Consider the following 72,089-nt stretch of genomic DNA (forward strand, 5'->3'; position numbering starts at 1 on the left):
TCTCTCTTTTTTTTTATCTTAGTTCCAAATCTGAAAGCAAACAAGAGACCAAAACGCGTAAAAAAGAACAAAAATAAAACCTAAAAACAAATCTATACACAAGTCCCCGGCAACGACGCCAAAAATTGATGTATTGTAGAAATGGTAAGAAGGTTGTCGTTCACTCAGACTTGTTGAGAATTTGTTTTAAGACTTAAAAAAATAAAATAAGGAAAATATATACAAAAATGGTGACAAAATGAAGAGGTGAACGGGACTCGGGATTCCACTGCTTTTCATGTTCATGGGGTTCATAAATTAATCCTAGATATTTATAACTCAAAACAAAAGAAACAATAACTCTATTCTTTGCCAAAGTAGATTTCATAAAACATTAGTTGTAAGTTGTGAGCATGACACATTGATAGACACATTTTTGTTTCAGATTTGTCTCGATTCTATATATTGTTAGGGCACATTTTTGTACTTATTATGGTGTTTTATTTATTTGTAGGTATTTTTGTCCAATAAACATTTTTGAAAAAAATTGGCTCGAAAAGTTGTCGGAAAGCACCCAGAGGACATTTGCTATTCAGACTCTCACTTTGGATAAGGGGTAACCTAATTACTAAGGGGAATCCCATTTCCAGGCAGTTGCTAATCGCACCCCTACCCTGGATAAGGGGAAACCATCTTCAACATTTCAAAAACCAGGTTTTGGCGGGAAAATAGGTGCAATGAAGAACAGATTTTGACAATCGTGATTTGGAGGAGTTTGAGGTCGATTAAACCTCTGATTTTCATAGGATAGACTCCTTATGGGTCTAGGAATATGATATGGGTGTTTAAATCGATTAGACTGGGCTCAATTGACTGATTTTTATCACAACAGAAAATATGGAAAGTCACGTGTGTGACCTGTTTTAGGGAATTTTAGAGAGATTAAAGTGTTGTAAACTTTCCCAAAGATTTGTATCTATCTAAGGAAGAGTTTAGAATAAAAAGGAAAGCTCAGAAACGCGTAGAAATTCTAAAACAAGAAATTGCCGCAAATTGGCCGTGAAGAGAAGGAAAGAGATTTTGGAAGATTTGGGAGAGATTTAATCGGTATTTTTGATATAAATAGATGTCTTGGGTCATGTAGAAGAGGTGTCGAGAGTTTAGGGACCTAAGGAGAGCAAGAGAAGAAGAAATCATAGCTTTACCAAACTCTGTTTATGCTTCTGCTGCTGCTGCTGAAGAGGAAGAACGCGAAGAACATTATCGCACGGGAAACAGCCGCAGAACAGTATCGTTGTTTAACAGCTGAAGAACATTAAGCTGTGCAGGACAGTCGTATTCTAGGGTCTTAAAATCAGCGACAAAGCAACAGTATTTACAACAGTTTTCTGTAACAGTTCCATTGTAACAGCTGTTTTCCAACACCAATACACTGTTGCAAACAGTCTGTGTTATTACTTTTCACTCTTTTAATCATCTTTTGAGCAACAAACACATATTTTGAGATCATGATTAATATGAGGAGCTAAACCCCATTGCTGAGGCGATAGAGGAAGCTTTTTTTCCAACAAAAAGTGGTATATTCTATTTTATCTTTTTATTTGCAATAATTATATGATTATTTTCCTTGAACTATTATTGAATATGATTTATATTTGAGCGATTGTGATCTATTTTTATGGAGTATGCTTAGTTTTAAGACTTTTGATGCTTCATACTTGGTATTTACAATTACTACTTTTGAAAATCTACTTGTTGCAATATTTTAGAATCAAATTAAACGAGAAAATTGCATAAATATAAGTATTGGTTTAATCACTTTGAACTTGGAAAATAGTGGAATCTTAGCCTCAGTGTTTCTTTTAGTATTGATATCATCTTTGATTGAGTTTGCTATAATTTTTAGTGAGTTTTCTATTTTAATATTAGAATTTAAGTCTAATTAATATCCTTCACAAGTGTGAAAATCGAACCACTTTTACCACTATCTACAAATCCCATCAATTTTTGGCGCCGCCGACGCGGACTTGTTTTTAGGGTTTTAGATTTATTTTTTATTTTTATTATTTTTGTCCTTTTTTTATGTTTTTGGGTATTTATCTTGTGTCTACAGGTTCTGTATCATAAAGAAAATTGAGCCAAAGAGTTTGGTGATTTCATAAAGACTTGGAGCTAAATATTAAAGCAAAAAGAACATAAAAGAAGACAATTTTAGTTTAGGGTTTGTTTATTTTCTTTTTTAAAAAAAAAACTGTATTAGGGTTTATTATTTTTGTAATTTTTCTTTATTTTTATTTTTTTTGGACTTTTGGACTTTGGGACATTATTTTTTTATTATTACCCCACGGAAGTGTACTTTAAATACGAACTGTTTACAGAGAAGGAGGACAATTACGATATTGTCTCTGCACCTTGGGTTCGTACACTAGACATCGGAGTCAGTGGCCCGAGTCGACTACAACCGATTCATCCCCCGTCTGGAACGGGAGATAAGATTCTAAACACTCGCGAATCCCCTGTCAGCGAGTTACTGGACTCCTTCATATGCATATATGTTGAGGAATGAATACAGACATTTATTTTTCTAGTAAAGGGCAAGGCCTGGCCATACAAGATAAGGGTTCGGATTTCATCACCGTTCTCTTCTTGCCCGCTTTAGGAACAGATAACCTACGCGAACCTAAGCCTAAAATTTTGACTAGAACGAGACCGATAGGGTAACGAGCTTAACAGGAAAGTCATTCGAAAAATATTGGTTACTCTTTTAAGCATACTTCGAAGTTCTTGACGGTTTCTGTAAGTTGAATGCGTGACTGCGCCGCCTTGTAATACCGGTGAGGCCTTGGGTATCAAATATCCACCGAGCTTCCCTCGCCTCTATTCAACTTACGTTAACTCAAATTGATTCCAGCGGGGTTTGCTTAAATTGTAACGAATTCCCGTTCGAAGGATTAGAAGCTGGTCTAGAAACAATGTAAGTGGAGCCATCATGCTTTTTGTTTGCTAGAAATCAATAGGTTTGATTTGGTTGAGTCGGCCTTGATCTGTGTTTGCTTACCCTTCCAATTTAGAAAATTCTATTGTATGCCTAAACGTAAAAGAGACGCACTAGGTAGATTTTTTAAAGAGAAACCTAGTAGTTCGAAGCGTCTCGATTACCTTAATCTAGAAAGTCCGACTTTTGAAGAGTCTGTTTTTGAACGTCCTTTGACTGAGGAGAGAATCCATGTTGCTCCGATAGAGCGAGAAATGGCAACTTTGAAAGCTTTATTGAATCCAACTAGGACTACCCGTCCTTCGTGTATTAAGTTAGCTGAAACAGAGGCACCCTATGAACTGAAACCTGGGACCTTACATATGCTCCCAATCTTTTTAGGGAATGAAAATGAAAACCCTTATTACCATGTTAGGGATTTTGAGGAAATTTGTAGTACTCTAAGAATTAGAGGCTTAGATGATGATGCTTTGAAACTTAGGTTATTCCCATTTTCCCTGAAAGATAAGGCCAAGTCGTGGCTGTATAGTTTGGACTTTGACTCAATTGAGACATATGAACAACTTACATCTGCCTTTTCAATAAGTTCTTCCCTAGGCACAAAACATCGTCTATTAGGACGTAAATATGCACATTTTCACAACAAGAGGGAGAATCTTTATATAGGTATTTGGAAAGGTTCAATGATTTATTATCCCAGTGTCCTCATTATGGTTTAGAAAAGGTTAGGCTAGTTCAGATCCTTTATGAGGGTTTAGATTATTCCACGACGACCATGGTTGAGTCTCTATGCACTGGTGGATTTGAAAACCAAACTGTTGATGCGGCGATGCACGACCATAGTGAACATACTGTAGTTCACCCCTCAGGATCTCACCTCTCAGGACCAGTAGCTGAAGAGACTGATAAAGTTTCTGATGATGTGAATTCGGTTCCTGAAAGGTCTAATTTTAGGCCTAGAGCCCCATTTCCTCAGCTATTAGTACCAACAAAGAAGGAATCGAACTTTAATGATATAATGGAGGTTTTTAAGCAAGTTACCATAAACCTTCCCTTGTTAGATGCAATTAGGCAAATTCCTGCTTATGCCAAGTTCCTTAAGGATATGTGTACGCGAAAGCGAAAACTTAGCGTCCATAAGAAAGCCTTTTTAGATAGTCACGTAAGTTAAATCATTCAGAACACAACAACTCCAAAGTATAAAGACCCAGGTTCTCCTACCATTGATTGCACAATAGGTAACTTCCGGGTAGAAAAAGAATTACTTGACTTAGGAGCCAGTGTGAACTTACTGCCATTCCATGTATACTTACAGCTAGGACTTGGTGAAATGAAACCTACTCAGATGACACTGCAGTTAGCTGATAGGTCTGTTAAAATCCCTCGAGGTGTTATCGAGGATGTTCTTATTGAGGTCGACAAGTTTATTTATCCAGTGGATTTCGTGGTTCTAGATACCCAACCTGTCCCTGACCCAAAGAACCAGATACCTGTGATTTTAGGTCGCCCATTTTTAGCTACGTCTAATGCGATCATTAACTGTCGAAATGGTGTGATGAGTTTATCTTTTGGCAATATGACTATGGAGATGAACATTTTTAATGTCATTAAGCAACCTCATGAGCTAGATGACACATGTGTTGAGGAGGTGAACATGATAGTAGCTTTAGTTCAGGAGTCATTACCAAACAGCTTGTCTGAAGACCCATTAGAAAGTTGTCTATCCCATTTTGGTTTAGATTTTGACGACAACAGCACTATTGAACAGGTGAATGCTATATTAGATTCTACCCCTGTGTTAGACACTGATAGATGGAAATCTAGGTTCAAACCGTTACCAGTTTCTGAGACTACCCTAATTCCTTCTTTAGAAGAGCCCCAAAGTTGGACATTAAACCGCTACCCGATACTCTAAAGTATGTGTTTTTAGGCCCATCTAAGACTTTACCTGTGATTGTAGCTTCCAATTTGGATAGTGATCAGGAAAGTAGGCTAGTAAATGTAATTCAAGACAATAAGGAAGCTTTAGGGTGGACTATAGCAGATATTAAGGGTATAAGTCCTACTGTGTGTATGCATCAGATTCATTTAGAGGAAGACTCCAAACCTTCTAGGGAGATGCAACGTCGACTGAACCCTAACATGAAAGAGGTAGTTCGAAAAGAGGTGCTTAAGTTGTTAGATGCGGGTATTATTTACCCAATTTCAGACAGTAAGTGGGTCAGCCCTGTTCAGGTTGTCCCCAAGAAATCAGGTATCACTGTAGTCCAGAATGATAACAATGAATTAATCCCAACCCGAGTGACCACGGGATGGCGTGTGCGTATTGACTATAGGAAATTGAACAAGGTCACAAGGAAGGATCACTTTCCCCTTCCTTTTATCGACCAAATGCTAGAGCGATTAGCTGAACATAGTCACTATTGCTTCTTAGATGGCTACTTCGGTTATAATCAGATCGTTATTGCCCCAGAAGACCAAGAGAAAACCACTTTTACCTGTCCCTTTGGTACCTTTGAGTATAGACGCATGCCTTTCGGGCTATGTAATGCCCTTGCAACTTTTCAGCGTTGTATGATGAGCATATTTTCTAATATGGTAGAACGGTTCTTAGAGGTCTTTATGAATGATTTTTCAGTGTTTGGTTCATCTTTCGATGAGTGCTTGCATAATTTGACATTAGTGTTGACTAGGTGTAAGGAAAAAAATTTGTGCTTAATTGGGAAAAATGCCATTTCATGGTTAAATCAGGAATTGTATTAGGGCCATCGTCTCTTCAAGGGTATAGAGGTAGACAAAGCCAAAGTTGACCTTATTAAGACTTTACAGGTCCCAAAAAACCGATATTAGGTCATTCCTAGGGCATGCAGGTTTTTACCGTCGATTCATTAAGGATTTTTGCTTGATTTCTAGACCTCTTTGCAATTTGCTTGCAAAGATGTTAAGTTTGTCTTTGATGATGCTTGTTTAGAGGCTTTTGAGAAGCTTAAAACTTTACTCACTACTGCCCCGATAGTCCAGGCACCTAACTGGAACCTACCCTTTGAGATTATGTGTGATTCTTCAGATTATGCTATAGGCGTCGTTTTAGGACAACGAGAAAACAAATTACTTCATGTGATTTATTATGCTAGCAAAACTCTGAATGATGCCCAAATGAACTACACACACTACCGAGAAGGAACTTTTAGCCATCGTGTTTGCCTTGGATAAGTTTAGGTCCTACCTATTAGGTTCTAAGATCATAATCTATACAGATCATGCTGCTTTGAAATACCTTTTATCTAAGAAGGATACCAAACCTAGATTGATTAGATGGATCCTATTGTTACAGGAATTTTCCCCAGACATTAGGGACAAAAAGGGTGCAGAAAATGTAGTAGTAGACCACTTGTCTAGGCTAGTTATTAGTTCCCCTAGTGATTCCCTTCCTATAAGGGATACCTTTTACGATGAACAATTGTTCTCTATTTCCCAATCACCTTGGTATGCAAATATAGTGAATTATCTTGTTACTGGTCGAACCCCTCAACATTGGGGTAAGCAAGATCGTTCTAGGTTTTTAGCCGAGGTTAAGCATTTATTTTGGGACGATCCTTATCTGTTTAAGTATTGTCCGGACCAGATTATTAGGAGATGTGTATCTGAGAGTGACCAGTCTAGTATTATCTCCTTTTGTCATGAACATGCATGTGGGGTAATTTTAGTGCTAAGAAGACTGCTGCTAAGATTTTGCAGTGTGGATTTTACTGGCCTTCGTTGTTTAAAGATTCCCATAGTCATTGTGTTTCTTGTGAGCGTTGCCAGAAGTTAGGAACCAATTCCCGTAGAAATATGATGCCTTTGAACCCTATTTTAGTGATTGAGGTCTTTGATGTGTGGGGCATTGATTTTATGGGTCCATTTCCTATTTCGTTTGGTTATCTTTACATACTTGTCGCTGAAGACTATGTGTCTAAGTGGGTTGAGGCGGTTCCGTGTAAAACGAATGACCACAGGGTCGTAGTCCAGTTTTTGAAAGAGAATGTACTTACACGTTTTGGTACGCCGCGAGCTATAATTAGTGATGCAGGTTCACACTTTTGTAATAGACCATTTGCTCTTTTGATGAAACAATACGGTATTACCCATAAAGTAGCAACCCCATATCACCCTCAGACTAGTGGTCAGGTAGAGGTTTCCAATAGGGAAATTAAACGTATTCTAGAGAAAACAGTTAATCCAAATAGGAAAGACTGGTCGTCGAGGCTTACTGATGCCTTATGGGATTACCGTACTGCGTTTAAGACACCCATTGGAATGTCACCTTATCGTTTAATGTTTGTCAAGGGATGTCACGTGCCTGTTGAGTTAGAGCATCGAGCCTATTGGGCTATTAAGAACTTATACTTTTCACTTGACAAGGCAGGAGCTCAAAGAAAGCTCCAGCTCAATGAGTTGGACGAGATTCGTAGAGATGCATACGATAGTGCTAAGGAGTATAAGAACAAAATGAAACTTGTGCATGATAGGAATATTTTACGAAATTCAGTTTCTCCAGGTCAAAAAGTTCTTCTGTATGACATTCGTTTGCATCTATTCCCCGGGAAGCTGCGCTCTCGGTGGAACGGTCCTTTTGTGGTCCATACTGTTTTTCCTCATGACGTTGTTGAGATTGAGACACCAGATGGTAGTAGTTCTTCGAAGGTTAACGGTCAGCGATTGAAGCCCTTTTTAGAGCCTCTTCCTACAGGTGATGTTGAGGAGGTCCCTCTGGAGGACCCTGTTTACCTTGATTGACCATCGAGGCGCTTTTGTATGTTGTATAATATTTTTGTAGGTTTCTAGTTACACTTCACCCAGGTACAATCTTTCCGACTTCTCTATTTACTATTTCCTCATGTTACTTATATTTTTGGTACCGTTCTTTGATTAGAAACATTGAGGACAATGTTAGATTTAAGTTTGGGGGTGGGGTAGAACTTTTTGTTACCTTTTCGTTGCAATAAATAAACTCCAGAGCCTAGAAATTTATCCCTATTAGGGATGGCACTAACCAATCTAAGTGTATGGAAGCATTTTTGTTGTAGGAGTTGAGGAACCAGTATGACTAGATGGCAACATCTAAAGAGTCTATTCATAAAAGCACAGAGCTCAGGTGCTAGAAATAACATGATAGTTTCATCATATCTCGTTGAATCCTTCTCACTTATGTTTTTATTTTGTTTTGTTTTTAAACTATGGTTCTCTAAGTGATTAGGTGGGGCTCACGATTCAAGTTGTTACCAATGCTAGGGTGAATTAGAGTGATTGAGATACAAAAAAAAAAAAAAAAAGACCAGACCATCAGACCAACTGGAATAAATTCAATAAAGTAGACCACTGGAACCCTTGTATATGCCAGTTGTGTTGACCTAGAGTTAGGATTATCGACCACTGGTACCCTTGTATATGGCAGTGTGTTGATATTAGTCAGACCGGTATCTCAGTCCATTAGGATAGGTTCATCTTGGCGGAGGCCTTCAGACAGATATGAGAAACACCGTTCACCTAGTAAACATCAAAACCATATATGTTTTTCTATATCCATCCTTGATCTATCCATGTGATTAGTTTTGACTCCGGATATTGATGTCCATAGTGCAACTATGTTGAGTAGAGATCTGTCACTTATATATGAATTTTAGTATGCTTGAGTGCAAACTCGTGTACAACAATTGAAATTTCGCATCAGGGTACTTTCTCCTGTAGTCAATAAGTATGCCAACCAAGGAGATTCTTTAGTGCCTTCTAAGGTTCTGTGTAGATAGCTAGGGTCTTGAGTATAAAGGTTTTGTGGGTAAACCTCTGGTAAGACCTCCGGAGACAACGCTCCGCCACTAGGGACACCTAGGGATTTAAAGGCTTATTGCATACGCTAATTGCAATAGACGATGCCTGCGACAGTGAGTTAGGATTTTATTTCTATTTTATTTTTGCTCGAGGACTAGCAAATAATAGGTTTGGGGATATTTGATAGACACATTTTTGTGTCCGATTTGTCTCGATTCTATATATTGTTAGGGCTCATTTTTGTACTTATTATGGTGTTTTATTTATTTGTAGGTATTTTTGGCCAATAAACATTTTTGGAAAAAATTGGCTCGAAAAGTTGTCGGAAAGCACCCGGAGGACATTTGCTATTCGGACTCTCACTTTGGATAAGGGGTAACCTAATTACTAAGGGGCATCCTGATAGACACATTTTTATGTCCGATTTGTCTCGATTCTATATATTGTCAGGGCACATTTTTGTACTTATTATGGTGTTTTATTTATTTATAGGTATTTTTGGCTAATAAACATCTTTGGAAAAAAAATGGCTCGAAAAGTTGTCGGAAAGCACCCGGAGGACATTTGCTATTCGGACTCTCACTTTGGATAAGGGGTAACCTAATTACTAAGCGGCATCCCATTTCCAGGCAGTTGCTAATCACACCCCTACTCTGGATAAGGGGCAACCATCTTCAACATTCAAAAACCAGGATTTTGGCGGGAAAAAAGTGCAGTTAAAGAACAGTTTAGGCAATCGTGATTTGGAGGAGTTTGAGGTCGATTAAACCTCTGATTTTCATAGGATAGACTCCTTATGGGTCTAGGAATCTGATATAGGTGTTTAAATCGATTATACTGGGCTCAATCGACGAATTTTTCTCACAACAGAAAATATGGAAAGTCACGTGTGTGACCTGTTTTAGGGAATTTTAGAGAGATTAAAACGTTGTAAACCTTCCCAAAGATTTGTATCTATCTAAGGAAGAGTTTAGAATAAAAAGGAAAGTTCAGAAACGCGTAGAAATTCTAAAACAAGAAATTTCCGCAACTTGGCCGTGAAGAGAAGGAAAGAGATTTTGGAAGATTTGGGAGAGATTTAATCGGTATTTTGGATATAAATAGATGTCTTGGGTCATATAGAAGAGGTGTCGGGAGTTTGGAACCTAAAGAGAGCCAGAAAAGAAGAAATCAGAGCTTTACCAAACTCTGTTTCTGCTGCTGCTGAAGAAGAAGAACACGAAGAACATTGACGCTCGGTAAACAGTCGCAGAACAGTGTCGTTGTTTAACAGTTGAAGAACATTAAGTTGTTCAGGGCAGTCTTATTTTAGGGTCTTAAAATCAGCGACAAAGCAACAGTTTTTCTGTAACAGTTCCATTGAAACAGCTGTTTTGCAACACCAATACACTGTTGCAAACAGTCCGTGTTATTACTCTTCACTCTTTTAATCATCTTTTGAGCAACAGACACACATTTTGAGATCATGATTAATATGAGGAGCTAAACCCCATTGCTGAGGCGATAGAGGAAGCTATTTTTCCAAAAAAAAGTGGTATATTCTATTTTATCTTTTTATTTGCAATAATTATATGATTATTTGCCTTGAACTATTATTGAATATGATTTTTATTTGAGTGATTGTGATCTATTTTGATGGAGTATGCTTAGTTTTAAGACTTTTGATGCTTCATACTTGGTATTTACAATTATTACTTTTGAAAATCTACTTGTTGCAATATTTTAGAATCAAATTAAACAAGAAAATTGCATAAATATAAGTATTGGTTTAATCACTTTGAACTTGGAAAATAGTGGAATCTTAGCCTCAGTGTTTCTTTTAGTATTGATATCATCTTTGATTGAGTTTGCTATAATTTTTAGTGAGTTTTATTTTAATATTAGAATTTAAGTCTAATTAATATCCTTCACAAGTCTGAGAATCGAACCACTTTTACCACTATCTACAAATCACATCAATTTTTGGCGCCGCCGACGCGGACTTGTTTTTAGGGTTTTAGATTTATTTATTTTTTATTTTTATTATTTTGTCCTTTTTTTTTGTTTTTGGGTATTTATCTTGTGTCTACAGGTTCTGGATCATAAAGAAAATTGAGCCAAGGAGTTTGGTGATTTCATAAAGACTTGGAGCTAAAGATTAAGCAAAAGAACAGAAAAGAAGACAATTTTATTTTAGACAATTTTAGTTTAGGGTTTGTTTATTTTATTTAAAAAAAAAATGTATTAGGGTTTATTATTTTTGTAATTTTTCTTTATTTTTTTGGACTTTTGGACTTTGGGACATTTTTTTTATTACCCTACGGAAGGGTACTTTAAATATAAACTGTTTGCAGAGAAGGAGGACAATTACGATATTGTCTCTGCACCTTGGGTTCGTACACTAGACATCGGAGTCAGTGGCCCGAGTCGACTACAACCGATTCATCCCCCGTCTGGAACGGGAGGTAAGATTCTAAACACTCGCGAATCCCCTGTCAGCGAGTTACTGGACTCCTTCGTATGCATATATGTTGAGGACTGAATACACATTTATTTTTCTAGTAAAGGGCAAGGCCTGGCCATACAAGATAAGGGTTCGGATTTCATCACCGTTCTCTTCTTGCCCGCTTTAGGAACACGTAACCTACGCGAACCTAAGCCTAAAATTTTGACTAGAACGAGACCGATAGGGTAACGAGCTTAACAGGAAAGTCATTCGAAAAATATTGGTTACTCTTTTAAGCATACTTCGAAGTTCTTGACGGTTTCTGTAAGTTGAATGCGTGACTGCGCCGCCTTGTAATACCGGTGAGGCCTTGGGTATCAAAGCTCCACCGAGCTTCCCTCGCCTCTATTCAACTTACGTTAACTCGGATTGATTCCAGAGGGGTTTGCTTAAATTGTAACGAATTCCCGTTCGAAGGATTAGAAGCTGGTCTAGAAACAATCTAAGTGGAGCCATCATGCTTTTTGTTTGCTAGAAATCAATAGGTTTGATTTGGTTGAGTCGGCCTTGATCTGTGTTTGCTTACCCTTCCAATTTAGAAAATTCTATTGTATGCCTGAACGTAAAAGAGACGCACTAGGTAGATTTGTTAAAGAGAAACCTAGTAGTTCGAAGCGTCTCGATTACCTTAATCTAGAAAGTCCGGCTTTTGAAGAGTCTGTTTTTGAACGTTCTTTGACTGAGGAGAGAATCCTGTTGCTCCGATAGCGCCAGAAATGGCAACTTTGAAAGCTTTGTTGAATCCAACTAGTACTTCGTGTATTAAGTTAGCTGAAACGGAGGCACCCTATGAACTGAAACCTGGGACCTTACAGATGCTCCCAATCTTTTTAGGGAAAGAAAATGAAAACCCTTATTACCATGTTAGGGATTTTGAGGAAATTTGTAGTACTCTAAGAATTAGAGGCTTAGATGATGATGCTTTGAAACTTAGGTTATTCCCATTTTCCCTGAAAGATAAGGCCAAGTCGTGGCTGTATAGTTTGGACTCCGAGTCAATTGAGACATATGAACAACTTACATCTGCCTTTTTCAATAAGTTTTCCCTAGGCACAAAACATCGTCTATTAGGACGCAAATATGCACATTTTCACAACAAGAGGGAGAATCTTTATATAGGTATTTGGAAAGGTTCAATGATTTATTATCCCAGTGTCCTCATCATGGTTTAGAAAAGGTTAGGCTAGTTCAGATCCTTTATGAGGGTTTAGATTATTCCACAACGACCATGGTTGAGTCTCTATGCACTGGTGGATTTGAAAACCAAACTGTTGATGCGGCGATGGAATTTTTTAATGAAATCGCCGAAAAAACCCAGCAATGGGAAAATAGTAGGGCACCCCAAAAACAATTCTTTTAAGTAGAGGAAACGTTAATAGGGTAGAAGGAGGCTATGAATCAGATGCCAAAATTGCTGCTATAGCAAAAAGGTTAGAAGCCTTAGAAGTGGGCCAGACTAGTGGTAGAGTGGAGCCTTTTTGGGAAGGCCAGAATATTGAAGAGCAGGCCAATGCTCTTTATAATAACACTAGATTTGATAACCGTCAAAAGATTGACCCATATTCAGAAACCTATAATCCTGGTTGGAGAAACCATCCGAACCTTTCGTGGTCTAAGGGCCAAAGTCAAGGTCAGTTTAGTAATTCTAATGCTCCCCCAGGTTTTGGCTATACTAAGAATCCTTCAGGACTAGCTCAGTTTCAGAATCAGTCAGATAAGAAAATCCTAAGTTTAGAGGAATCTCTCGCCTTGTTAACTCAGCAAACTGCAAAATTCCAGTTATCCGTAGAACAGAGTCTACAAGCTAGTAACAGGATAGGACAAGAAAATAGTCAGGCTATTTCCGAGTTAAAAACCCAGGTTGGTCTGATAAGTGATTCTTTGAGAGAAAAAGGTAAGTTTCCTAGTCAAACACAACCCAACCCTAGAGGAGTTCATGAATTAGGTGCAAAAATCGAATCAATTGAATGTTTAGAACCCTTAGAAGTGGTAGAGTTGTAGACAATAAGGTAACCATGCCCGATAGTGAACATACTGTAGTTCACCCCTCAGGATCTCACCTCTCAGGACCAGTAGCTGAAGAGACTGATAAAGTTTCTGATGATGTGAATTCGGTTCCTGAAAGGTCTGATTTTAGGCCTAGAGCCCCATTTCCTCAGCTATTAGTACCAACAAAGAAGGAATCGAACTTTAATGACATAGTGGAGGTTTTTAAGCAAGTTACCATAAACCTTCCCTTATTAGATGCAATTAGGCAAATTCCTGCTTATGCCAAGTTCCTTAAGGATATGTGTACGCGAAAGCGAAAACTTAGCGTCCATAAGAAAGCCTTTTTAGCTAGTCACGTAAGTTCAATCATTCAGAACACCACAACTCCAAAGTACAAAGACCCAGGTTCTCCTACCATTGCTTGCACAATAGGTAACTTCCGGGTAGAAAAATTTACTTGACTTAGGAGCCAGTGTGAACTTACTGCCATTCCATGTATACTTACAGCTAGGACTTGGTGAAATGAAACCTACTCAGATGACACTGCAGTTAGCTGATAGGTCTGTTAAAATCCCTCGAGGTGTTATCGAGGATGTTCTTATTGAGGTCGACAAGTTTATTTATCCAGTGGATTTCGTGGTCCTAGATACCCAACCTGTCCCTGACCCAGAGAACCAGATACCTGTGATTTTAGGTCGCCCATTTTTAGCTACGTCTAATGCGATCATTAACTGTCGAAATGGTGTGATGAGTTTATCTTTTGGTAATATGACTATGGAGATGAACATTTTTAATGTCAGTAAGCAACCTCATGAGCTAGATGACACATGTGTTGAGGAGGTGAACATGATAGAAGCCTTAGTTCAGGAGTCATTACCAAACATCTTGTCTGAAGACCCATTAGAAAGTTGTCTATCCCATTTTGGTTTAGATTTTGACGACGATAGCATTGAACAGGTGAATGCTCTATTAGATTCTACCCCTGTGTTAGACACTGATAGATGGAAAGCTAGGTTCGAACCGTTACCAGTTTCTGAGACTACCCTAATTCCTTCTTTAGAAGAGCCCCCAAAGTTGGACCTTAAACCACTACCCTACTCTAAAGTATGTGTTTTTAGGCCCATCTGAGACTTTACCTGTGATTGTAGCTTCCAATTTGGATAGTGATCAGGAAAGTAGGCTAGTAAATGTACTTCAAGACAATAAGGAAGCTTTAGGGTGGACTATAGCAGACATTAAGGGTATAAGTCCTACTGTGTGTATGCATCAGATTCATTTAGAGGAAGACTCCAAACCTTCTAGGGAGATGCAACGTCGACTGAACCCTAACATGAAAGAGGTAGTTCGAAAAGAGGTGCTTAAGTTGTTAGATGCGGGTATTATTTACCCAATTTCAGACAGTAAGTGGGTCAGCCCTGTTCAGGTTGTCCCCAAGAAATCAGGTATCACTGTAGTCCAGAATGATAATAATGAATTAATCCCAACCCGAGTGACCACGGGATGGCGTGTGTGTTTGACTATAGGAAATTGAACAAGGTCACAAGGAAGGATCACTTTCCCCTTCCTTTTATCGACCAAATGCTAGAGCGATTAGCTGGACATAGTCACTATTGCTTCTTAGATGGCTACTCCGGTTATAATCAGATCGTTATTGCCCCAGAAGACCAAGAGAAAACCACTTTTACCTGTCCCTTTGGTACCTTTGCGTATAGACGCATGCCTTTCGGGCTATGTAATGCCCCTGCAACTTTTCAGCGTTGTATGATGAGCATATTTTCTGATATGGTAGAACGGTTCTTAGAGGTCTTTATGGATGATTTTTCAGTGTTTGGTTCATCTTTCGATGAGTGCTTGCATCATTTGACATTAGTGTTGACTAGGTGTAAGGAAAAAAATTTAGTGCTTAATTGGGAAAAATGCCATTTCATGGTTAAATCAGGAATTGTATTAGGGCACATCGTCTCTTCAAAGGGTATAGAGGTAGACAAAGCCAAAGTTGACCTTATTAAGACTTTACAGGTCCCAAAAACCGTAAAATATTAGGTCATTCCTAGGGCATGCAGGTTTTTACCGTCGATTCATTAAGGATTTTAGCTTGATTTCTAGACCTCTTTGCAATTTGCTTGCAAAAGATGTTAAGTTTGTCTTTGATGATGCTTGTTTAGAGGCTTTTGAGAAGCTTAAAACTTTACTCACTACTACCCCGATAGTCCAGGCACCTAACTGGAACCTACCCTTTGAGATTATGTGTGATTCTTCAGATTATGCTATAGGCGTCGTTTTAGGACAACGAGAAAACAAATTACTTCATGTGATTTATTATGCTAGCAAAACTCTGAATGATGCCCAAATGAACTACACAACTACCGAGAAGGAACTTTTAGCCATCGTGTTTGCCTTGGATAAGTTTAGGTCCTACCTATTAGGTTCTAAGATCATAATCTATACAGATCATGCTGCTTTGAAATACCTTTTATCTAAGAAGGATACCAAACCTAGATTGATTAGATGGATCCTATTGTTACAGGAATTTTCCCCAGACATTAGAGACAAAAAGGGTGCAGAAAATGTAGTAGCAGACACTTGTCTAGGCTAGTTGTTAGTTCCCCTAGTGATTCCCTTCCTATAAGGGATAGCTTTCCTGATGAACAATTGTTCTCTGTTTCCCAATCACCTTGGTATGCAAATATAGTGAATTATCTTGTTACTGTAGGTCGAACCCCTCAACATTGGGGTAAGCAAGATCGTTCTAGGTTTTTAGCCGAGGTTAAGCATTTCTTTTGGGACGATCCTTATCTGTTTAAGTATTGTCCGGACCAGATTATTAGGAGATGTGTATCTGAGAGTGACCAGTCTAGTATTATCTCCTTTTGTCATGAACATGCATGTGGGGGTCATTTTAGTGCTAAGAAGACTGCTGCTAAGATTTTGCAGTGTGGATTTTACTGGCCTTCGTTGTTTAAAGATTCCCATAGTCATTGTGTTTCTTGTGAGCGTTGCCAGAAGTTAGGAACCATTTCCCGTAGAAATATGATGCCTTTGAACCCTATTTTAGTGATTGAGGTCTTTGATGTGTGGGGCATTGATTTTATGGGTCCATTTCCTATTTCGTTTGGTTATCTTTACATACTTGTCGCTGAAGACTATGTGTCTAAGTGGGTTGAGGCGGTTCCCTGTAAAACGAATGACCACAGGGTCATAGTCCAGTTTTTGAAAGAGAATATACTTACACTTTTTGGTACGCCGCGAGCTATAATTAGTGATGGAGGTTCACACTTTTGTAATAGACCGTTTGCTCTTTTAATGAAACAATACGGTATTACCCATAAAGTAGCAACCCCATATCACCCTCAGACTAGTGGTCAGGTAGAGGTTTCCAATAGGGAAATTAAACGTATTCTAGAGAAAACAGTTAATCCAAATAGGAAAGACTGGTCGTCGAGGCTTATTTATGCCTTATGGGATTACCGTACTGCGTTTAAGACACCGATTGGAATGTCACCTTATCGTTTAGTGTTTGGTAAGGCATGTCACCTGCCTGTTGAGTTAGAGCATCGAGCCTATTGGGCTATTAAGAACTTAAACTTTTCACTTGACAAGGCAGGAGCTCAAAGAAAGCTCCAGCTCAATGAGTTGGACGAGATTCGTAGAGATGCATACGATAGTGCTAAGGAGTATAAGAACAAAATGAAACTTGTGCATGATAGGAATATTTTACGAAAGTCATTTTTTCCAGGTCAAAAAGTTCTTCTGTATGACATTCGTTTGCATCTATTCCCCGGGAAGTTGCGCTCTCGGTGTACCGGTCCTTTTGTGGTCTGTACTGTTTTTCCTCACGGCGCTGTTGAGATTGAGACACCAGATGGTAGTAGTTCTTCGAAGATTAACGGTCAGCGATTGAAGCCCTTTTTAGAGCCTTTTCCTACAGGTTGTGTTGAGGAGGTCCCTCTGGAGGACCCTGTTTACCTTGATTGACCATCGAGGCGATTTTGTATGTTGTATAATATTTTTGTAAGTTTTTGCTTACACTTCACCCAGGTACTATCTTTCCGACTTCTCTATTTACTATTTCCTCATGTTACTTATATTTTTGGTACTGTTCTTTGATTAGAAACATTGAGGACAATGTTAGATTTAAGTTTGGGGGTGGGGTAGAACTTTTTGTTACCTTTTCGTTGCAATAAATAAATTCCAGAGCCTAGAAATTTATCCCTATTAAGGATGGCACTAACCAATCTAAGTGTATGGAAGCATTTTTGTTGTAGGAGTTGAGGAACCAATATGACTAGATGGCAACATCTAAAGAGTCTATTCATAAAAGCACAGAGCTCAGGTGTTAGAAATAACATGATAGTTTCACCATATCTCGTTGAGTCCTTTTCACTTCTGTTTTTATTTTGTTTTGTTTTTAAACTATGTTTCTCTAAGTGATTAGGTGGGGCTCACGATTCAAGTTGTTACCAATGTTAGGGTGAATTAGAGTGATTGAGATACAAAAAAAAAAAAAGACCAGACCATCAGACCAACTGGAATAAATTAAATAAAGTCGACCACTGGAACCCTTGTATATGCCAGTTGTGTTGACCTAGAGTTAGGATTATCGACCACTGGTACCCTTGTATATGGCAGTGTGTTGATATTAGTCAGACCGGTATCTCAGTCCATTAGGATAGGTTCATTTTGGCGGAGTCCTTCAGACAGATATGAGAAACACCGTTCACCTAGTAAACATCAAAACCATCTATGTTTTTCTATATCCATGTGATTAATTTTGTCTCCGGATATTGATGTCCATAGTGAAACTATCTGAGTAGAGCTCTGTCACTTATATATGAATTTTAGTATGCTTGAGAGCAAACTCGTGTACAATAATTAGAATTTCGCATCAGGGTACTTCCTCTTGTAGTCAATAAGTATGCCAACCAAGGAGATTCTTTAGTGCCTTCCAAGGTTTTGTGTAGATAGCTAGGGTCTGGAGTATAAAGATTTTGTGGGTATACCTCTGGTAAGCCCTCCGGAGACAACACTCCGCCACTAGGGACACCTAGGGGTTTAAAGGCTTATTGCATACGCTAAATGCAATAGACGATGCCTGCGACAGTGAGTTAGGATTTTATTTCTATTTTATTTTTGCTCGAGGACTAGCAAATAATAGGTTTGGGGGTATTTGATAGACACATTTTTGTGTCCGATTTGTCTCGATTCTCTATATTGTTAGGGCTCATTTTAGTACTTATTATGGTGTTTTATTTATTTGTAGGTATTTTTGGCCAATAAACATTTTTGGAAAAAATTGGCTCGAAAAGTTGTCGGAAAGCGCCCGGAGGACATTTGCTATTCGGACTCTCACTTTGGATAAGGGGTAACCTAATTACTAAGGGACATCCCATTTCCTGGCAGTTGCTATTCGCACCCCTACCCTGGATAAGGGGAACCATCTTTAACATTTTAGAAACCAGGTTTTGGCGGGAAAATAGGTGCAGTGAAGAACATATTTTGTCAATCGTGATTTGGAGGAGTTTGAGATCGATTAAACCTATGATTTTCATAGGATAGACTCCTTATGGGTCTAGGAATCTGATATGGGTGTTTAAATCGATTAGACTGGGTTCAATTGACGGATTTTTATTACAACAAAAAATATGGAAAGTCACGTGTGTGACCTGTTTTAGGGAATTTTAGAGATCTTAAAGTGCTGTAAACTTTCCCAAAGATTTGTATCTATCTAAGGAAGAGTTTAGAATAAAAAGGAAAGCTCAGAAACGCGTAGAAATCCTAAAACAAGAAATTGCTGCAACTTGGCCGTGAAGAGAAGGAAAGAGATTTTGGAAGATTTAGGAGAGATTTAATCGGTATTTTTGATATAAATAGATGTCTTGGGTCATATAGAAGAGGTGTCGAGAGTTTGGAACCTAAGGAGAGCCAGAGAAGAAGAAATCAGAGCTTCACCAAACTTTGTTTCTGCTGCTGCTGCTGCTGAAGAAGAAGAACGCGAAGAACATTGACGCTCGGTAAACAGTCGCAGAACAGTGTCGTTGTTTAACAGCTGAAGAACATTAAGCTGTTCAGGGCAGTCTTATTTTAGGGTCTTAAAATCAGCGACAAAGCAACAGTTTTTCTGTAACAGTTCCATTGTAACAGCTGTTTTGCAACACCAATACACTGTTGCAAACAGTCTGTGTTATTACTTTTCACTCTTTTAATCATCTTTTGAGCAACAAACACATATTTTGAGATCATGATTAATATGAGGAGCTAAACCTCATTGCTGGGGCGATAGAGGAAGCTATTTTTCCAACAAAAAGTGTTATATTCTATTTTATCTTTTTATTTGCAATAATTATATGATTATTTGCCTTGAACTATTATTGAATATGATTTTTATTTGAGTGATTGTGATCTATTTTGATGGAGTATGCTTAATTTTAAGACCTTTGATGCTTCATACTTGGTATTTACAATTACTACTTTTGAAAATCTACTTGTTGCAATATTTTAGAATCAAATTAAACGAGAAAATTGCATAAATATAAGTATCGACATCAAACAAAATAATAAATAGAAATCATAAAACAATTAAATTCTATGCAAATAGTTATAAAATAATTATTTTAATTACCACATGAATGAAACACAGCCTCCTCCGTCATCCCAGTGATGGGTCTAGCTCCGCATGATGAAAACACACTCAAAGGAATTTTTCATTGATCAAAAAGTGTTTACAAAGGTGAAAAATAGAGAAAATAATGAAAGAACCGAGTTGCAACGGTGCAGGGACGTTACAAACTCGCTGTTACAAAGCAGTGTTAAGAAAACTATAGCTCAAAATTGTTGCAGTACAACAGTTGCAAGTAGTGAGAATATATCACCCTTTATAAACGACAGACTACTAATGTTGTATGTTCTTCTTCTTCACTTCTCTGCTAAAGATGAACGCGTCTGCAACTTCATTTTTTTTCGCTCTCCTCTAACCCCTAACTCTCCATAGTCGGCTTCCAACCCCCATTTTATACTCGACAGGGTTTGAAAAATCACGACAATCAATGTAAATATTTTCTTACTCCCCATGCAGGATACTGGAAGAATTTCATGCTATTAGATTTTCCCGCACCTGTTGTAGCTCTGCACGCATCTAACATCCTCCAAACGCGTGAAATATGAGTCCTGGAGCGAGTCAAATTCTCCAACCACATGAAATCTTTCCAAATATAGCACAGAGAATCCATGAATAATTTTTTTCCCTATATTATCAAAATTACACGGAAGCTTCCTTTTTCTTCTCATCCGGGTCAACTACCATCCATGTTTTGGCTTAACAGGATACTACCAAACCAAATCCACGTGAAAACCCGTTTAAATCTTTCCAAAGTCTCACGGCTTCAACAACAGAAAACCCGAGTTTTATATCCTCCCTTGTTTAGTTTCAACACAACGATTTAGCCAATTCCGGCCCAATTAAACATGCATATCATCTTTGTTTATCCATAACAGGCTTATCCCATTAAATTCAGCGATTGAATCTCTGTAAATCCCATCCAAATCACGAACCCTAATCTGGATTGCTGCTGTCATATTTTCCCGCAAAAATATAATTCAAATGGAGAAGATGACCTCCCCCTATCATGTACATGTGTGTGAATAACAGGTGGATGTCTTGGGGTGCAAATAACAGCTAGTGTGCCCCTTAGTCAGTGGAGTGCCCTATAGTAATAGGTTACCCCATATCCAAAACTGCGAGTCCGAATAACATGTGCCCTATGGGTGCCTTTAGCAACTTTTCGAGCCGAATTTTCCAAAAATGTTTATTGCCAAAAATACCTACAAACATACAAAACACCGTAATAAGTACAAAATCGAGTACCAACAATACAGAAAATTAAGGACAACGTAGACACAAAAATGTGTCTATCACATAATTGTTTGTCGGAGGGCTTAACGCCTTCAGGACGTCGGCGATACTCGTTGTTCCCTGACTATGTAGAGAGACCGTGTATAGATTCAGGCGGCTCTCTGGACATAATTGTTTACTTAACGCCTTCAGGACGTCGGTGATACTCGTTGTTCCCTGACTATGTAGAGAGACCATGTATAGATTCAGGCGGCTCTCTAGACATAATTGTTTACTGAAGGGCTAAACGCCTTCATGACACCAACGCTGCACGTTGTTTCCTTACTATGCACTCTTCAGAACGAGTATGATGCTTCAACTATCTCATATCTCGATTCTAAAATAGATCAATTCTACTATGACATTCACCGACTGAATTCCTAGAAAATAATATATTTTATCTCATTACTCCGTTCCATGGATATCCCCGGCTGATTCCATGGATTAGCAATAGATAACCATTTTATCTCATTACTCTGTTCCCTGAATTCCCCGGATGGATCCATGGATTAGTAATAGATACTCAATTCATTGTTATTACTCCGTTTCATGAATCATTCTCCGTTGAATTTCATGAATTAGTAATAATTACTCAACAATCGGGAATCTGGACTATCACCGAACCGAGTAAGCCCTAAGAAAATGGTGAAAGTGTACTCAACGATGATGCATGAACGAGCATTAAAAAATATGGACAATCGAGGAATCCCACGCAAAATAGGAGAGAGAAAATAGTAATAAAAAACATAAAAGAGGCGCCTAGGGACCGGGCCCACCGGCCGGCCGGTCATGCCGCCGTGGCCGGTCCCCCATGCCTCTTCCTTTATTTTATTTATTTTATTATTTTATTTTCATGATCTCATGAAGACTCCTTCATTCAAGCAACTTTCCTTGTTTGAGCAAAACTCACGGTTTCTCCATATTTTCACAGTTTCATGAAAAATAATAAAATAGGGGAAAGTATCACGGGACCCAGGCTAGCTAGCCGGTCGGTCGTGCCCTAGCCATGGCCGGTCCCACACTTTGCAATCCCTTGTTTTCATAATTATTATTTCAACATCTCATGAAACTCCTCCGTTTGTGCAAAAAACCTGGGTTTTCCATATTTTCTCAAATATTGCTCAAACCATGAAAAAGCCAAAAGTCAAACGGTCACATGACCGACTAGGCTATTCATGAAAATATTAAAATATTATTATTTTAATATTCTCAAAATATTGATCAAACGAGCAAAGTTTTATTTGCTCATTCGAGAAAAATCGAGAATTTCAATCAAAGATCAAACTCTTCTGAAAATCCAAGATATAGCTCAAATGCACACCAGAAAATACCAAAACTCTCAGGACTGAGAAGCAGACATTATGGTGACACGGGCATGCTTCCTTGACCGACCAAGGCGGGCCCTAGGGCTTGCAAGGTGCTGGTCCCACACATCTTTATGATTTTGACCTAATTTGCTCAATTGCTCATATTGGGTCCAAACTCTTTCCAACCGACTTAGAATTTGCTCAAACGACCATTAGATGGTCCCACGACCACCAAGGTCCGGTCTCATGCCCTCTTGGTCGGTCCCTCATATCTCCATAATTAGGTTTTATCACCTAATGCTCAATTGAGCACTAGTTCAATAAATGACTAAACCTGCATTTAATCATCATTCCACCAACCGGTCAGCAAAGGAATCTGGTGCGTGCTCATTCGAGCACTTGGGAACCACATGGTTGTACATCATCCCATGTGGTCGGTCCCTCTTTCACTCAATGACCTATTCTCAGTAATTCATCAATTGACGAACAATTGATCAAAAATTAGGGTTTTGAACAATGCTCTGCAAATCATGAGCAATTTCAAACACTAATAAATTTATGTTGACTCAGCAATCAACATCTGGATTAATTGTATAATATTTGGTAGGCTACCAATATTTTAATTAATATTTTATTGGGTCACGTTACCGATAATTCATCGTATTGAGTAATACTTTCTCAGTTGTTCGAATATTGATCCAACTATCAATATTCAGTAAGTTATCGAATTGTGCAATACTCGTTCATTTGCTCGAATATTTATCTAACTATCAATATTCCGCCGAATATTACTCTGTTGATGGTGGTTTTTGGTTCAGGGCTAAAATTATAAAATCCTGTATTTAATGCGTCGTCATTCTACAAAGAGACTGATCCATTCAAAAATTAATGAGTGTCCAGAGCTCTTTACTTACATATGTATTGATCAATTCAACATATTTATGAAATTTATCCAGAATGGTGTATGAAGCAACAATCCCATATATTCTGTAAAATTTAACCTACTGCATTATTGACTAATGCATGACCTTCCTAGTATTTTCCTATGCTATGTTCCCAGCCGAACTCTCAATATTAGCATGAAATGACGGTTAATGTTCACTCGCAACGGAGTAGCATGAATCTCCCGAAGTGTCAGTATTGAGACCTGCATGAAAACACTCACATAGGCTACATCATTCTCTGTTAAAGAGATTTTCGTGTCAATGCACTTTTTAATTGAAAGTTAGCACAATTGATGTGCTTAAATTCCCCAAAGGAAAACCTAGACTTTCCATGTCAGTCTTTAAGAGCAATCACGGCCACATGATTTAGCCAGACAATTCGACAAGCCTAGCCTACTCCCAGCGAAACTAGGCAATCACCATGATGACCATCGGCGGTCCCACTAGCTTCCCAGACGATCGGATCCCTTCAGTTCTCCCATGACACCCCTGATCGTTAACCAAATCCAGGGTGATCGCGCCGCGAAAAGAAAGCTCAAACAAGCTATACCGACCATAACGGTCTTAAAAACCATCACATCCGGCCAACTTAGCCACCCAAATTGGACGGCTTAGATCGTGTTTTGGACAATCAAGAGGCATCAACGTGATCGCCGGCGACCCAACTCCATCCCTGGTCGATCGACTTGCTCATGGAAAGCCAAAAGCGCATCAATTCGTTTGCCTAAACTAGGGCGAACACACTATTCCTAAGTTGTGCTGCGGCATCGTACTATTGTCGCAAATCGATCACAACCATCCATCTTCGCCAGCCAAATTGAATGGCTTAGATGCAATTACAGGCGTCCCAGAAGACCTTGGCATGCTCACTGGCAGCCTGCCTTTACACCTGACAGATCGTCCTGTCAAACCAATGACCAGTGCCTTGTATCGATCGTCCAAAATAGGGTTAGCCTCGCGGCTTCTAAACCCTAAATTGCATCAACGGCAGTATGCAACTGTCGCAAGTCATCTCATCCATCCAACTTCGCTAGCCTAATCGCGTGGTCTAGATTTATTTTCAGGAGTCCAACGGGTAACGCTGTGATCACTGGCCACTCCTCCTCCACAGGGAGCGATCTACCAAGTGGTAGCTCACCCATAGGATTCTCAAACGATCGCCCAAAGGTGTCCGGCCATGCTACTTTTTAAGACGTTCAAATTCGCGACTAATTTGAACGAGCTCTAAAACAACGATGTTTCCTGCACATCGATTATTTTCAGTTGCTTGTTTAAAAGCGATGCTTTATATACATCGATTATAAACCATGTTTTATAAATATTGATTCCACAAATAATTTTGTTATTTGACCTAAAAACACTATGTGCTTCTTTTAGCGGCGAGTCTCACGACTTGAACCATTTACTCGAGACATCAAACACGTCACAAACTGGGGGATGCTCACTGGGGTATTGGTCTGGCGGTTTACAGCGTGTGGCGTCCAACGCTCTCATTACGAGAAAATGTCAAGAAAGGACGGACAGTTAATAGAGAGAGTAGTGGGTGAAAGGGTGACCAGTCTTCCCTCATACACTACACCAAATTTTGGGATCAGTAACAGAGCTGAGCCGTTACTAAAACGGGTTGTAACGGCTCTTGCCTGTTTCAAAAAGGGGTGTTACATTTTTTTGTAACGGCAATGGGTCTGTTACGAATTTTGGGTTGTAACGACGTTAGTAACAGGCTGGAGCCGTTACTACGTGGCGAGTCGTAACAGGCGAGAGCCGTTACGAAATTTTTGTAACTTTACAGTCGTAACATCTGTAAGCCGTTATGAACTTTTTTGTAACGACAAAAAAATTACTGCTAGTCAACATTGACCTGGTCAAAATCAGTCAATACGACCAATTTTGAACAGGTCAATATTAACCGGCAGTTCATTTTCAGCTGAAATTACGCCGGAATTCCAATAACCAGCCTACCCTTTTCATTCCATCACATTCATTCAATTCATATAACTTTCAATCAAAGAATAACATTCAATTCATACAACTTTCAATCAAAGAAGCTCATTCAATTCATATAACTTTCAATCAAAGAAGAACATAAATTCTTCTAAGTACCAAAATTCTTGTAAGTATCAAATTCTAAGTTAAAAAACTTGTTGAGTTCATAGAAACTTCCTATATTGTAACTTACAATATTGATAAGCAACAATCAGATGCCAATCAGTTCATAGATAGTTCATAAGCCAAGGATATCCCACCAAACCTGCAATCAAGATATGTGAATTAGATGAGGCAAAGCAAAGGCTATCAGTACTTACCAAGAACCACATAACCTCAATGAAAATTAAACATGTTAGTAGTTTCAATCCACGCCCACAAGAGTATATAGTGAAGTATGATGTAATCATAAAGGACTTACGAGCTGATGTTCTCAGTGTCACCATCGATCCCAGCTTTATCCCACACGTCAGATTACTGTTATGCTTCACTCCATTGATGTTGTAATTCCATGACCCACTATCCGGAACCTGAAAATACAAAGCACCAGTTAGCCTCTAGTTCATCATATACAAAAACACCACAAGGAAAATATCTACCATACAAATCAGTTCAAGACACTTTGCAACCCACCTATCATACTAAAAATCCAATCTCAATAACGGGCATCGGAAGTTTTATAAAAATCTAAAGAGCATGTGCAAAAGATTATTACCATGTTATTCCCTTGCCATGCCTAACCCGCTTTCCACAAATCTCAGCGAAAAGGGAGCAAATGAAATACCACTTCCTTACACTTTTGGTGGTTTGAGTATTTTGAGTTGCTACTACTGATGATCATAGTAAGAACTTGTCTCTTTCCCATAAATATTGGAGCCAAATTGCAGTCGACCGTTCTTCTATCTTTTTAATGTGCAAGAGTTGTTAGAGTGGCTTGAGCTCATTTGAGATATTGATCAGTGAGTTAGAATCGAAGGTGTCATTCTGATTAGAACAACATGGATTTTAAAATCTCAAGTTAGTGATACAAGAATAATCAATGGCTTAGAACTCGAAGTTTCAGGGTGGGAATAAGGTTAAAAAGTACAAAACAAATCCAGTAAATGAGTTTCAAATTCTCGGCTATCGCTGGAGTTTAAATACGAAATTCATTGAGTCATTTTAGCAAACAGAAACAGGGAAAATTTAAAAATTCAGTACAAGGCTCGACTTATGGAAAAAAACTAGTACTTGCATGGCTACAAATCGTTTCTTATTTCTCAAAGAAAACGTCATCTAAACCATTCAAACCGTACACAGTTCAGTAAGCAAGGGTTATCATGGAAAAAGGGTGGGATTTAAAAGAAATAAAGTTCAGTCATTTTAAAAGAGCAATGAATTCACAAACTACAAAATTTGTAGCCTGAAATTAAACAAAATTTGTTAGAAAACACCCAATCCTACTCCCTCGGCAGATTACTAAATACCCATTTAGTAAATTTCATAAATCATGCAAAACATGAAATGACGAGGTCAACCAAAATCAGTTTGATTAGTACAATTAAAAAAAGAAATTTAAGGGAAAGAAAAAACCCCTACCTCAACCTTCAATTGCAAAGCAAGAATACCAGTTTGATTAGTTATAATGATGAACACTTACACAGTTCCAACTCTGACAAATTCTTCAAATTTAATTTTGATGAGCAACACAAACCCTAAAATCATAAAACAAACCTAAAATCAGTTCATATTTCCAAACCCCAAAATAAAAATTAACATAAAACCCCAAATCAGTTCATATGTTGAAACTTAAACCTTCTAAGTTAGCAGAAATTCTTCAATGTACTCCAGTTCTTCAAACCCTAACATGAAATCAGAAAAAACAAATTGCATTAGATTTAATTGAAGAAGATGAAACATATTGTATTAGATTCACAGATTCACAAAATTGTATTAGAAACAAATCGAAACCCTAAAAACCAGACGATTGAAAACTTAGAAACCCTAAAAATCGAAAAACTTATTGAAGAGATCGATGAACACCTACACAGATCTATGATTGAAGAGATTTATGTGAAAATTCTGTGAGATTTCTGTGATGATTTCATCGACTCATCTGTTGATAGGAAAAAAGAGAGGCAGGAACAGAAGAGAAAAAAAAGAGAAATGAAAATGAAAAATCGATCTGGGTTCACTAGATGTTAGAGCACTGCTCGGTCAAACTCGCATGCATTGCTATATCAAGCATGTTTGCCAATATTAGTAATCAAAATTATAAGTCTTGATTTCTAGTCTATTATAGCTAAGTCTCGGACTAGGATAGTAAGTGTAGTTGAGATCAAGGACTTCATGTTGATTCATCATACAAGTGGAAGAACTACTTAAGGAACCGGTGGAACTTCTCGAAAAATAGGTATGTGAAGACTTGAACTTATCTGTCACTCAAAAGTCTATCTATTCTATCTCCTACTTCTTGAGACAAAATTCGTATGCTATATATATAGACTTAGATTATACACATTTGGTATTTCGAGCCGAGTATACCTCGCCTATCTATATCTCTAAATATGTGTTGGTAAGCGTTTCGCTTCGACCATGTTTTTCTTTACCTAGTGATGCAAGTCATGAATGTTTCGATCATCTTGAAAATTGCTTTGACGAGAAATAGTGTAACAACTATATAACATCCTCTAAGAATGTTTCAATGATTGGAATGAGAGTTTAGATTACGTAACCATAGTGGACATAAGTATGTTGTGGAAACACATATATGCATAAGTGATGTGATTTGTAGATAGTGGTAAAAAGTGATTCGATTCTCGAACTTGTGAAGGATAACTTTAGACTTAAATTCAAAACTAAATAGAAAACTCACTAATAATTGTAACAAACACTGACAAAGTTGGTATCAATATTAAAAGAACACTGAGGCTAAGATTCCACTATTTTCCAAGTTTAAGGTGATTTAATCCAATCTTTGTATTCATGCAATTTTCTCGTTCAATTTGATTCTTACTATTGCGACAAGAAGATTTTCAAAAGAAATAATTGTAAATACCAAGTATGAAGCATCAAAAGTCTTAAACTAAGCATACTCCATCAAAATAGATCAAAATTACTCAAATAAAAATCATATTCAATATTAGTTCAAGGCAAATAATCATAATAAAATTGCAATAAATAGATAAAAGACAACATACCACTTCTTGTTGGAAAAATAGCTTCCTCTAGTGCCTCAGCAATGGGGTTTAGCTCCTTATATTAACCATGTTCTCAAAATATGTTTTTATAGCTCAAAAGTGTACAAGGAGGTGAAAAAGTGATAACACAGCCGATTCGCAACAGTGTGAAGGTGTTGCAGAATCTCTGTTACAAAGAGGAAACAGTAGCTAAAGACCTAATGCAATTACTGTTGATAAACGATAGATGGGTTCTGTTGTTGAATAGCGATAGTGTTCTGCGACAGATACTTGTGCGTCAATGTTCTTCGTGTTCTTCCTCTTCAGCAGCAGCAGCAGAATAAGGTATTTTCCTGCAACTCGATCTCTAGAGCTCTGTGGTGTTCTAAACTTCTCTGAAAGGCTTCGTCCCCCTTCTATGAGTTATCCCAACTCCTTTTATAGCCCACAGGTCGATTTAATCTCCAAGAAATCTCCTTTTTCTTTTTGCCAAAGTTACGGGTTTTATCTATTCTTTCCATATCATCATACGCGGCTTCAAACACTCCCTGTTTTGCTTCTCACGCGTCTTCCAAGTATAATCCAACGTCCCAGACTCTCTCAACGATAGTCTTAACTTCAACAGAGAATCCTATTTCCTTATCTACCTGATAGTTTCCATATATCAACCAAAATCCCGTGAAAAACTTCACCTCCCTGTTTTGGACAACTCGATGATTTCCTCCTCTATTTTCGAATCTAGAGGGATTACCATCCCTGTTTTGATGAATCTAGTGAATCCCAACAAATATCCACGTCAAACTCCGACTAAATCTGGTCCTAGTCATCAACAGAACTTCGATAAACTTCCACCTCCTCTGTTTCACTCCAACACGGTTGTCCAACCCAAAATACTCGATCCAAACATATACACCAACCCTGTCAGGCTCTAACAGGTCCATTCCAACGAAAATAAGCCATTGAATCTCCATAGAAATCGCTCAAAACTCTCACCCTAAATATGCCTGCGTCTGCACTATTTTCCCCACAATTTGAAATTTGAGTTTGGGAAGAAAGGTGGCCGCCCCTTATCCAGAGTGGGGGTGCGAATAACATCCGCCTTGGGGTGTGTCCTGGGGTGTCCCTTATCCAAACCGGGGGTCCGAATAGCAAGTGTCCTCCGGGTGCTTTCCGACAACTTTTCGAGCCAATTTTTTCCAAAAATGTTTATTGGCCAAAAATTCCTACAAATAAATAAAACACCATAATAATTACAAAAATGAGCCCTAAAAATATATAGAATCGAGACAAATCGGACACAAAAATGTGTCTATCAATAAGTCTCATGCTGGAAATCGGATAATAGCCAAGTCCGCGAACTGCCGAAGTTCTCAAACCCGAGAGTTTCTGCTGAGTTATCAAACTATTCTGCGTGAGCCAAGTCCACGAACCCAGTCCGCGAACCAGCGAAGCTTTCGAACCCGAGAATTTCTGCTGGAGTTTGAAAACTCTTTCCAGTAATTTAAGTCCGCGAACCTAGTCTGCGAACTTGTATAGGTTATATATCTAAAGATGATTTCTGAACTTAACTCATAAAGACTAAGGAATGCTTTTGCAAACTGTGTATATAAAGTTCATGAACCGATTCATGTGAATCAAATCATCTTTGCTTCAATTGTGTCTTGTGTAGTACATGAGATTTCCTTGCAATTGAACATCTCTCTAACTAGTTCATGTGAGTCATTTGAACTAGTTATGGTGAAGAAGAAAGTGGTTGGTATGAAATGCTCAAATGGCTAACCTTTTGGTCGACTATTATTGAACCAACTATGCACACGTTTGGGTATGGTTATCAAACCTAGAAACGTGCATTTCATTTGTGTATAACAAGCTAAGATTTCGATCTAACGGTTGAGATATATTAGCTTGAATCTAAATCAGGTTTTCATCTAACGGTGGATAGCGTTTGCTTTGTGAGCAAGGCAAAACCCTGATTTGAAAAACTATATAAGGGACATCTAGCAACTCTAGAAACTAATCCCCACACGTCCGTGTGATACTAGTTTGGAAGCTATAGGTGATTCTCCTTTCACCTTTGGTTTTCTTCTTCTAAAACCAGGTTAACTACTTAAAGACTTCATTGGGATTGTGAAGCCAAACCGATACTACTTTTATCGTAGTTGTGTGATCTAATCTTGCATCTTCTATCGTACGAGTACAATCATATTGATTTTCTTGAGATCGTGAGAGTTCTCCGATAGGCAAGATATAAAAAGTAATCACAAACATCTTCGTCTCATCGTTTGTGATTCCACAACGTCTTGTTTCGCTACCATACAATTAAGATTGTTGTGAGGTGATTGATTAATCTAGCCTGTTCTTCGGGAATATAAGACCGGATTATCAATCGGTTTCTATTCACCTTGATTTTATATCAAAAGACGAAACAAAAACTTTAGGGTTTTTCTCTGGGAGACAGATTGATCCTTTGATAGACTTGTCTGTGTGAGACAAATTTGTTTATTGTTAAAGCCTTTGATTTTGGGCTGTAGCAACTCTTAGTTGTGGTTGAGATCATCTAAGGGAATCAAGTGCGTAGTATCCTGCTGGGATCAGAGGCGTAGGGGTGCAGCTGTACCTTGGATCAGTGGGAGACTGATTGGGGTTCAACTACAGTCTAGCCCAAAGTTAGATTGGAGTAGGATAGTGTCTGTAGCGGCTTAATACAGTGTGTATTCAATCTGGACTAGGTCCCGGGTTTTTCTGCATTTGCGGTTTCTTCTTTAACAAAATTCTGGTGTTTGTGTTATTTCCTTTCCGCATTATATTTCGTTTAATATAATAGAAATAATACAGGTTGTGCGTTTGATCTAATCAATTGGAAATCCTACCTTTGGTTGTTGATTGATATTGATTGATCCTTGGACATTGGTATTTGGTACCGTCCAAGTTATTCCTTGTATTTGATTAGTACTCACAGTTTCTGTTTGAGGAAATCAAATAAGGATAGAGATATAAACTCGTTGATATACTTTTAATTGATTGAGTCTTGTTGATTATCATAAAAGTGTATTCGAGTTTTTCCATACAGATTGCTAAGCGAAATATTGGGTGGTGTTGTTAGACCCCCGCTTTTTCAATTGGTATCAGAGCAGGCAAACACGTTTAAGACCTCAAAAGTCTGTGTTTGTGGCAATCTGAGTCTGAGGACGAAATCTCTTACGCATACCAAAATTCCTCCTAAAGATGTTAACCTTGTCAAGTGTCTCGGAAATACCTCAAAGGATTATTTCTTAGACGATTCATCCGAATCCCGAGGTAGGAAGACTGTCACATCTTGTGTTGACCACTCTTCCTCCAATGAGACATTGGATATAACGGAAAAAGCTGAAATGGAGCTCACCAGATTGCGAAAAATACCACTGAGTTTATTGATATCCGGTTACATGGTCAGCTCATTAATGAATTTGAAAAGTCTATTGATCGAGAACATGCACTCTATAACATCATAGAGTCATTCTCTAAGGATATTGAGAAACTTCTTCAGGAAAATGATCTACAGCGTGAAAAGATTTGCGATCTTGAAAAGCTGATCAAGGAAGGCTCAAATAGATAAAAATGTTTGATCAAGACACATTCATCTGATCTTGACAGACTTCGTGTTGAGAAAGAGAAGCTAGATGCATCACTTTCACTGGCCCATGAACAGTGTTTGACCTTGGAAAAGGAAAACTCTTTTTTAAAGAAAAATTCTTCCGTACCTCGTAACATACAATATATGAAGAATTCCTCTCCAAAGGAAGATTGTGTCAAAAAGGATTTAAACTTCTTACAATCTTCTCACAAGGCTGTTGAGATGAAACAAATGTCGATTACTGCATCTTCTCCACGGACATGTACCTTCTGTGGGTAAATCACTATGCTATCCGTTGTTTTGCTAGTAAGAAACAAATCTCGAAACTTCGTAATTTGCTTCTCTCCACTGTTAATGGAGTAAACATTCAGCGTATTATCGTGTGCTTTGTAGTGACATAAATCCCTGCGTTGCTAATGAAAGCATCTCCTGTGCTTATAAGAACAACTCTGGTAAATCTAAGTCTAGAGTTTGGAGACCCATTCTGAAAAATCCTCTTGAACCTATTTCTAGAGGACCTAGACTCAGTAATCCGAAAGCTTCTTCACTTGAGCTTTCAGATAGAGCTGTGAGAAATCTTCCTAAAAACAAAATTTATCAGAGGAAGACAAGAAATCCAGAGATCATATGTCCAAGTGAAAATCACAACTATTCTCTCAATACCTATGGCGAGACTATGTCTCCCTCTGCTGTCTATTAGCAGAAAAGCTATGTTCTTGTATCTAACTTGAGAGATACAAGGATGATGTTGAGAGATGCTCAGGTATGTTGTTGATTGTCATCTGTTTGATATCTTATGATGTGATTTTTCTTGTTTTGTTTTGTTTTATCACTGTGACCTTTCAATTCAGATTTTTTTTCTTGAAAGTAACACAGTTGCAGTTTCCTTGTTGGGTCCGTCCCTTTCTCCTGACGTATTGGCTCAGTCCACGAACGTGCAGTTTTTCCTCAAGGAACCCTAGGGTTTCTATTTAGGGCATACTCTTGAATATATATATGTCATATATACATTCATTAATCTTCAGAAAGGATCTCTATGGAAACTGTTCCCAAAGAAGAAGTAAACCCTACTATGGAGGAAGATCTCAAAGGAATCGATTCAACTCAAGAGTTTATTATGAAGAAGATGCTTGAAAGGAAAGAGTATAATTCATGGGTTGGAAAATCTATCAAGGATTTAATTCTCGTTCAGAATGAAGTAAAGAATGAACTTGCTAATCTTCAATTGCAGATAAACCAGCTAATTAATGGACAGGCAAAAATCCTTGGTACTCAGAACATCTTGATCGGGAATCAAAAGAAAGTTATTCTTGATTGCGCTAAATCTCGTCATTATGCTCGCATTATTGATCGAAAAACTAATGTTCTAACTCATGAACATGGTGTCTCTACGGTCAACAAAATCAAGGATATCACTGACTCCTACTTCGATGGACCATTTCAGAGGTATGAAATCATTAAGGAAAACTGATTATTGCCTAGGATGTCTTCTTTTTGGCTTAGTTAGAAGAATAACTAGTGCTTTGAATAACGATGATTGTGACTACACATAGCTATTATTTTCATCTTCTTGTATTATTTTTTAGGTTTATTGGTTTTAAATTCTAAAAATATTTGGAGGATGATGATTTGCAATATTTAATCTTTATGGTTTGTTATATTGCAATATGTTATTGGATTTTGGTGTTTACGTCCGTGAACTATGTTGTCCCATATTTTTTCAAAAGTAAAGTCATTCATGATTGGTATTTATGTATTAATTTAAGGATGAATAGACTTTTGACAAACACAAAAGTTAAGCCTATATTGTCAATTCTTTGATGGAAGATAGGTTAGAATCTTTTGTGAACAAGGATAAAGTCTATTATTGTTATGCAAATAATGATTGAAAATAGAATAGATCCTTGTGTATTCCACAATATTGGTCTTCATTGATTCATATCTTATGAAATATTGTGAGGCTCCGTATTATGTCTTATGTTGAGCACGATACGACTAAGTTGGTTATTTTGATTAACTTGGTTGGTTTTTCCCTAAGGTATGTTATGTTGAGCAATTGTGAACTAAATTAATCATCTTGTTTGATTATTTAGTTATCTGCTCGGTAAGTTCTCTTATGTCGAGCAAAACAAATGACAATTAAATTGATTACTTTCGTGATTAGTTTGGTTGTTTGTATTCCAATTAGATTAATTATGGGTTCTCTTGTAATTAGTGTAGTTGAGTATTCATATATTCCGCAAGATTCTTCTTGTGTTGAGTATATGAATGGCTATCCTAATCATTTTCCAATGGTTATGTTAGTCATATGTTCCGTAAGTTTTCTTATGTTGAGCATAATCAATTAAGTTGAGCACTTTTTCTGTTTAGTTTGATTGCATATTTCAATTAAATTAATCATGTGTTTACTTGTGATTAATTTGATTGAGTTTTTGGATATAGAAAATCACTTATCATGGTTTTTGGTGTCCATTAAAATCCTTCTTTTCTCTCGAAATTAAGGTCGCTCTTGTTGTTCCCTTGGGAATGACATCTAATGGGGGAGAGTTCTTTTGAACTTGTGCTTAATGGTCATATCTTGAGGGGTGTGCGGCTGTGGAATTTTTGAGGGGTTATCTTGTATCTTTAAACTCCTTGATGAATGCTATTAGCTTCGGATATATGATTTCATCTAAATTAAGATGATGTGCGTTTTTTCTTTTATTCATGAAATGTCTCTTGTGGAAATTTCATTATGATCCCGTTTTTGTACCTTTGCCAATTTTATTGATAAAAAGGGGGAGAATTAATATGTAGTTCACACTACAAATACATATGGTTTTCGGATCAATGTGTAAGGGGGAGTGGTTTCCATGATTGAGATGAAGTATTGACTAAGGGGGAGCGATACATATCACCATAGTATTATTGTTGAAGTTGTGATACAATTGGACATTGACACTGTGTAATAATACTATGACACTGTATAACAATGATCGAGACCAATGCTTTCTCATTGTTATAGCTACGGATCTTCAACAACGGTGATGCTAAACTTACAACCTTTGGGATCATTGGAGTACTTGGAAGGACGAAGATTTCAACGAATGTTGAAGATTAGACTTATGGAATAAGAGCTACTAAAGTTTCATTATCTTTTTTGTATTCCATATGTATTGTAGTTTTGTCACTAAAATTGACAAAGGGGGAGATTGTTAGAGCACTGCTCAGTCAAACTCGCATGCGTTGCTATATCAAGCATGTTTGTCAATGTTAGTGATCAAAACTATAAGTCTTGATTTCTAGTCTATTATAGCTAAGTCTCGGACTAGGATATCCAGTGTAGTTGAGCTCAAGGAATTCATGGAGATTCATCATACAAGTGGAAGAACTACTCAAGGAACCGGTGGAACTTGTCGACAAAAAGGTATGTGAAGACTTGAACTTATCTATCACTTAAAATTCTATCTACTCTATCTCCTACTCTTTGAGACAAGAAGTCGTATGCTATATATATAAACTTGGATTATACACATTTGGTATTTTGAGCCGAGTATACCTCGCCTATCTATATCTCGAAATATGTGTTGGTAAGCTTTTCGCTTCAATCAAGTTTATCTTTACCATGTGACGAAAGTCATGATATGTTTCAATCATCTTGAAAATTGCTTTGACGAGAAATAGTGTAACAACTATATAACATCCTCTAAGAATGTTTCAATGATTGGAATGAGAGTTTAGATTACATAACCCTAGTGGACATAAGTATGTTCTGGAAACACGTATATGCATAAGTCCCATGCTAGAAATCGGCTAGTAGCCAAGTCCGCGAACTCAATCCGCGAACTGCCGAAGTTCTCAAACCCGAGAATTTCTTCTGAGTTATCGAACTATTCTGCGTGAGCCAAGTCCGGGAACCCCGTCCGCGAACCAGCCAAGCTCTCGAACCCGAGAATTTCTGCTGGAGTTTGAAAACTCTTTCCAGTACTTCAAGTCCGCGAACCTAGTTTGTGAGCTTGTATAGGTTATATATCTAAAGATGATTTCTGAACTTAACTCATAAAGACTAAGGAATGCTTTTGAAAACCATGGCTATAAAGTTCATGAACCGATTCATGTGAATTAAATCATCTTTGCTTCAATTGTGTCTTGTGTAGTACATGAGATTTCCTTGCAATTTAACAACTCTCTAACTAGTTCATGTGAGTCATTTGAACTACTTATGGTGAAGAAGAATGTGGTTAGTATGAAATACTCAAATAACTAACCTTTTGGTTGACTATTATTGAACCAACTATGCACACGTTTGGGTACGGTTATGAAACCTAGAAGCGTGCATTTCATTTGTGTATAACAAGCTAAGATTTCGATCTAACGGTTGAGATATATTGGATTGAATCTAAATCAGGTTTTCATCTAACGGTGGATAACGTTTGCTTTGTGAGCAAGGCGAAACCCTGATTTGAAAGACTATATAAGGGGACATCTAGCAACTCTACAAACTAATCCCCAAACGTCCGTGTGATACTAGTTTGTAATCTAGAGTCGATTCTGCTTTAACCTTTGGTTTTCTTCTTCTAAAACCAGGTTAACAACTTAAAGACTTCATTGGGATTGTGAAGCCAGAACGATACTATTTTTATCGTAGTTATGTGATCTGATCTTGCATCTTCTATCGTACGAGTACAATCATATTGATTGGCTTGAGATCGTGAGAGTTCTCCGATAGGCAAGATATAAAAAGTAATCACAAACATCTTCGTCTCATCGTTTGTGATTCCACGACGTCTTTTTTCGCTACCATACGATTAAGATTGTTGTGAGGTGATTGATTAATCTAGGTTGTTCACCGGGAATATAAGACCGGATTATCAATTGGTTTCTATCACCTTGATTTTATATCAAAAGACAAAACAAAAACTTTAGGGTTTTTCTGTGGGAGACAGATTGATCATTTGATAGACTTGTCTGTGTGAGACAAATTTGTTTATTGTTAAAGCCTGCGATTTTGGGTCGTAGCAACTCTTAGTTGTGGGTAAGATCAGCTAAGGGAATCAAGTGTGTAGTATCCTGTTGGGATCAGAGGCGTATGGGTGCAACTGTACCTTGGATCAGTGGGAGACTGATTGGGTTTCAACTACAATCCAGTTCGAAGTTAGCTTGGAGTAGGCTAGTGTCTGTAGCGGCTTAATACAGTGTGTATTCAATCTGGACTAGGTCCCGGGGTTTTTCTGCATTTGCGTTTTCCTCGTTAACAAAATTATGGTGTCTTTGTTATTTTCTTTCCGCATTATATTTCGTTTAATATAATAGAAATAATACAGGTTGTGCGTTTGATCTAATCAATTGGAAATCCGACCTTTGGTTGTTGATCGATATTGATTGATCCTTGGACATTGGTCTTTGGTACCGTCCAAGTTATTCCTTGTATTTGATTAGTACTCACAGTTTCTGTTTGAGGAAATCAAATAAGGATAGATATATAAACTCGTTGATATACTTTTAATTGATTGAGTCTTGTTGATTCTTTTAAAAGTGTATTCGAGTTTGTCCATACAGATTGCTAAGCGAAATATTGGGTGGTGTTGTTAGACCCCCGCTTTTTCATTAGCGTATATCCTCAAAACCACGCATGTGAATCGCACACGCATGGGAGGAAATATCCTCTGGTATAACTCATCGTGGGTGGAAACATAATACCACACATGTGAATCGCACACGCACATTCTGAAGGTGTTACGACCCAAGTGTGTGACTGGCACGCCTATAAAAAAATTCGTAACGGCTCATCCCTGTTACGAATTTTTTGTAACGGCCATTTGTAATGGGAATTTTGTGACGGCCCATAAGCCGTTAGGAATTGCTGTTACGAATTCAGGAATTTGGTGTAGTGATAATGGAAACGTGACGGTCACCACCTTTTGCAAAACCCCACTTCTCCACTAATTAACTGCCTCCACTTCCTACGAGATCAGGGGTGCGCTCAATGACTTGTATAAATAGGTTTTCCAACCTATTTTCAAACATCGGGTTATCAACACAAGTAGCCAGAAACCATATTCTGATACAAGTCATAAAACAGACACACCTTCGTAATTCAACATTCTGATCTCAAACACCTTCTTCACTTCCCTCCCTAAGATCACCCCTTCTCCTTCACTTCATGACCGAATTGAATCTGGAATGGACATTTCTTGGTTTAGGACAGAGTCTTACAGATTGATCTCTCGAATCTAAAAGTACTCTTATGCAGTACATTTGTTTAGGTTTTGAATTCATTTCTCATCAACACACCCAAATTTACCAAAAACCGCAAAATCAGTTTTTACCCCAAAACATACTCAATATTCAACAATTCGTCGAATTTACAATATTTGCTCAGACGAGCAATATCAACAGCATTCAAGAACTATAACATGTTCAGTTCATGAATCACTGAGCATTCATTGATCATGCTCTATTCAACAAAACTTAGACTTACTGTCTAATCAAGACTGACTAATCAAAATACACGTCTGCTTTGCAGACTCCACGTTCGTGAGACATCAATCACGTCACATGGGGGATAACAATTAGGGTTTTCGTATGGCGGCCTACAACACGTGTGTTCATCCACGATGAGAAATGTCAGTAAGTCGTGCAAACGGTTGAGGGAGTTAGAAAAGTAGTGGGTGGACGATCGACCAAGTCTCCAACGACATGGAACTGATTTACCATGATCTCCCACTTTCCTACTCTTTCACTCAAGAAACCGTCACACTTATTGGGATCAATGAGTTCACTATTCTGATAATATAAATAAGTTCTGAATCGATGACTGAGAACAACATCCGTCTACATACAATTCTCTCGATCGAAACTTATTCAGAGATCTCAGCACTCAGCAGTTCATCAATTTGCAGAAACCCTCAACACATCCAAAATCCTTGATCATCATTGATCCCACACAATTCTCAGCTTCCCTCCTACAGATCAACCCATCTCCCTCTTTTTGACCGAATTGACTCTAGAACGGCCATTGACTTGGTTTAGGCCGGATTGATCTCTCGAACTCAAAGCACTCCCGTGCAGTGCATCTGTGTGAGGTTAAGCAGTTTGCTCGGTTGAGGAGTCTTGTCCGTACGATCGCCTCTTCACTTTCCTAAAACCCAGCAAATCGTTTTTCCCCATCTACAAAGGGGAACAACTTCTCCAAGTTTCATATATCAACTTTGAGGAGTAGTTCAAGAATACAAGGACCGGAGGAAGGAGCAAGTACCCAAAATATTTTCAATTGTTTATTTTCTTCTTGCTTTCAATTATTATTATTGTGTGAACTCCATAATATGAGTAAGTAAATTTAATTTTTTATCAAATTCCTAGTTCTTAACATGATTTGAGTTACCGTTTTGAAACTACTTAAAAGATTTTCATATGATTATCATTTTCTTTTACTAATGAAAATGTTTACGGTTGTTTGATAGATTATTTAGAGTGCACGCGGAATTAATTTTTTAGCTCAATCTAAAACTAGTAGAAGTTAGGGGATAACTAATAGTTTCTTCACTCTCTAACCAAGTAGGAAACACAGGACCTCGCATACGAATTATGTGTAGAAGTTATGTGTAAAAAAACGCTAGAAAGTGATACGAACAAACCTGAAGGTGGTTCAGTAGAATAAAATCTGGTAACTAATTAGCGTAACTGTTACGCAGTGAAACAAGAAATTTTGGGGTCAGCTAAGAGAACATGTTTTTCCACGGTTGATTATAATTTGCGATACATAACAAGTAAACAAATACATGACTTGATCATTGTTTTCTAACGAACAACTGTTCCTTGATCTTATTTCTCTTGTTGATCTCAACTTTATCTTTTCAATTGCTTTATTTACTTCCTTTTCTTTTCAAAATCTAAAACGGAAATCCTCGTTTGTGATAATCTTACATCTAAAACCTCTTGCTCCTCATAGGAATGAACTTGACTATTTAAATATATTGGAAAAATATTCACCAATTTATTGTGAAATAAATTGCAATCATAAATTGTGGAAACTATTTGAAATAAATAGTCAATATTGTTTGTGAAAAGACGAGGGTACCAAAATACACCACAATCTTTTAATTTCAACCCTTAAATATAATACCAAGTGTGATCGTATTTGGAAAATATTCAAGACAATACGACAACTTGATATTTACTTGAAAATAGTCACGGTACAAGACCGATTGACTATAGGATCAAAGTAAAGTAATTAGGATTAACGTACAAGTGTAATTTAATTTATTAAAATAACACAATTATAATGGGAAGTAAAGTAAATGTCACAACAAGATTTTGTTAACGAGGAAACTGCAAATGTAGAAAAACCCTAGGACCTAGTCCAGTTTTGAATACTCTCAGAATTGAGCCGCTATACAAAGAACAAACGCCAACTTCATATAGTTAAGACCACGTAAACTACCCCTAGTTACTTAGTTCCCCAAGTATCCCTACGTCTTCGACCTTTTGTTCACGCACGTGAATCTCAAGACAGAAATCACTATCTCAAGTTGATTTACTCTTTTTGATCGTATTCCAAACAATAAAAGACATGTTGGTAACCACTGTATTCAATTTTTGGTAAAAGATATGTTGAGTCATCGACAAGGCTCTTATATGTTTAATCTAATAAACTCCTTTGTCTAGTTAGATCAATCTGAATCTTAATAACCAAGGTACTCAATTTCTGGATTTGCAATCAAACAATATAGGACTCAAGGAGAAACTATAAAATGATGTCGATATTATCAACTAGATAATCACAAGTCTATCAAAGATAAACAAGATCTAGTTGGATCCCAGCCGATCAAGATGCGTGCACAAAATTCACGAGATACGAAAGCTAATTAGATAAATCTTCTTCGTCTTAAAATCTTTAATTGTCTTTAAAGTACCTGCACACAAAAACTTGAATCCTCTTGTGAACAATCACGCACAGAAGGTAGTTTCTTAACAATGGATTATCACAAGATGTATTTGGATCTAAAAACAGTTCTAAAGATCCCGTCGATACTTTGTTCTAGTTTGAGTGACCCTTATGTCAGAAGAGAAGGCTCTCAAGAATAATCAAACTAGGTGCAATCAAAGTTTCAACAACCGTTAGTCAATCAAATCAATAATAGAAAACTAAAATAACAATAAAATAATCTAGTTTCCGACCAACAATAGTCGTAAAGCTTCTTGATCCCACAGAAGTCTTTAAACGAGCGGTCGTTAGAGATTTCGCCTAATTAGGTTACTTTCCTCTCCGGATAAATGGTTCCACCAGAAACAACACGTATGAAGTTTTCCTAGCTCTTAAAATAGTTTGCAAGAAATGCAAACTCAAGTATTTATAGACCAAGGTTGTCTGGACAACAACGAAATTACAAAACCAAAAATATTCTTAAGATACGCAATAAAGTACCTAATTTCTGTTTTCCTATTTCCAATTAACGTCAAACAATATTTTCAAAATCTCTCTTAAAAAATTTCTATTATTAGTTAAGCACATTAATTAAAAATCCTTTTCTAGAGTATATCCTTTAATTGTTGGTAATTAAAACATATATAATCGAAAATCACAATTAAATGCTTTTCAATATTTCGGTTTGGTATCACCTTGAGCATCAAGGAATATCTTTGAACAATTAATGATAAGAGTTATGCATATGTTCAAATAATGTCTACACCTAGAAGTTTCCTATCTTAGCAAACCCTAATTCCTAATTCACACACGATGTAAAGAAATATGTCAATATTGAAAACTCGGTTTTGCTTTTGGGATCGGTTATACCATGACTCTTAAACTAAGTTAGGACCGGTTATACCATGAATCCCACTATAGGTTATGACTGGTTATACCTTGCTTCCCAATACTAGTTAGGATCGGTTATACCATGTCACTAGATATAGGTTATGACCTGTTATACCTTGTTTCCCAAACCTAGTTAGGATCGGTTATACCATGTCACTCAATATAGGTTATGACCGGTTGTACCTTGTCTCCCAATACTAGTTAGGATCAGTTGTACCTTGTCAAACAATATAGGTTATGACCGGTTCTACCTTGATTGTCAACATAACTAAAGATTAGTTCTACCTTGTCATCTCGCATTGGTCATCCAAATAATATTCAATGAAAAACCGGACCAACACATTTATCGATTTCCCTTTCAATTACGATACAAGTTTGCACATCTACTTCCTTAAACCAATGTACTAATGTATAGTTTCCTAGGATGAAATCACGCCTATATCCCACACATAATCAAGTAACTAAATACATAAATTATGTTGATATCTTATTTACGAAGTTCTAAAGATAAGTGTTGTGCTTCGTAATTCAATATAATTCTTTGATACTTTGATCATAATGTTATGACCAAGTCTAATCACTAGAGTGTTATAAATATAGCTTCACATGTTATGTTTTCAATATAAAGCGACTTGAAAGATACGTTAGGAATGGAAACAAGTCAAGTCAGTATTATTAACCTCAAGTAGAAGGATGATGTCTTCATTCTAGTCGTTACTTCTTCGCATTCTTCGGGTCTTCAAAGTAATACTTGTAAGTCTCAATATTCCTAGACTTTTTAGTCTAACCTAAATGAAGTGGTCTCTAGTAATTAATCAAGCGACTCTAAATGAGTTTTGATACTAAAATATGATAACCAAACTTGACATACCAACGTTTGGTGGGTTCAACCGAGCTATGCTCTAACATCTTGACACTCCACAATCAATGAGGATAAGAAAACAAGAAGATATAAAACTTAGATTGCGCAATCTAAATTAATTGAAATTAGTCCCGATTACAAAAGTTTCCATTAGTCACACTATAAATTCAAAACAAGACCATTTACTTCGGTTGTTTCTTCTTTTGTTTTCTTTTTTCATGATTTTACAATTGAAATTCAACATTTGTTAAATGAAACCTGGTGCAGCTACTAATTTATTCTGGAGGAATATTGATGAAAAACTCACACAAAAAAGTGCATCGTGAAAAATAGATTTCGTACAATCATTCCCTGTAAATCTATAGATGGAGTGATATAATCCCTTAATTTCTGTAAAAGAAATACTATCACTTTTTCATCATATTTGCTAAAATATAAAAGTGATATTACCACTTTTGCGGGCACAGAGGTAGAATTAACTAAGTAACCATAAGTTAATCATAGATAAAAGAAAATGGTAAATAAAAAACATAAGTGTCGTGATACATTTAATCAAGAAAACAGATTACAAAGGGATTCAACAGATTATAGTCAAAAACAACACAACTCAATCTGCGCGAGCCTTGTTTGATGACAGACTTTTCTTTCTTTCTTTCTTTCTTCTTTTCTTTTATTTTTTTATCCTCGATAATTTTTATCCTATTTATTGAAGCTTTGTCTATACTCATGATTCATGTTCAGAAGACTGGATTAATATCTGGTGTTAAAGCCAATAAAAATAGCTCGCCAATTTCACTTTTTTTTTATTGATGATGTTTTTTTATTAGCTAATGGAAGTATTGTTCAAGCTAGGAATTTGATTGATATCATATAAAATTTAAGTTTATCTTTTGATCAGATTGTCAACTATCAAATCTGGAATTTACTTAGTAAAGGAGTATAAAATTAACATCATAAATTACTTTTATAATCATTAAAGTTGGTACAGTTACAATTCTTGGAACATCTTTATTTTTTCATAGAGCTAAGAGTTTCAGTTACCATGTAAGTCTAGATGAAGTCCACAAAAGATTTCAAGTTTGGAAGACGAACTTTTATCTCGAGCCGGTTGAGCAACTCTGGTTAAATCTGTCACGACTGTCATGCCAATATATCTAAGAAAACTCTTGATATGTTAAATGCCCTTCAAAGGGACTTCTGGTTGAATTAAAAAGTAAAACATAAACGGTTTACACTTAAAATATTGGAATTTCATTTGTACTAGTAAGGCTAAAGGTTACATTGATCTTAAAAACCCACATAAAAATCTTGTTCTACGTACTAGGAAAATTTGGAGACCAAATAATAACCCAGTTCAATCCTGTCTTTTTAAAATGTAAATATTTTTTAGTGTTAAATCGTTGTTATATAAGAAGATATTTGTTAGGTCTTCGTTTTGGACCAACATTTGTAAAGGACCAGATGTTATTAGAAGCATTCATGTCTTGGAAATTGGTAATGGAGATAAAAATTGATGTATGGATTGAGATGGATTCCTGGTAGAGTTTGTCCTAAATCAAAATATGGTATTGAAGTGGACTACACTCAAAAGGTCTCTGAACTAATTGCTAATCAAGGTCGGTGGATATTTAAGTTTTGGTCAGATTGTCAACTATCAAATATGGAATTTACTTTAATAAAGGAGTATAGAATAAACATCGTAAATTACTTTCTATAATCATTAAAGTTGGTACAGTTACAAAGATAGATATATTCTTGGAACATCTTTATTTTTTTCATAGAGCTAAGAGTTTTAGTTTCCAAGTAAGGCTAGATGAAGTCCATAAATTGACATCTTGTTTGGAAATGAGTCAAAACCCTAATCAATATGCTTGAACCTTTTGCTAGTAGCTCTGGAATGAACTGTATTAAGTGGATTGGTATCATAGATAGCAGTGTATTTAATAAATCTTCTTATAACTACATGTGTAATAAAAATGTTTGAATTGAGAAAATGGAATGGTTTAAGATATGGCATATTAATATATTCCAAGACCTAATACCTTTTTATTTAAAAAGCTTTTGTTTGTACCATGTAATTTCTACATAGGAAATGGGACTAACAACTCTTCAATCCAGTAGATCCTACCCAATTAAGGCAAAACAAACAATTGGCCCCTAGACTAGCTTCCAAATCCACAAGATGCTAGAAGCCCAGTCTGCTAATATTTTTTCCAGAAAATATGACCAGGTTCATTATATCCTTAAGAAAAGGTGAATATGTTTGATGGTAATACTAGATACATATTCAAACCTGGAGTTTAGAGCTATTCTAGGATTATATTGAGTTCAAATAAATTAAGTGATCTAGTCACCTTAGAATGAGGGTGACTACAAACAAACTACCGATCTAAATACATTTCTACTATGTAGATGCATAATTCTAATAATAAATATGGGTGGACCTGGTTAGAAATTGGTCAGGCACATGCCCTAATGAATCTACAGAGTTATTGGTCTAGATTCCTATAACATACAACCTACAAATAAATATAAAAATCCAACTCAAAAGGTACACTTTTTTAATTATTTTCCCCATAAAAAACTATAGTATTGAGGCATCAGAGTGTCCTTGCAGATACCCCCACCCCACCCCACCCCACTTTCATATATCAACAATTCTTGGAGAGCCAAAACTATTAGGGAGTTGATAGATCATGTAGCTGAAATAAGATCATCATCAACAATGCATCTCCAAGAACATTGTTAAATCATCCAGAGGCTGAAATCTCATCATCAAAATAAATATTAAGGAGTGTTCTATGAATATTTATGCTATAATGTCTTTTAACGCCCACCGTGGGGCAGGGAGAAAGAATATTTAGAAAAACAAATCAAAATCCATGGATACATCACAAGCAAGTTGGACTGACGGGAATGACAATTCTTATGCAATAGTATGAAGAATTCAAAACAATGTATATCACCCACTTTGATAAGGAGTTGAAACGTCACCAGTAACAATGATATCAACGTGTCCTTCTGTGAGACTTATCCCCAAGAGATAAGTAGAGAAAATTACTTGGTATGTATTATGATTCTTCATTTTAATGAAGGTGATAAGTTTAAAAATCCCCAATATATTCTTATCAACATCAGATAAACATGCCAAACTCTTATCCAAAATCTCTTACCAACAGAGGCCTCGTTTAGCCTCGCATATTGTGCAAAGGGATAGGACCGGACTAACACCCGTGGATCTGAGTATGCGCGAAATATTGTGATAATTAGAAAAATAAAACAGACTATTGAAGCTCTCTCTGGATAAGAGACTGCAAGCAGTTGATACCCTGAAGGTGTCACTCCACACCAGCGTGCAATAGTTTCACATAATAGTTGGAGAGCATGAAGGGTACGAAGTGGTCACGATATGACACGTGAATCATTCAAAAGGAAAGCTCTTAAATCAAGTAATATATCAAAGAAAAAACAATGGCCAACTGACCGATATGGAAGCCATCACGCCATCGTAGAATCAGAACGATGATCAGGACCTAGTCATTGACTGAACAACAGGCGTGATCGGGAGATATACCTCGACAAGCGGGGTAGGGTGGATAAAAATATCAGAAACATATATCCACGGAAATTCTAGGGTTACTGGCTCGTCCTACAACTGACATTCCTATATATGCCCTTGGTATATCATTTAAACTCAATACTCCCTCAACGATCTAAATCGATAGACCTAGTATTTGAACTTGTCGGTTTAATTGACAATTTAGCTCGTCAAATCAGTGACTTATCTCGGTAAAATTCACTGCCTATTACTGACGAGATTTATTTCAACCTTGCCACCCAAAATGATCCAAGTATGGCCCATGATGATCGAATTTTTATAGTGGTAAATAAGGTTGTCGTTCACTCGGACTTTGTTGAGATTGATTCTAGGATTAAATATGAAAATACTAAAAATAAGAAAATATATACAAAATAAGGTCACGGGATGAAGAGATACTAGGACGCAGGATTTCACTACTTTTCATATTCTTGTGGTTCAATCATTAATTATAAACAATATAGCTCAAACAAAAGAAGTTGTGACTCTAATTCTTTGCCAAAAATAGATTTCATAAAACATTAGTTGTAAGTTGTGAGCATGACGCATCAAAAGTAATTAAAACCAAGCATGCGATATCAAACAAAATAACAAATAATTAGTAGAAATCATAACGTAATTAAATCTATGCAAAAAGTCATATAAAGAATTAATTCATTTACCACAATCATGAAAAGTTGCTTCCTCCGTTGTCCCAGTAATGGGTTCTAGATCCTCATAATAAAACACACTCAAAAAGATAACTCATAGCTCAAATGGTGTTTTTAATGAAGAAATAAGATAAAACAGAGATTCACAACATTGTACGAGCGTCACAGAATACACTGTTACGAATAACACCTAAAGAACTGTTGCTCACGAAGATAATTGTTACAATTCTGAATAATGCCGTTACAAATATTCTGTTGCTGTCAGTGTGCAGAAACGACTGCTTTATTGCGTATGTTCTTCGTGTTCTACACAACGACACTCTTTGTGCGTCGTTTGCAACTTCTTCTTCCTGCTGCTGCTGCAACTCCTCCTGCAGCGTGATTCTTCGACCTCATACTACCGCTAACTCTCCATAACTTCAGTGATACCCCAAGATGCTATTTATACTCGGTAGGTGAAGAAAATCATGCGTAATAACTCACAGCAATCTCCTTTCCTTTTACAGGGATATACGAGAATAATTTCATTTCTTCTTCTCTTCTTTACGCCTGAATGATATGAAAAATCTCTCACCATCAATAGTATAGAATCCCCAATCAATATCTTTCCTCTACTGCACGTTTCTTTCCTTCAATAACACCAACAGAGAATAATATGAAAATATGTATTCCCTGATTAAGTTCATCACGCGTTTGTAGTCGAGTCTCCCTTGGATTATGAAGATATTACACACTCCAACACGCTGGAACATGTTCTAGATAATTTCAAACACTGAAGAGACATATGTGATCTTTCCAAATATACCTAAAATCTCCGAGAATAAATATTCTCTCTGCTATCTTCAATCGGGTGAATAAACTTATTTTTTTACGTAAATAAACCCATTACCATCCCTGTTTGTATGAAACAGGCCAAATCCAAGAAGAAACCCGGTGAAAGCCAACCCAAAAATCAAAATAGGAAATCTCAGGAAATCTCGGTGAAAGTTGAAAATTTGAACGGAAGTTTTCCCGCCATTTTCAGCTTCTCGTGAAGAAGAAAGAGGTCCCTATATCCAGAGTAGGGGTTCCCTTAGCAGTAGCCTATCCCTTAGCAATGAAATGCCCCTTAGCCAAAACTGGGGTCATTTAACACTTGTCCTTTAGGGGTTCCCTGAGTAGTTTTTCGAGCCGAATTCCGCAAAGAAGTTTATTTCCCAAAAATACCTACAAGCACATAAAACACCATAATTAATATAAAATCGAGCACTAACAATACGGAACATTGAGGACAAAATAGACAAGTAAATGCGTCCATCAAATACCTCCAAACTTATTATTTGCTAGTCCTTGAGCAAATCTAAAAAAAATCCTAACTCACTAGGTGTCCCTAGTGACCGAGTTAATCTCGGGAGGGTTTACCAGAGGTGTACCCACAAAACCTTGACTTCTAATTGGTCACAAGTATCTAAAGAGTTGTGAGGACATACATATTCTCAACCTATCTCCAAGTAACTAGAATTGCCATAGAAATTAAAGGTGCCAGCTCTAAAGATGACTAAAGAAAACGGGAGACACATCCGCAAGACTGCTAGATAAAGAGATATCCGCTATACAGCTAGACAAACATTGTAAGATACATCCGCTTTACATCTAGATAAGATTAGGAGAGAGATAAAGATGAGAAGGACATCTGCTACACAGCTGGACTAATTATGTGTGATGAGTTGAACCAGTGCTAGAAAGATCTTGTGCCAGATGGAAAACGGACTAACAAAGCAACCAATATGCATCTCTCCTCGACTCTCTCATAGTTCTCAGTAGAAACAACGTCTTCTTCGGTCTTCAACTGTTGATGATAAACTCTCGAACTTCGTAGAACCTTGACAATTAATTATTCTCTTCGATTTTTTGCTTGAAACTTCCTTATAGATTTCTACTCCTGTATGGCCTTATTAAACAAAATTTAAATGTACTTTTTTTTTCGGAAATACAAAAATAACAAGACAACAATTTACATGGCCATTAGAGAAGGACTTTAGAACTTGGATCTTCACAACTTGTAATGTCTTGGTATCATGAACTTCAACAACGTATATCGTTTGATTTTCTTTGCTCTTGTAACTCAGTCTTCAACTTTGATTTTTTTGAATTATTCTTTTCTATTGTTGCTTCTAAACCTTAAACGTCTTCAACTTTCTTCATAGATTTTGATGTCGCTCCACTTGTTGATGATGATAAGTTTCTACTGAGAGAGAGTCGTAATCCAGTAACTAAGACTACATTGTGAGGTTGCGTTGTCTTTCTGGCATTTCCTTCTGACCTACTTGCCTTTCCATCATGGATGGTTAGGTCCATCACGGTTACCCTCTAAAAGGAACAAGTTCTCTCCTGAATGTCAAAGATCTCAATGTCTTTTTCTCTAATGTCTCAGTAGAATGTTATCCCCAGCAATTCTAGTTTTCATCTTTTCGGTGAGAAACCGCATGTAAACTTAGCTAATCGGATACTATGTGACACTAGAAGTTTCAAAATGCAACTAAAAAGTTCTTCCCCACCCCCAAACTTAAATCTAACATTGTCCTCAATGTTCTAAAGATAAAATTAAAATCATGAACAAGGAGAAACTGTTACCACTCGAAGTAAAAGCGTTAAGGAAAGATATTACCGTGTTGCATGAGATTGGGTTACCTCCCAAGAAGTGCTAAGTTCAAAGTCTTCATCCAGACATCGGAAGGAATTAATCACCTCATATAATCATAAAGCAGTAGCCGGAATAACTGTGGGTCATCTAGATCAAAAAGTGCTAACCACAAGAAGAGGAAACTACAATAATCCAAGAAGACATCGAACATACCCTTGTTTAAGACAACTACATCTAGTTGTGATTCAGGTTCAGGCTCTAAAAAGAGTCTAAATAAAAAGATTTCATCGGTTGGATTTCCTCAAAGGTATTCTGAATATCAGGCTGAAGAGTCTGGAAATACTCAACTAAGAACTTAGAAGCGCATAACAAAAGCCTGAATAATTGGGGATCCTCTGAGTCAATCAGATTTGACTCACACAGCTGACCACAATGAAAGAGGTGGTCTTCCTTAAGAAAATGTGTCGACCCTATTTTCCTAAAGTAATTATGTTTAGTCTCAAAAATTAATAACCGACACAACTGAAAATCATATGTTCCCACAATTGGAAGAAAAGTTTTTGGTGGGAAAACAAAGTCAATCTTGGTATCATATCCTGGGTTAACCACATCAACCAGAGTATGGGTTTCTAACAACTGAGCTGTCTTATGGACACAACTAGGTTCAAGAAAAAGTGTATGAAGATAATCTTGTAAGATGGTTGAGGCACATATGTCAATTCCTACACGAGGGAACTTAAGAGTTAAAGGTAAGGCATCATGAAAGTGATAATCACCCCCAAACTTAGAGTTTTCAGTGTCTCTAGGTAGACTAGTTACAATTTCCCTAATTCCTAAATCATTAGATTTCTGAAAATGGTCAATTGATTCTTCTAAGTTGTAATCAGGTGCATCCTCACTCATTTTTACGAGTTCATTTTCTTTGTCTAAGACTGTTGTTTCTAAATCGCTAGACTCAAAATAAACTCGTTCCTCTAAACCATCATTGGCTTCGTAATCAAAAGGAAGTACAACTTCGTCTAAAACGGTATTATCTCTAGTCAAATCCCCGTCCTTTTGAATAGGTGGATAATAATTAAAATTATCGGGATTTGAACCAGAAATATCATTATCATTATCAAACTCAATTGGAGTAACAAATTCCTGATCACTATGCCTAAATATTTCAGGTTCTTCATCAGCACTATCCTCATCATAATCATAATAACATGAAAATGGTTGAACCTCATCTAAAGTATTGCTTCCAATTCTGTCCTTGTCATCTTGATTATGTAAATAAAAAATTTCCTCACTTTCAAGGTTGATTTTTGAAGCAATGTATTGGCAATTCAGTGTAATTCGAGCAATTCTTTCTTCCGTCTCTAACTCAAGCCTACGTGTTGACTCAGAAAACTCAAGTGTTGACTCAGTTAACTTACATGTTGACTCAGCTAACTTCCTGAGGTAATCTTCTAAAGAAGGTTCACTCATTGTTACAGTTCTTTCATCTATAACTAAGTCATTTGTGTTCGTTGACTTATGTGTCGACTCATGTAACTTACGCGTTGACTCAAGTATCTTACGTGCCTCATCTAGAGAAGAGGAATTATAGGAATTTTGCTCGTATGACCGGTATTCATGTGAATAGTAATTGGGCTCACCATGGTATGATCCATAATCTTCAAAAGGTTGGTGTTCCTAACCCCTATTCACACTATGGTCATAAAAAGAATAATGTTCATGTTGCTCAGTCGAATAATCATTGTATTGGCTATACCAGTTCGACATCCTAACTGCAAGGGAATTCTAAACAAACATAAAGAAGGCTGACTCGACCACAACAAGCCTATTTTATCTAGCAAACAAAAATCATGATGGCTCCCTTAGATTGTTTCTAGACAAGCTTTTATTCTTTCGAAAAGGAATTCGTTACAATCTGAGCAAACCTCTATGGAATCAATCCGAGTTAAAGTAAGTTGAATAGAGACAAGGGAAGCTTAGTGGAGCTTTGATACCTAAGGCCTCACCGGCGTTACAAGGCGGCGTATTCAACTCACAGAAACCATCATGAACTTCAAAGTATGCTCAAAAGAGTAACCAATATTTTCCGAACGACTTTCCTAATAAGCTCGTTACCCTATCAGTCTCGTTCTAGTCCAAATTTTAAGGCTTAGGTTCGCGTAGGTTACGTGTTCCTAAGGCGGGCAAGAAGGAAACGGTGATGAAATCCGAGTCCTTATCTTGATTTGGCCAGGCCTTGCCCTTTACTAGAAAATTAAATCCGATTTCAGGTCCTCAACATATGTGCATACGAAATCATCCAGTAAACCCGCTGACAGGGGATTCGCGGGTGTTTATAATTCTTACCTCCCGTTCCAGACGGGGGATGAACTGTTGAAGTCGACTCGGGCCACGACTCCTATGTCATGTACGAACCCGAAGGGCCGAGGCGATATCATAATCGCCGTCCTTCTCTGCTAACAGTTTATTTAAAACTACCCTTCCGTAAGGTTTTAAAAATAAAGTCCAATGTTCAATGTCCAAAAGAAAAGAAGAAAAAAAAAATGTCCAAAAATAAAATATTACAAAAATAAAAACCTTAATTACAGTTTCTAAAAAAATAAAAATAAAATTATTTACAAAATCTTCTTCTTCACTCCTTTTGGATCTCTCTTTTCTTTCCTTTTTGGGCTTTTCCTTTCTTTTCAGCACTTTCTCTTTTCTTTTAGCTTAGCTCCAAATCTGAAAGCAAACAAAAATACCAACACGTGTAAAAAAGAACAAATAAAATAAAACCTAAAAATAATTTTATAAACAAATCCGCGTCGGCGGCGCCAAAATGATGATTGAATTTTTATAGTGGTAAATAAGGTTGTCGTTCACTCGGACTTTGTTGAGATTGATTCTAGGCTTAAATATGAAAATACTAAAAATAAGAAAATATATACAAAATAAGGTCACGGGATGAAGAGATACTAGGACGCAGGATTTCACTACTTTTCATATTCTTGTGGTTCAATCATTAATTATAAACAATATAGCTCAAACAAAAGAAGTTGTGACTCTAATTCTTTGCCAAAAATAGATTTCATAAAATATTAGTTGTAAGTTGTGAGCATGACGCATCAAAAGTAATTAAAACCAAGCATGCGATATCAAACAAAATAACAAATAATTAGTAGAAATCATAACGCAATTAAATCTATGCAAAAAGTCATATAAAGAATTAATTCATTTACCACAATCATGAAAAGTTGCTTCCTCCGTTGTCCCAGTAATGGGTTCTAGCTCCTCATAATAAAAACACACTCAAAAAGATAACTCATAGCTCAAATAGTGTTTTTAATGAAGAAATAAGATAAAACAGAGATTCGCAACGTTGTACGAGCGTCACAGAACACACTGTTACGAATAACACCTAAAGAATTGTTGCTCACAAAGATAACTGTTACAATTCTGAATAAAGCCGTTACAAATATTTTGTTGCTGTCAGTGTACAGAGACGATTGCTTTATTGCGTCTGTTCTTCGTGTTCTTCACAACGACACTCTTTGTGCGTCGTCTGCAACTTCTTCTTCATGCCGCTACTGCAACTCCTCCTGCAGCGTGATTCTTCGACCTCAGATTAACCCTAACTCTACATAACTTCAGTGATACCCCAAGATGTTATTTATACTCAGCAGGTGAAGAAAATCATGCGTAATAACTCACAGCAATCACCTTTCCTTTTACAGGGAGATATGAGAATAATTCCATTTGATTTTCTCTTCTTTATGCCTGAATGATATGAAAAATCTCTCACCATCAATAGTATAAAATCCCCAATCTATATCTTTCCTCTACTGCACGTTTCTTTCCTTCAATAACACCAACAGAGAATAATATGAAAATATGTATTCCCTGATTAAGTTCATCACGCGTCTGTAGTTGAGTCTCCCTTGGATTCTGAAGATATTACATACTCCAACACGCTGGAACATGTTCTAGATAATTTCAAACACTGGCGAGATATATGTGATCTTTCCAAATATACCTTAAATCTCCGAGAATAAATATTCGCTCTGCTATCTTCAATCGGGTGAATAAACTTATTTTTTTACGTAAATAAACCCATTACCATCCCTGTTAGTATGAAACAAGCCAAATCCAAGAAGAAACCCGGTGAAAGCCAACCCAAAAATCAAAATAGGAAATCTCAGGAAATCTCGGTGAAAGTTGAAAATTTGAACGGAAGTTTTCCCGCCATTTTCAGCTACTCGTGAAGAAGAAAGAAGGCCCTCTATCCAGAGTAGGGGTGCCCTTAGCAGTAGCTGTCCCTTAGCAATGGAATGCCCCTTAGCCAAAATCGGGGTTTATTTAGCACTTTTCCTTTGGGGGTGCCCTGAGTAGTTTTTCGAGCCGAATTCCGCAAAGAATTTTATTTCCCAAAAATACCTACAAGCACATAAAACACCATAATTAATATAAAATCGAGCACTAACAATACGGAACATTGAAGACAAAATAGACACGTAAATGTGTCCATCAGCCCACCTTGTGCAGTCTAAAGACTTTAAACTCTTCAATTGTAACACTCCATGATAGTAAGTAAAGACTTCCTTTCAACTTCAGATGAGTCTTTAATACTAATATTTTTTTGTTTCTAATTGAGACCTAATCTTTCTTTTTGGATATATAACTAGTAGTAAGTGAAAACACAGGGGTACCAAGTACACCACCAACTTTCGTTCGACAACCTATATGGACAAAACCTAATACAATTGCAAGTAGACCAACTGAATGATTCCTGACAATATGTATATAGAATTTATATCTCTAACCTCTTCTCAGTCAGTATGTATATTTATAAGAGTCCATGAACCTGATTATTAGGAATAACACTTGGAACTGAGTAACTAGGAGTAATTTACTTGGTCTCAACTATACGAAGTTGCAATGGTTAATTTGTATAGCGGATTAGTTTTCAAAGTATTCAAAACTGGACTAGGTCTCGGGGTTTTTCTGGTTTTTAGTTTTCCTTGTTAACAAAATCTTGTGCATTGTGTGATTACTTTTTTTCGTAGTATAATTGTTATTTTAATTAAGTAATCATACTCGTACGTTGATCCCCTTGGTATTGATCGCATGGTGGTGTTCCGTTTCAGAATTATATTATATACCAAGTTAATATTTTGTTGTAGTAATGTTTTGGCAGTTATTGTTTTTGTAAGATTACACAAGGTGTCTCTATAATGAGTTGATACGAAAATTACCAACCCAACGAATTGTGTAGTTAGAATTATTTTATTTTAAATAGAGTTGCTAACTCCTTGCAGCTAGCTTTTTGGTTTTCTTAATTGGTTACCAAATTAGAAAAGAATTAACAATCCGACCGATATGGTGTCAACATATGATTAGTTGATTTCCTCCATCCTCCCAAATACGTATCTGTTGGTAGGTGAAAACAATTTGTTGGTTTTTAAGGAAAAGTGGAGAGACGAGCGGTCTGTCCCTCGAATGAGAAAATTGCTTAATTAAACCTTTTTCAAACATATGCACTGCACGGGAATGCTTTGAGTTCGAGAGATCAATCTGTATGACTCTGGCCTAAACCAAGACAATGGCCGTTCCAGAATCAATTCGGTCACAAAAAGGAATGAGGGTCGATCTATAAGAGGGAAGCTGAGAAATGTGTGCGTGTGAGATAAATGATGATCGAGGATTGTGGATGTGTTGAATATTTATGCAAGTTTTGAGAACTGTTGAGTTCAGATAAGATAATTTCTGATCGATTGAGTGATAATTTCTTATGGATCGAATTTTTTTCTCTCAGTCGTGGATCCAGAAACTTATTTATATTGCAAGAATAGTAGACACATTGATCCCCGGTAAGTGTGATGGTTGCTGAAGTGAGAGAGTGGGAAAGTGGGAAATCATGGTCAAACCAGTTCCACGTGCGTGGGAGAATTGTTTGATTGTCCATACACAACTTTGCTAACTCCTTCAACTGCTTGCACAACTTATTCACATTTCTCAATCATAGGTGTACACACGTGTCGTAGGCCGCCAGACTAAAACCTTGGTGAATATCCCCCCATGTGACGTGATTGATGTCTCATGAATGTGGAGTCTGCAAGGTAGACGTGCATTTAATTGGTCAATTGTTGACTCGACTATATTTGAGTCTTAGCCTTGATGAGTTGAGCATAATACACGAATGTGGTATGCTCTGAGGCTCATGGATTGAGCATAAAGTGTCTGCTGAGACAAAATAATGGAAAGACATTGAGTCTTGATGAATTGTGATATATCATTTTACCAGTTGATTTAATAATGATATTCTGAAAACTTGAATCGAATAGCGTCCAATGAGATTGCTCGATCATGGACTTGTTGATAGGAACTGTTGTTGAGCACTTGTCTGCATCATGAGTTGTCTAAAAAGAAAGATTATGATGGTCAACTGACGAACCAAATATTGGTTGATGAACCAATGTAATATTAATAGCTGGATCAGTGGAGTTCTCGAATGTTGATAGTTGAATCAACGTGAGGAATATTGCTCGGTCGAGCAATTAAATATTAATGGTTGAATCAACATTGCCAGAAGTGAGTTCTGAACCCACTTGATCATGTATTTTGCTAACTTAATAAATTTAGTTTTGATAGATGAGCAAAACAAATATTGCTCGTTTAAGAAAATATTGCTCGATTAATGAATTATTGATAACGGGACCAAATAAAATATTAATTAAAAAATATTGGTAGTTGGAACAAATATTGTATAATTAGTTAGAATGTTGATTACTGGATCAACATGAAATTATTAGTGTTTGAACCTGTTCAGAATTATGATTTGCAGAGCATTTGGTTTGAAACCCTAATTTTGATTGATTGTTGATCAGTGGATGATTTACTGAAAATCAACCATGAGTGAGATAGGGACCGGCTACCTGAGATGGTAGGACGACCATGTCGCTCCCAGGTGCTCGAATGAGCATGTACCGAAATCCTTTGTAGACCAGTTGGAGAAAGGATGATTAAATGCTCGTTTAATTATTATTAAAATAGTGTTCGTCTAAGCATTAGGCGGTAAAACCTAATTATGGAGAAAGGAGGGACCGACCAAGGGGTATGAAACCGACCCTTGTTGGTCTTGGGACCAGCTGATGTTCGATGGATCAAATTCCAAGTTGTTTGGAAAGAGTTTGAACCCAGTAAAAGATTAATTAGGTCAAAATCATCAAATGTGTGGGACCGGCTTTTTCAAGCCAAAGGGGTGAGCCTGGATGACCAAGGTGGCATTCCCGTGTCACCATGTTGCTCGTGGGTCAATTATGAGAATTTTGATATTTTCTTATGTGCGTTCGAGCAATGTTTTGATTTTTCAGAAGAGTTTGAACTTGACTAAACTCTCAATTTTGCTTGAATGAGCAAGTTGGACTTTGCTCGCGCCACCAATATTTTAATATTTGTCGTGAGAATACCGGACGTTCATGTGACCATTTGACTTTTTGGCTTTTCGGAAGTTTGAGCAATATTGGAGAAATATGGAAAAATTAGGTTTTTGCTCAAACGAGGGAGTTTCATGATATGAGAGAAATAATAATTAAATAAGGAATTGGAGAGGCGTGGGACCGGCCATGGCCAAGGCATGGCGGACCGGCCTCTGGGTCCGGTCATGTAACGATCTCCCCTAATTTATATTACTATTATTTTCTTTGTGTGAGGAAATATCGAGAAACTAGGAGTTTTGCTTAAACAAGGGAGTTTTCATGAGATGAGGAAAATAATAAAATAAGATGGAAAATAAAAGGAAGAGGCGTGCGACCGGCCCCCGGTAGGCCCGTTCCCATGTGCGCCTCTCTTTTATTTATTTTATTACTTTTCTTTCCTATTTTGCATAGGTTTCCTCGTTCGTCCATATTTTGAATGCTCATTTATGTATTTGGGTGCTCGTTCGTGCATTATTGTTAAGTACACTCGCTCCATTTTCTCGGGGCTTACTCGGTGGTGGCCAAGATGCCCGAAAAGTGAATATCTATTACTATCCATGGAATTCAGCTCATAAAAGCCATGGAACGAAGTAATGAGATAAAATAGATTATTTTATAGGAATTCAATTGATGAATGTTGCGCTAGAATTAACGTATGAATGACTCTATACTAGCATGCATTATGACTAGGAGCGTTATGTTTATTCGAGAACCGAGGAATGAGATGGTAGAGACATTATACTCGTTCTGAATATTAATCATGTATAGTGAGGGAACACTGAGACATCCCGAAAATGTTAACGCTCTATACTAGCATGAAATATGTCTAGGAGCCGTCAAATCACTAGGTTATGTACAAAAGTTTTGAGGAAATATGCGAAGTATTGAAAGCTCAGTTGAGAGGATTTAAGGATCATATATTCATGCATGCTGTGAGAGTTTGTTCACTCAGTCAGAGATTGTGAAATGAGCTTTCACGAATCCTAAAATATGAGTTTCACATACGTGTCTAAAGCCGCGTTAGAAATATGGAAGATCATGATTTTACGATTTTAGCCTTTGTCGAAAATTCACCATCAATATTAAGTCCCCTACTTAGTGAGGGACAATCATGTTCCACAGTAAGCACTGGATGGTCATTTTCCTGATTATAAACGAAATAAGCAATTGAACTTAGTCGTAAAAGATATTACCAGAATTCTCGATTTGCTCCAATGTCGCGCACGAGAAATAGATTGAACAAGGATTCTGGAAGTATGATAGAGCGTCATCCAGTGAGCATGGAGAGATGAGGCACCGCTGATTCGTGTGGTTGAACGCCCAATTTTGGTCGGTTTAGCACTTACGGGCCCAAAAAGGAAATCCTTGTTTAATTAGGTTTTTGGAAAAAAATTGTTATGAAAGGGATGAAGCATCCTATTTTTAATCGACCGACCAGCTCTCACCTCTCTACATCTTTTCTCATGCCCGAGCAGAGAAGAATTTTTTTTTTGTTTCAGCGGCCGCCGACACCGACCATCTCCGTCGACCGATTTCAGGCGACGTCCAGGTAAAAAAAACATTAATGTTCATGAGTTGTTCATGTTTAAAATATTATATGTACATGTATACATATAGGTGTGAGCTTTCACAAGAGATTTTGCCTTAGAAACGAACGTCCATCTGTTAGTTTAAGAAACGAACAATAATCCCTAACATAAGAGATTTTTTAATTGAATAGACATGGTCTAATTGTAGTGAAGAAAATTTTGTCTATGAGATTTCACGAAAACAATTTTTTTTTTAATATGTGAGCTTTTATAAAAATAGCACAAACTCTCGTTTCAAAGGTGGACGCTCGTCCGAGAGAAAAAAGTTTTTTTTTTTGTTTGCGTGACTTGTTCATGCTTAATTTTTTTTGTTTTTTTGATTTACGAGTTATTCAAGTTATATGTATAAATATATATTTTTATTTTTTTTGCTAAAATCAAATTTTGATTTTGAATAATCGCTGAAAATAGACAATTATTTGTGATGAAATAAAGTCTTTATGTGAACTTTCATAATTTGACAGTGGACGTTTGTCCAAAATTTTAAAAAGTTAGTGGATGCTCACGTAGTAGAAAATCGGACACGGTATTATATAAAAATCAAGTTTTGATTTTTGAATAATTAACTTTGCTCGTTTTTTGCAGGTTTGAAGAAACGAGCAAATTCTTGAAGCGTTAGCTTTCGTGTTATAATCACTACTGTTAGTGAAACTGTAAACAGGTAAGAGTTGGATTGTTACCATGACTTATTACGTGTTTGTTATTTGCATATCCATGACTCCATATCTTTCGCCACAGATAATGGTGATTTCCAGTTATAATCAAGTTCCTAGTTCTTCTGAGAAACATTCTAGAAACATCGAGCTAAAGATGAAGACTTCTGCAGACGCTCATGCCAAGGTGGATCAATCTTTCAGAGAAGCGGGGAAGATGATACGTGGTATGTCTCCCGATCATCTGAAAGTTTCCATGGTAGAATCAACGTTTTTTCGGCTTTTGTAGACGCGGAAGAAAAGCGAAGACATGATGAATTCTTGCAGCTTATCAGCAAAAATGACGCCGACCTCAGCAGGCGAGACTAGCAGCAGAAATTCGATCCGATGCTGATAGTGTAGCTTCTTATTCGGATGCATATGAAGCCGAGTCTGCCTAATAACCGATTGGGCGCAAATTTAAGCCATATCTACCTAGTATGAGGGATGAACGATTGGCCAAAGCTGATTTATGACCGAATGTGAATAAGACGACTATTTAGATGAAATTTATGATGATCCCGAAGACCGCTTGGAAGAAGTTCCTGATAAAAATTCTAAAAATGACGCTGAAGAGGAGCTTGAAGAAGATTCTATGGAAGATGATGATCGTGAAGACGATGATGAATCTGATGATTAGTCTTACTTGCAATTTTCCTGAGTAGTTGAACATCTTTTTATTTTTCGTAGTTGTCATCTTGATCATTCGAACAACTTTGCTGCATAAATATTGAATTAGGATTTTTGAATGACAATCCTTTTATTATATATTATGCTTAGTTATCTTACGCATTTGATTGAATGAAGTGGACGAACGTCCATGTGCATAAAATTCGATCATAATCCCTTGATAGACCTTATTTATTGTCGTTTGTATGTTCTTACTCTGGAAGTGCTAGACTGTACAAACATTGTATGAGCTGGGAAATACGTGTGATATGCATGAACTGTCAATCCCGAATTAAGGTACCGACCCTTGACCATGTCCAGTCATGGTCATGGACTGTCAGTCCCAGTATTATCACTTTTCTCCACGCCACCGATATCAATCTTGTTTGAAATTTAAGGCTTTAGTAGAAATCGTAACTGATTTGACTATCTGTAAGGGATAAGTAGTGTCTTGTGGATTGACCTTTAAGACTTAGGATTTTTCACTTACATAAATATATCTTCTTCCATTCTTGATTCTAATCATACAGAAGAAATTTTTAATCATAATCATACCTCTTATCATCATGTCTGACAGTAGTGCATGTTCTCATAATCAATCTCCAGCGAGGCGTGAAATTGAAGCACCCATCTTGGTGTGAAATATGCTTTCCTTATTTTTTTCTTTTTGTGTGTAATCGTCAGAGGCTTCATCGTGCCAAAGTGTTATGCATCTCTGAAAAAGCGGGGGTCTAACAACCACACCCAATCTTTCGCTTAGAAATCTGTATGGACAAACTCCAATATACTTTCTAGAGAATCAACTAGACAGTCATACTCAATCTAGATAAAAGTACATACAAGAGTTTTGTATCTCAATCTTTCAGTTTGATCTATACTCAAGCAAATAGAAATCTGGGAGTCTTTATCAAAGAGAGATAACTTGGATGGTACCAAATACCAATATCCATGTGTTAATCAATTTAGATCAACAACAAAAAGGTCAGTTATTCTAATTGATTGAACAACGCACAACCTGTGATATTTCAATTATATAACAAAATATAATACGGAAAAGAAATAACACAGACACCAGAATTTTGTTAACGAAGAAACCGAAAATGCAAAAAAACCCCGGGACCTAGTCCAGATTGAAAACAAACTATATTAAGCCGCTACAGACACTAGCCTACTCCAAACTAACTTCGGTCTGGACTACAGTTGAACCCCAACCAATCTCACACTAATTCAAGGTACAGTTCTGCTCCTACGTCTCTGATCCTAACAGGATACTACATACTTGATTCCCTTAGCTGATCTCACCCACAACAAAGAATTGCTACGGCCCAAAGTCGAAGACTTTAATAAACAAATCTGTATCATACAAAAAATTCTACAGTAATAGATAAATCCATCTCCCACGAATATACCTACGAGTTTTGTTCCGTCTTTTGATAAATCAAGGTGAACAGGAACCATTTGATAATCCGGACTTATATTCCCGAAGAACAACCTAGTATTATCAATCACCTCACAATAGTCTTAATCGACGCAGCGAAAAAAGATATTGTGGAATCACAAACGATGAGACGAAGATGTTTGTGATTACTTTTTATCTTGCCTATCATAGATAGAAATCTCAAGACAATTATTACAATTGTACTCGTATGACAGAAACAACAAGATCAGATCACCCAACAACAAGAAAATAATATCGGTCTGGCTTCACAATCCCAATGAAGTCGTTAAGTCGTTAACCTGGTTTAGAAAAAGAAACCAAAGACTCTAGCTTAGCACAACTAGTATCACACAAAATGTGTGGGGATTAGGTTTCCCAGTTGTTAGAGTTCTCCGTTATATAGTCTTTCAGATCAGGGTTTGCAATCAATGTTGGCTTGGTAATAAAGCATTCAATATTCACCGTTAGATGAAAACCTGAATAGATTCAAGCTAATATTTATCAACTGTTAGATCGAAAACATATCTTTTTATACACAAATAAAATGCACGTTTGTAGGCTTGTATAACCATACCCAAACTTGTACATTAGTTGGTTCAACAATAGTTAACCAAATGGTTATCCATTTGATCACTTTCATATCAACCATATTCCTTTTCACCATAACTAGTTCAAATGACTCAAATGAACTAGTTAGAGAGTTTTTCAATTGCAAGGAAATCTTATGTACTACACAAGACATAATTGAAGCAAAAACGATGTGATTCACTTGAATCGGTTCATGAACTATATAGCCACGGTTTGGAATTGCATTCCTTAGTTAATATGAATAAGTTCACAAACATCGCTTTTAGATATAACCTACTCAAGCTCGCGGAATTGGTTCGCGGACTTAAGTTCCCGGATGGAGTTTACAAACTCCAGGGAAAATTCTCAGGTTTGAGAACTTTGCCAGTTCGCGGACTGAGTTCGGGGACTTAGCTCACGCAGTACTCCGGTTCACTTGATCAACAAAGTTCACAAACTTCAGTTCAAGGAATAAGGACTTATACATATATGTGTTTCCACAACAATGCTTATAGCCTCCAATGGATATATAATCTAAACTCTCGTTTGAATCATTGAAACATTCTCAGAGGAAGTTATATAGTTGTTATTCACAAACCATTTTTCATCAGAGCAATTTTCAAAGTGATTGAAACATAACATGACTTTCGTCACTAGGTAAAGATGAACTTGGATAAAGCGAAAGCTTACCAACTCATATTTCGAGAAATAGATAGGAGAGATAAACTCGGCTCGAAATACCAAATGTGTATAATCTAAGTCTATATAGCAAAACGACTTTTGTCTCAAGATAGGAGATAAATAGACTTTTGAGTGATAAATAAGTTCAAGTCTCCACATATCTTTTAGTCGATGAAAATCTACCAGTTCCTTGAGTAGTCATTCGTCTTGTATGATGATTTCCATGGAGTACTTGAGCTCAACTACACTTTATATCCTAGTCCGAGACCTTATCTATAGTAGACTAGAAATCAAGACTTATAGTTTTGATCACCAACATTGACAAATATGCTTGAGATAGCAACGCATGCGAGTTCGACCGAGCAATGCTCTAACAATCTCCCCCTTTGTCAATTTTAGTGACAAAACTGTCAATACATATGAAATACAAAAAAATATATAAATAAACTTTTGTAGCTCCTATTACACATGCCTAATCTTCAACATTACTCGAAATATTCGTCACTTCCGGGTACTCCAATGATCCCAAAGGTTGTAAGTTTAGCATCATCGTTGTTGAAAATCCGTATCTATAACAACGAGAAAACAAGAGTTCTCAATCATTGTTATACAATGTCATAGTATCATTACACAGCATCAAAGTTCAATTGTATCACAACTTTAACAACAATACTATGGTGATAAGTCACTTCTCCTTTATCAATACTCCAGCTCACATGGAAACCACTCCCCCTTACATACTGATCCGAAAACCATATGTATTTGTAGTGTGAACTACATATTAATTCTCCCCCTTTTTTATCAATAAAATTGGCAAAGGTACAAGAACGGGATCCTAATGAAATTTCCAAAACAGACATTTCATGACCAAAAGAAAGCATATATCATCTTATTTAGATGCAATCATAAAGCCGAAGCTAAATGCATTCATCAAGGAGTCTATAAAGATACAAGATAACCCCTATAATATTCCACAGCCGCACTCCCCACAAAGATTTGGCAATTAAGCACAAGTTCAATTAAGAACTCTCCCCCATAAAATGTCATTCCCGAAAGAACAACAAGAGTGACCTTAATTTCAAAAAATAAAAGAAGGATTTCTTTAGACATAACAAATCACATACAAGTATGAATTTGAATCCAAAATATTGATTAATTTAATCAAACATGCTCAACATAGTAAACTTATGGAGACTTAAAAACACTCAATTAGATTAATCACAAGAAATCCCATAATTAATCTAATCGAAATACACAACTAAACCAATCACAAAAGTAATCAATTTAATTGGTCATGCTCGACACAAAGTATCTCACGGAACAACAACTATGCCAAGATAATGACTCAGTCGATAGAGCTCAACATAAGACACCTTATGGAACAATGCAATATGTGCACAAAAATTGTGGATAGGAGATCGGCCTTATACCTTGGAATAAGCAATGACTCATTCTATTTTCCATCACCATTTGCACATGACATTCATTAGACATAATCCTTGTAAATAAAAGATTCTAACCTATATTTCATCAATAATTGACATAATAGGCTTAACTTTTGTATTTGTCAAAAGTCCATTCATTCTTTTATCAATACATGCATGTCAATTCATGAAAGACTTTACTTTTGACAAAGTATGGAACAATCAAGTACAAGGACGTAAACACACATATCCCATAACAATAACGCAATATATAAAACCATAAAGATTAATACAGCAAAAATCATCTTCCAAACAATTTTAGAATTAAACCAATAAATCTAAAAACATGAAGATGAAAACGTTGTCCATAACTATGTCTAATCACAATAATGGCTATTCCAAACTCTAGTTATTCTTTTTAAACAAGAAAAATAGAAGATTTACTAGGCAAGATTTACTCATTGTATTCCTCATCAGAAATACTCCAACAAGCTTGTATTAAGTTCAACTCTTCCTTGAGCTCAGGAACTTAGTTGCAACCAGTCACAATTGTTCTTGCACACACTTCACCCTTGAATTGACCTTGCACGCACCCTTTTGAATTTTTTGAAGAAGAACGAGGTGGTAGGGTCACAGTCGTTAAGTGAAGCATCTCTTTGTCTTTTGCACACATTCTCCCTTATGCGACTGAAGGTACATGGACGAACCGGTTTGGGAACCCCGAGAGAGTTGCCAATTGAATCAAAACTATGGTCACGGCAAATCTGACCAATCAAGCACGGGTGACCTAACATCTTGATGGGTGAAGTCATCGAAGTCATTTGAAAGATGATAAAACCACAAATATCGAGACTTTGAGCACCCAAAACAAGGAAATAGACCAATTCTGCAAACTCATGACTCCACCGAGAATTATCAATTGTGGAGAGACAAAGATTTGGAATACCAAGTTTTCCGAATGACATCAATGAAATACTAAGATCATTAGTAGGAAACTTTCCTTGATTCCAAGTTACCTTCTTGCCACAAAGCCCAAGAGAGATTTCATCACACGATGGACGTTCGTCACTTGGTTTAGGAAGACGCACGTTTCCCGACGGTATGTTGGTAATCTTTGAAATTAATTCTCTATCAACAAGAAATATTTCTCTATTTATCATGGATTTTAATTCCATCTTATTAAGATCAATATCATGAATGTTGGCATAGAAAATTCTTGTGAGATAATCAAATCCTTGACCATGACCATCAAAGATATTTCCAAGATTGAAATTTTTAAAACAAACTAAATCCTCATCATGCCCATTAGAGAGATCCAATTTCTTTTCTAGGATGAAACCTTTAGATGAAATATTTTCAAAAATTCTAGCACAAGAATCATTCACAAACCTAATCCTAAGAGAATTTTGGTTACAACGAAAATTCATGCTAGAGGTATTTGAGCTTTGGGAACTACCTTGAGATCCCCTAGAATTCATCATGAGGTCTAAGAAATTGAAAGGAACAAGAGGAATTTACTTACTTGGAGTGAATTTTGAACACGCTTTCTTTCAATTTATCCAAGGAGACTTCAATGGAGGAAAACACACAAAACTCTAGAGGTTCACATACGCGGACTGAAGGGATGAAGAAGATGGTGCGCGAAATTCTTCTTTATAAGACCAATAATCGGCTTGGACCCGTTTGTGAACCGCGAACAATACAAGGAAGGTGGGATTTTCTTATCCGTTCGAAAACCAAGATAAGAAATCAAGCTTATGAGAGAAAAAAAAGAAAGACATTAACCAAGGTACACACAGAACAAACCGTTCTTTCCCTATTTCAAGAGTATATATAAATGGGGTGATCGCCAGTCAAGTTACCAGGTGGCGAGATGTACAGAGGGATTCTCATGCACCATTTCCGGTTGATATTTGTGAAAGGTACCAGTGAGATAATCAGGGTTGACTGAGCTTTCTATTTTTCTCTTTGGATGGCTAGAATGGAGATTCTTACGATTTATAGTTCGTATAGTATTGTTTGTTTGTACATGACCTTTATCGGGGTAACTCTTAGACTTAACAGAATTAAGTTTTTCTGAGAAATTATAAACATTTTCGAATGCTCTGAATAGATCTTTGTCAATTGATCCATTATGATAGTACTCCTCAAAGAGATTAAGAGTTAATCTAGCGAGAGTCCAAATATTTGAGCACGATGAATGTTTCCTCAATCTACCCTTCCTTTCATTTTTTCCTTTAGACTGAATCTCATCATCTAATTTATCCTTTTTAGATGAATCGAGATTATTACGAGAAACCGGAGATTTTACCCATAATAATCTTTGAACAATCTTTAAGGAATCCTGGCGTGCGTTACAGATGCCAAAAACAAGTTTTCCAAAGAAATTTCCCATAAGAAAAATTTCAAGGACCTAACAAACTTATCAGGTTTAAGGTGTTTGCCTGTCTGATACCAATTGAAAAAGCGGGAGGTCAAACAACCACACCCAATCTTTCGCTTAGCAATCTGTATGGTCAAACTCCAATATACTTTCTAGAAAATCAACTAGACAATCAGACTCAATCTAGATAAAAGTACATCGAAGAGTTTTGTATCTCAATCTCTCGATTTGATCTATACTCAAGCAAATAGAAATCTGCGAGTCTTTATCAAAGAGAGATAACTTGGATGGTACCAAAGACCAATAAACAAGTGTCAATCAATTTAAATCAACAACCAAAAGGTCGGATATTCTAATTGATTGAACAACGCACAACCTGTGATATTTCAATTATATAACAAAATATAATGCGGAAAAGAAATAACACAGACACCAGAATTTTATTAACGAGGAAACCGCAAATGCAGAAAAACCTCGGAACCTAGTCCAGATTGAACACACACTATATTAAGCCGCTACAGATACTAGCCTACTCCAAACTAACTTCGGTCTGGACTGTAGTTGAACCCCAACCAATCTCACAGTGATCCAAGGCACATTTATGCTCCTACGTCTCTGATACCAACAGGATACTACGTACTTGATTCCCTTAGTTGATCTCACCCACAACCAAGAGTTGCTACGACCCAAAGTCGAAGACTTTAATAAACAAATATGTATCACACAGAAAAGTCTATAGTAATAGATAAATCCATCTCCCACGAATATACCTACGAGTTTTGTTCCGTCTTTTGATAAATCAAGGTGAACAGGAACCAATTGATAATCCGGACTTATATTCCCGAAGAACATCCTAGTATTATCAATCACCTCACAATAGTCTTAATCGACGCAGCGAAAAAAATATTGTGGAATCACAAACGATGAGACGAATATGTTTGTGATTAATTTTTATCTTGCCTATCGGAGATAGAAATCTCAAGCCAATTATTACAATTAAACTCGTACGATAGAAACAACAAGATCAGATCACACAACTACAATAAAGTAGTATCGGTCTGGCTTCACAATCCCAATGAAGTGTTTAAGTCGTTAACCTGGTTTAGAAGAAGAAACCAAAGGTTAAAGGAGAATCGACTCTAGCTTAGCACAACTAGTATCACACAAAATGTGTGGGGATTAGGTTTCCCAGTTTTTAGTGTTCTCCCTTATATAGTCTTTCAAATCAGGGTTTGCAACCAATGTTAGCTTGGCAACAAAGCATTCAATATTCACCGTTAGATGAAAACCTGAATAGATTCAAGCTAATATTTTTCAACTGTTAGATCAAAAACATAGATTGTTATACACAAATGCAATGCACGTTTCTAGGCTTGTATAACCGTACCCAAACTTGTACATTAGTTGGTTCAACAATAGTTAACCAAATGGTTAGCCATATGATCACTTTCATATCAACCATATTTTTCTTCACCATAACTAGTTCAAATGACTCAAATGAACTAGTTAGAGAGTTGTTCAATTGCAAGGAAATCTTATGTACTACACAAGACACAATTGAAGCAAAAACGATGTGATTCACTTGAATCGGTTCATGAACTATATAGCCACGGTTTGCAATTGCATTCCTTAGTTAATATGAATAAGTTCACAAACATCGTTTTTAGATATAACCTACTCAAGTTCGCGGACTGGGTCCGTAGACTTAAGCTCCCGGATGGAGTTTACAAACTCCAGCAGAAATTCTCGGGTCTGAGAACTTCGCCAGTTCGCGGACTTAGCTCACGCACTATTCCGGTTCACTTGATCAACAAAGTTCGCAAACTTCGGTTTAAAGAATAAGGACTTATACATATATGTGTTTCCACAACAATCCTTATATCCTCCAATGGTTATATAATCTAAACTGTCAGTTCAATCGTTGAAACATTCTCAGAGGACGTTATATAGTTTTTATTCACAAACCATTTTTCGTCAGCGCAATTTTCAAAGTGATTGAAACATAACATGACTTTCATCACTAGGTAAAGATGAACTTGGATAAAGCGAAAGCTTACCAACACATATTTCGAGAAATATATAGGAGAGATAAACTCGGCTCGAAATACCAAATGTGTATAATCTAAGTCTATATAGCGAAACGACTTTTGTCTCAAGATAGGAGATAAATAGACTTTTGAGTGATAGATAAGTTCAAGTCTCCATATACCTTTTAGTCGATGAAAATCTACCAGTTCCTTGAGTAGTCCTTCGTCTTGTATAATGATTGCCATGGAGTTCTTGATCTCAACTACACTTTATATCCTAGTCCGAGACCTTAGCTATAGTAGACTAGAAATCAAGAATTATAGTTTTGATCAATAACATTGACAAATATGCTTGAGATAGCAAAGCATGCGAGTTCGACCGAGCAATGCTCTAACAATCTCCCCCTTTGTCAATTTTAGTGACAAAACTACAATACACATGGAATACAAAAAAATATATAAATAAACTTTTGTAGCTCCTATTCCACATGCCTAATCTTCAACATTACTCGAAATCTTCGTCACTTCCGGGTACTCCAATGATCCCAAAGGTTGTAAGTTTAGCATCATCGTTGTTGAAAATCCAAAGCTATAACAACGAGAAAACAAGAGTTCTCAATCAATGTTATACAATGTCATAGTATCATTACACAACGTCAAAGTTCAATTGTATCACAACTTTAACAACAATACTGTGGTGATATGTCACTCCCCCTTTTTCAATACTCCATCTCACATAGAAACCACTCCCCCTTACATACTGATCCGAAAACCATATGTATTTGTAGTGTGAACTACATATTATTTCTCCCCCTTTTTGTCAATAAAATTGTCAAAGTTACAAGAACGGGATCCTAATGAAATTTCCGAAAGAGACATTTCATGACCAAAAGAAAGCATATATCATCTTATTTATATGCAATCATAAAGCCGAAGCTAAATGCATTCATCAAGGAGTCTATAAAGATACAAGATAAGATTTATAATATTCCACAGCCGCACTCCCCACAAAGATTTGGCAATGAAGCACAAGTTCAATTAAGAACTCTCCTCCATAAAATGTCATTCCCGAAAGAACAACAAGAGCGACCTTAATTTCAAAAAAGAAAAGAAGGATTTTTTGGACATAAGAAATCACATACAAGTATGAATTTGAATCCAAAATATTCAATTAAATTAACCATAAGAGAAAGCATGATTAATTTAATCAAACATGCTCAACATAAGTAAACTTATGGAGACTTAAAGACACTCAATTAGATTAATCACAAGAAATCCCATAATTAATCTAATCGAAATACACAACTAAACCAATCACAAAAGTAATCAATTTAATTGGTCACGCTCGACAGAAAGTATCTCATGGAACAACAACTATGCCAAGACAATGACTCAGTCGATAGAGCTCAACATAAGACACCTTAAGGAACAACACAGTATGTGTACAAAAATTGTGGATAGGAGATCGACCTTATACCGTGGAATAAGCAATGACTCATTTTATTTTCCATCACCATTTGCACAATGACATTCAATAGATATAATCCTTGTAAACAAAAGATTCTAACCTATCTTTCATCAATAATTGATATAATAGGCTTAACTTTTGTATTTGTCAAAAGTCCATTCATTCTTTTATCAATACATGCATATCAATTCATGAAAGACTTTACTTTTGACAAAGTATGGGACAATCAAGTACAAGGACGTAAACACACATATCCCATAACAATATCGCAATATATAAAACCATAAAGATTAATACTGCAAAAATCATCTTCCAAACAATTTTAGAATAAAACCAATAAATCTAAAAACATGAAGATGAAAACGTTGGACATAGCTATGTGTAATCACAATATTGGCTATTCCAAACTCTAGTTATTCTTTTTAAACAAGAAAAATAGAAGATTTATTAGGCAAGATTTACTCATTGTCTTCCTCATCGGAAATACTCCAAGAAGCTTGGATTAAGTTCAACTCTTCCTTGAGCTCGGGAAACTTAGTTGCAACCAGTGACAATTGTTCTTGCACACACTTCACCCTTGAATTGACCTTGCACGCACCCTTGTGAATTTTTTGAAGAACGAACAAGGTGGTAGGGTCACAATCGTTAAGTGAAGCATCTCTTTGTATTTTGCACACATTCTCCCTTATGTGACTAAAGGTACATGGACGAACCAGTTTGGGAACCCCGAGAGAGTTTCCAATTGAATCAAAACCAAGATCACGGAAAATCTGACCAATCAAGCACGGGTAACCTAAAATCTTGATGGGTGAAGTCATCAAAGTCATTTGAAAGATGATAAAACTATGAATATCGAGACTTTGAGCACCCGAAACAAGGAAATAGACCAATTCTGCAAACTCATGACTCCACCAAGAATTCTCAATTGTGGAGGGACAAAGATTGGGAATACCAAGTTTTCCGAATGCCATCAATGAAATACTAAGATTATTAGTAGGAAACTTTCCTTGATTCCAAGTTACCTTCTTACCACAAAGCCCAAGAGAGATTTCATCATATGATGGACGTTCGTCACTTGGTCTAGGAAGATGCACGTTTCCCAACGGTATGTTGGTAATCTTTGAAATTAATTCTCTATCAACAAGAAATCGTTCTCTATTTATCATGGATTTGAATTCCATCTTATTAAGATCAACATCATGGATGTTGGCACAGAAAATTCTTGTGAGAGAATCAAATCCTTGACCATGACCATCAAAGATATTTTCAAGATTGAAAATTTTGAAACAAACTAAATCCTCATCATGCCCACTAGAGAGATCCAATTTCTTTTCTAGGATAAAACCTTTAGATGAAATCTTTTCAAAAATTCTAGCACAAGAATCATTCACAAACCTAATCCTAAGAGAATTTTGGTCACAAGGAAAATTCATGCTAGAGGTATTTGAGATTTTGGAACTACGTTGAGAGCCCCTAGAAATCATCATGAGGTCTAAGAAATTGAAATGAACAAGAGGAATTTACTTACTTGGAGTGAATTTGGACACCCTTTCTTTCAATTTCTCCAAGGAGACTTCAATGGAGGAATACACACAAAACCCTAGAGGTTCACGTACGCGGACTGAAGGGATGAAGAAGATGGTGCGCGAACTTCTTCTTTATAATACCAATAATGGGCTTAGACCCGTTTGTGAACCGCGACCCATACAAGGAAGGTGGGATTTTCTTAACCGTTCGAAAACCAAGATAAGCAAGCAAGCTTATGAGAGAAAAAAGAAAGACATTAACCAAGGTACACACAAAACAAACCGTTCTTGCCCCATTTCAAGAGTATATACAAATGGGGTAATCGCCAGTCAAGTTACCAGGTGGCGAGATGTGCAGAGGGATTCTCATGCACCATTTACGGTTGATATTTGTGAAAGATACCAGTGATATAATCAGGGTTGACTTAGCTTTTTATTTTTCTCTTTGGATGGATAGAAGGAACATTCTTCCGATTTATAGTCCGTA

At 36.8% G+C, this 72,089-nt stretch overlaps 1 pseudogene; it reads right to left on the reverse strand.

Annotated features, from left to right (window-relative positions):
- Nucleotides 1–12,340: 12,340 nt before the first annotated feature.
- Nucleotides 12,341–12,440, reverse strand: LOC113300762 (annotated as a pseudogene).
- Nucleotides 12,441–72,089: the final 59,649 nt, after the last annotated feature.

The sequence above is a fragment of the Papaver somniferum genome, chromosome 7, assembly GCF_003573695.1.
Source record: "Papaver somniferum cultivar HN1 chromosome 7, ASM357369v1, whole genome shotgun sequence".
Taxonomy (NCBI): Eukaryota; Viridiplantae; Streptophyta; class Magnoliopsida; order Ranunculales; family Papaveraceae; genus Papaver; species Papaver somniferum.